Source organism: Mchenga conophoros, linkage group LG11, assembly GCF_057382185.1.
Source record: "Mchenga conophoros isolate Kocher_MC1m ecotype Shallow Benthic linkage group LG11, M_conophoros_male_GT1.1, whole genome shotgun sequence".
Lineage (NCBI taxonomy): Eukaryota > Metazoa > Chordata > Actinopteri > Cichliformes > Cichlidae > Mchenga > Mchenga conophoros.
Genome location: NC_140536.1, coordinates 35568081 through 35638514, shown reverse-complemented (window position 1 = coordinate 35638514; position 70434 = coordinate 35568081). Strand labels below are relative to the sequence as shown.

The window sequence follows — 70434 nt, the reverse complement described above, 5'->3', positions numbered from 1 at the left end:
TGTGCAGAATTTAAACACTGTGATATGCCAATGGCAAATTTATATGAGGATCTGTGCAGTGGCAAGAAACGCACAACGCGCATGCGCTATCTGCACTGACTTTAGTGCCAGCTTCATCTGGACAGTAGAACAAACCCTCCATCTGACAGCTGACCACTCAGTCTGACCACTGAGCAGGGGAAAAACTTAACGCTCTGTTAAATGCGCTCTCTTAATGGATGAAGTATCGATCAGTCCGCGCGCGAGGGTTGTAATTGTATCGTTTTACATCTGATGGGCAGAGAAACAAACAAACACAGCAGCTTCACACCACAGATTAGGTTTGCGTTACAGCGCAGCCGCGTCAGTGGATTAAAAAACACAAGCACTTCCTGGAAAAAGTAAAGCGGTGGCACCAGATCTGGCAACCAACGCCCATAAAAGTTTTGCCTGAACTGCATTAAATTTTGCAGATTCGTCTAATCACCCACTCCGCTTTATTAAAACAACCCGCGTTAACAAAATATACGAGGACTTTTAACAGCAGTGAACAAAAAGCGGGTTAAAAAAAAACAGCTCGATTATGTAACGAGAGTGGCATGAAGTCGATTAAGCTGAATCGATCCTCCACTCATCAGCACTAACACTACCGCCACAGGACCCTTATAATGTCTCTGCTCACACGCAGTTAAAATGTGCCTGTCCACTATGAAACATTTTCAAGAGAAACGGACTCACCTCATATAGTTTGCGGAAGAACTCTAACTTCCAGACTGTTTGCCTTCCTATTGGTCATGTGGCTCTCATGTTACAGAGAGCAGACACACCCAGTCAAACCCAGAAGAAGTACAAGAAAAAAGAAAAAATCCTGGGTGGTGGAGGGAAAATCAGTTGTGAGCATAATAGTCTGTAGTTGATATTGTATACAGATCGGCCTCCACCCATCTAATAAACAAAGGCATGTTATTACAGCATTATAACCGTTAAAGAGCTAATCTGACTGAGTTCGTTTGAACGCAACACGACCCTTTAAATAAGAGAGTAACGACGATAACAAAGGATGACAAAATATCCGTAATTTTAGTTTATTAAGGATGAAAGTAAAACATTAATCGTATGTGAAAGGTTTCCCACACAGCACCAAACACAGCAAAATATTTGATTTTTTTTAAAATAGGCTTTTATTTGGAGAGTGGGTAATATTAATGGCACTATCTACCACAGTATTAGTCATTTGTGCACACACAAAACAAAAAAAATTCCACCTGTATGACTAACAAAGGTTATCTTATCTTTTTATAACAGGGCACCTGAATTTTTTTAAGTGGTTATTTTTTGTTTGTTTGATTGTTTTGTTGAGATTAGACGAGCTCTACTGCTCTAATGTGAACTTAAATCATTCTTAAAGCCTTCATGAGTGCTTTGGCTTCCTTCCACAGTACACATAATTGTGACTCTAAGTGGTTCTCAGCATGAATATATCTCTGTCTGATATAGCGGTGATCCATGTTACCTTGGCCCTCACCTGTGACAGCTGAGGTAGGCCCAAGGGACAAGCAGAAGAAAATGAATGGACGGATTTCTCTTTCGATTTTTAATATAGAAATCGAAGGCTAAGCAAGCAAATATACACATTTCCCCCAAATGTAGAACTATTCTTTTAATTGTTGAACACCTCTTTAATATTTTTTTTATTCAGAACCAAGTCGCTGACTAATAATCCCATCCAAACCCAGTTTTGATAGTCACGAATGTCATCTTCAGAACATCCAAAGCCAGCATTTTTCCAAGGGTAGATTTTCACATATAATCTTAAAATCTCTGAAAGCTCACAAACACATATTTCTCAGTCATCCACCCTTAGCAGGCTAATATTCAGTGGGAACAGATTCACGACCCTAATGCTAAGACAAAGCTGGCATGGACACATCTGGCTCTGAATTTTCTCACCTCAAAGCTACACATATAAGAATATAAATTGTTGCATTAGACAATGGGTCACATAGCAAAACCCAGCTGATTACACATCAACAGAGGCAAGATTTAGGAATACATTTCTATATTGAATGGAGATATTTTCAAGTCTCTGATAAAGACATTCATAAATTCATCAATAAGAAGGTACACATTACATTTTTCATTGGCCTACTCAGGATGAATGCACAAGTACGCTCGTTTGTGTTTTCCAAAGTAGTAACAATCCTCTTGGAAGTTGGTGGACTGCACCACTGCCTTGTAATGGCTGACAGCATGGACCAGGCAGTTGGGGAAGCTTTTGTTCAAAGACAGAGCAACTGCCATCATGTTCCCCTTCAACTTCTCCTGCTCAATCTTCTCCTGGATCTGACTCTTGTTAATAGGCTTGGGGTTGACACAGAAAGAGACCACAATCTTGATCTTGTTCTTGGTCAAAAGGTCAAACCAGTTGGCTCCCCCACTTCCATGGTACTTCTTTCCAGCTAGCCAGTTAAAAAAGAAAATGCGCTCCCGGTCATTAAAGGCCCTGATGGACCAGTTCACCCAGTCGTATTTCTTAGCAAGAGCATCCAAGATGGTGTTGGTGAAGTTCTGGTCGGCAGTGCCCGGGTTCTCCTGAACTAGATGCTCTATGTCCACCTTGGCTTGTGTGGCAAAGTTCTCTGTACAGTCATCCACAGCTGCTTTCATTCGCTTTTCCACTTCCTCCATTCGTCCTTGCCACTTCTTCACCATCTCCTCCCCAACTCCTCCTTCCTTGAGGGCAGCATAACCCATGACAGCGATAATGCCAACCACAAAAAGCTTCTTCAGTCGAGCACAGAAGTCCTCCACTGCTCTTCTGCTTCTCTGCTCTGTATTAACTACAGTTTCCAGCATAGGGTCTCCTGAGGTGTTCTCCCCAGTGACAGAATTGTAGAGGGCATCCAAGTTTAAATCCATATCGGTGCTCTCATAATGGCTGATGAATTTCTCCATCTTTTTCTCCTTGAACTTTGGCTTGGCGTTGACAAAGACCTGAAACTTCTCATACTGGCTGATCATCTGTGCCTCTCGATCAAAGTTTTGCTTGTTCATCGACGTCCTCTGCAGCTCCAGGGCAAGTTTATCAATCTCATCTTGGATTCCTTCAAGTTTCTGGTTCACCATCTCGAATTGTTGAGTTAAGTAGCGAGCCTCTTTGCTGTCCGGGTTGCTGAGCAGCTCGGCTGAGGCCACAAACACGGCCTCCAAGACGGGGTGTAACTGGCCCACAGTGGCAGCTAGCACCTCAGAGGCTTGCCCCATGATCTCCACACCTTTCTCTATCTTGTCCCTGTTGTTCACGAGCCAGTCTGCCACACTGTTCATCTTTGAACTATATGTTTCACAGTAACTAATCTAAAAGGATTTCCAAAGGCTTTGCTGGTGCCTGAAAGGAGAAGAAACACGAAACCCTTGTGAAGTTCATTGATTTGAGACTTTTTAGCATTTCAGATAAAATATGGCTCAGCTTTTTCTTTATTTTAGCAAATATAAGTAACATAAAGTCTCTCTCTGTCTTTTTCAATCCTTTCTCAGCATGCATGGTGCTCCTGTGTAGGAGAGTGTTTGCAGTCTCAGGAATAGGTTCTCTAAGAACATGTTCCTGACAAACAAACTCTACAATAAAAGCAAACAGCAGGTCATGTCAGCACATGTAGGCATCCAGTTTCAGGCCGCGCCCTCAGAGCACGAGTTAATGACAGGGACTCGTTTTTAAGTCCTGGTGGCATTGACATAGGTCCAAAAAAAAAAAAAAAAATTAAGTACACAAACGAGTCATGGATGGTAAAACAGAACAGATGTCAAATATGGTATGTGTACTCATGAATTATGACGTGGACATATTGTGCAACACTGCAGTGCTGGCCTTTTGGGATGTCATTTTTACTTCTCTAACAATAGCCAAGAACCAAAGCAAACACAGATGTTCACAACATGGGTAAAAAAGGGGATTTACTTCGATGATGATTCTATATTTTTCTATGTAAAATACCCAAAAGAGATGAGCTAACTAATTTCTAGTTCCCTGGAGCTCAGAAAAAGGCACACCCAAGACTGAGAGAAGAAAATCCCCCACCAGTGCACTTGTTCAGTAATACAACCACATTTCCCTCCTCATTACAGCCTCAGTTTAATTGAATGCACCCAGATGTAATATTTGTGAGGATTTACTTTTGTGTAAAAAACCACAAAAATACAAGTTTATATGTAACAACAGTTTATCAGCTCACAGTGACTGCTGCAGTGATGAGATCAGTGGTGTCATTTTACAGCCTTTCCTATCACTGTGCTAATTAGATTTACTTCATTTGGTAACATACCAACAGATTTTTTTGTGCATTTCTATGAGAATCAAATGACAAGCAACAAAAATTAACTTTTCAAAATTTTAATTTGGAATTAAATAACAGATTTAGATTCCATTCTAATGAAGGAAAACAAAAACAGGGAGTAAGTATTTACTGAACATCTTGGTAATTACTTGGTAATAACCTCCCTTGTTAAACCAAAAAGTCTTCTTTGACATCAAACATATTTTGGTGAGAGAAAGAGAGGAGAAAAAGGCGAGTCCCACACAGGCACTTGATCAAACTCCGGTTTTTCCTCTAAGTGCGACGGAGACTTAACGGCTCTGTCGCACTTAGGATGTGGTTTTTCAAGTGCCCACATCCTCTGAAAGACTCACTCTACCTGTGGCATTCCAGTTAAAAATTTCATTTAATGTTGAGAGCATGAAATGAAAAATGTAAATGTTTATATGGATATAGGCAATGAGTTTCTCTTTCTTCCTTCCTTTCTTTCTTTAAAATAATGATAAATGATGAAGATTCTCAACAAATAATTAGAAAAGAATGAAAAAACTCACCTTTTTAGTTAAATGTCCAATGGGCTGCAGTCCAGTTATCCAGTAGTCCAGCTGTGCCTGTGAGCACCAGCCTCCTTAGGATATATATATAGTCTCTCTCTCTCTCTCTCTCTCTCTCTCTCTCTCTCTCTCTCTCTCTCTCTCTCCCTCTCTCTCTCTCTCTGTCTAGGCTCTTGTCACTCCCCCTTTGCAACTCCTCTATCCTGTTCCAGCATTCCATAAAATAACCCACTCAGAGGGATGAGAGACCAGCGCTGACACAGATAACATCCTGTAAACACTCCCCTATGCAGGGACACCAAGCACCCTGGGAACAGATAAAAAAATAAAAATACTGGTTTGTGTGCGTGAGTATGAATGCAAGAGAAAGAGAGACAAAGATAGACAAAGGCAGTGTGAAAGAGACTAAAAAGGAGGCCAGTCACAGTAGGGCTCAACTACGTGGCCCACCAGCACAAAACCCCTCTTGTTGTGGCTCGAACAAGGTTGCCATGGCCACTGCACCGGCTCCCCCAACTTGTGTGAGACGCTGCATGCTTGAGAACCAAAGTGAGCTCTCTGTTCTCCCAGCGAGTTGGGATCCAGAGCAAGTTAGCTAGACTCCTAGGTGATCTTATAAATGTTGACCTACTTTACTTTAAATCTGATTATTAGCAATAGAAAGTTACAGCTCTGTGGAGTCAAGCTTTACAAATCGGGATGACATTTGCCCTGCAGGGGCAGCACTTTCAGAATCAGTCCGTCACAGCGCAGACTACAGACAGGCGGTCTGTGTTTCTGACATTCAGAGTTCACTCTGAGCCTTTGTGCTTTCTAAAGCAGTCATCTGTGCCACTTTAGGCACGATAAAGAGGCAGGAGGAAGAGGAGAAACTGCAATGTGTGACAAACTGAAGCTGGTCAGCTGGGCTTCCTTGTTCCTGTGTCGTCCTTCTGTCACATCTCACACTTGAACTAATTGTGACCATCGGAAACCAGAGAGTGGGTTTCGCAGGGACTCAACAGTATGTGGTGTGATGGGTGGTACAGACTGATGCTGGTAAACATTCGCTGCAGATGCCTGAGCGTGACGTCGCTCAGCTGGAAGACCTCGGATGCTGCTTTTTCTTTTCTTTAAGCCGGCAAAGAAAATGATCAGCAAACACACACACACATGCACTGTGTCCTGACATTTACTTTCAAGTGAACAAACAACACGGCCTATTAAAGGTAGTCTGGCTCCAGCATCAATAGAAAGTGTTGAATTTGTAGAAAAGTTTGGCCTTTGTTGTTTGTGGTTTCAGGCTTGCCAGGTGGAAACATGGCTGAAATATTTGCGATAATGACAGCCAGCTGAGGGGAAAGAGGCCGTTTCATCTCTTTACACTGCATGTTAGGAAAGCTGACTTAGGAGTCTCATTCCTGATTTTGTGTAATGAGAAGTCCTTTGAAAGTTGTGCCTTCCTTTGTTTTTAATGAAAGTACAAACTTGGGCTTATTGCGCTTCATTGCCTGCTGCTGAATAATATTTGAATCAGCAAAACACAAGTAAAAAGCTTGTGTAGATTGTATATTATGCATTAATGGCATGTTAAACAAAGCTCATGACCATTTTGTCTTACCTTGACTTATCCAATCACAGAGTTTGTTTATGTCTGGAAGCTAAAATGATAAACTGCTGTCTTTTTCAAGGAAGCATGGCCATGTTTTATCATTTTGACCTTGGTCAATGACAAGTGTTTTCTCCTCGCCACAAGATGTCTCTTCAGCTCACAGGAAAAGCCCCCATTGGTTCATCTCATGGCAGAAGATGCACAGCATTTTCTGGGAAGGGTTGAGTGTTTCAAAATATCAATAGCTCTAATTATGAGACAAGAGAAAGCACTTATTCAGAAGATAAGATTTCTATTATGTATATTAAACTATAGATAGAGGTGCAGACACAGGCTCGATACAAACAAGACAGATGGCCAACGATTTTTAATTTGAAATTCAGACTTCATTTTGGCAGAGCTACAAGCAAACCTCTGAAAATGTTGAATACATGCCTCAAGATAAACGTGCTTCACTCACATCAAAAAGACAGAAGGTGCTTACGGCCATTTTCTACCATGTCCCGAAAATCCACACAAGAGTATGAGCTCAGTATGTCGAAGGATTGCTTCATAAATAGAAAGTTGTTTAGTGGGAAAGACAGGATTTAGTAACCGTCATTGGCTGACTCCCGTGGGAAAATAAAGGTGGGCAGGGCAGACAGGTCCTTTGAAATGTGTTTCCTGGTGAGATGGATGTTTGATTGTGAGATATTGCCAGAGGGACGAAACAGCAGAATGAAAGTTGATTCGAGTCCAGATTATCACCTTTTAACTTTTCTCTCTGCGCTGTGTGTATTTGAATGACAGGAAGGGATATGTTTAGCTGTTTGAAGAGCTCAGTGTAGTAAAAACAGAGATGAGCGATTTAAAACTGTCCATAATGTCTCATAATGAACTGTGTTATAGTTGAGCTACATCCCACATTATGTGACGTAATGTGTGAATAAAGACAGACACAGTCAATGCCACAAATGCACGTAGACCATAATATGACCTTATTGCTGTCAAAGCCAGCCAGACTCATTTGGAGATCGTAATGCCAGATGTAACTGCAAATGATTCATTATGATTGATTTATCAGGAAAAGCAACAACCAACAAGTTAAAATGCTGTTTGAAAAACCAGCATGAACTCTGTAAGCAGATTGCCCAATCGGCTCACTGCAATAATTCTTGAAAAATCTCATGCAGAATAGGTTTTTCATATCTAAAGCTATTTCAAAATCACCTAATCCTTTGGACAGCTGATGGCATTGTTTCCTTTAACACTGAACATCTCTATACTTAAAACATCTCAGACTAAGTGGTTGTTCCTTTATCAGCTAATCCTAGTAACACTGGTCTTTATTGAGTCCTCCAAAGCCACTGAAAAGTAGGATCAGCCGAGCTGGTTTTCAGTCACCGAGATGTCTGCGAAGTCTTGTGGTTACTGACTAAAGGAGAAAAAATATATATAGTGGAAACCGTCATTGGTAGCTGTTTGGAGGAAAAGGTGAATGGGCAGGTGCCAATTTACGGCCCAGCAGGAGGTTTTGTTTTAGGTGATTTATACTAAAGGTGATAAACAAAAAGGAAAAAAATCTAATTTTTAAAACTTCTGTTAGAACAACTGTTAGATAACATGAATTAGGTACCTCATTACACTGCTCATTACAGTGCTGGTAAATGATGAAGGAGATTATAAAACTAAAGATAAACAGAGGAGGACAATAAAAATCAGAAGTCAGAAGGAAATAAAAAAAAGTGTGTGTGCCCCTTTTTAGTTTGAACTCTTTTGTTTGTCCAATGCAAAAATGATCTTTTCATTTACTTATCAGAGCAAGTAGCAGCACACCAAAAAGCTGAGGATAGAAAAGGAAAATATAAATATATTTCACAGCAGGTATGTTGGATATGTTGGACATGCTATGTCTGCCATGGTGTCTACATTTCAGGGGTTTTAATGCGGTTGGATCATTGAAAACGAGCGGAGATGGAGAGAGTAAGTTCTTCTATGAAAAGACTATTGGAGACTTCATTGCAAAAAGAATATTCTGGAGAATTAAATGAGAGTTTTTGTTATTTTGGGGTTTTTTATGAACAGAGAATTTGACCCGTGATACAAAGACATCTGCATAATTTAATTCAACAATTCAAAGGGATCATCACTTTAATGGCACGTGATGGTGGTGCCTGAGAGATCAAATTTGTTAAAATATTTCACCCCTCGCCAAAGCAGTGCACTGAGCAGCCAACCAGCTCCCTGCGCCTTGCATGCAGCTTGTTTGGGTTAAAACACACTTACATATAAACACCATCTTGAGCCTGGAATTTCAGAGATGCCTGAAATTTCTCTATCTAAATGTCCTTCAGGGAGGTTTTGTGATGAAGTCAGCCCAGAATGTCAGCATACACTGTATTTGCACAGGAATGTGTCCAGTGTGGGTTTTGGAGCTCACGTCTGCATTCTGAGTAATGTTGGGTTTTCCCTCCCTGGTCCAGATGCTTCCAGGTCACAGAGAAGCGGGCATAAAGAGACAGACTGAAGCATCTCTTTGGTCTAAATAAGTCAAGAGAGAGCAAGGACAGAGGAACAAGTACTTCCTCACTTCATGTTCATGGAAAATGAAAGCGACCCAGCTGCTACCAGTTCCCCTTTGCTCATTTTCAATAGTAATAATATGCTTAACTTGAACCATGTGGACAAAGACTTAGTTGTTACTTTGAGAGTAGTGTCTCAGATTAATCTGAGTTTTAATAATTAACAATAACCACATTCAGTGGACCAAAACGTTGGAATCAAACCATGATCTATTCCCAGCCTTCTTTTTATTGAGTTGGTGTGTACAGTTTTTACAGGATCACTACATAACACAAGTGAACTTTGCCCAGTCTGAGTCACGTACCAACAATCTGTATGCACAACAGGGACTCTGGTGGCTGTCTGGCTGTCCTCCTTGATAAAAATCCATCTGTTGCTCAAGCAGATCGATACAAACTCGGGTTGGATTTAAGGAAATAGATCGGGAATCACAGGCTGAAAGTAGGCAGCGTATTGATTGCAAGAAAATTCACCTCAAGTCAATAATTGCCCTTCTACAAATTGAGCCAAACCACCTTCAAGCTCCATGTAAATTGGAAATCCAATTACTTCTTGCGGCATTTCACTCAATCGTTTAGTTTTACTACTAATTCTCTGAAAACCTCAAAAAACTTGTTCTGTAGTTGGTTTATAGTTACTTTGGTCATTATAGCCTCCTGTTGGGTTCCACTGACTTCTGAAAGGTATTGCAGTTTGGAGCTGTGAAAGGAAACGACAATTAGACATCATATGTTATTTTTCCATGTCAAAGCTTCGAGGTCTTAAAAATGAAACTAACATACAGGATAGGAAATTCAATACAGAATTACCACGGTAAGTCACTAATCTCTCTGCAGATGCATAAATAAGCCTGGGGGACAATTTATACTCTTCCAGCCCCTCCCTGAATGTTGAGGTTACACATCACCATGCTCTGCCTGGCTCCTAAATTATACTGTTGCTTAAAGAAACCACAGTGTGATTGCTACAGAATCCCCTCCCACACTAACTAAAATAAACTGTTCCTTCAAAATCTGCTTTAACAAAGTGGAAAGACGATCGCTGCAAAAGAATCGTCTGCTAAGTCTTCTCCAGTTTTTTTCATGAATATATCAGAAAGAAAATCAAATTTCTGAGAGGAAAACAAACTTTCCATTTTATCAGAAAAAAGTATCAGATAACACACAATGTATGAGAAAATATCCTAAATTTGAAATGTTTGATTTTAATAACGTGTATGTGTGTGTGTTACTTCCTGTTTTATTCTGTTAGTTCCCGTCTCGTGAGCATTCAGTTTTGTTTTTACTGTCTCGTTAGTCAGGTTCAGTTTACCTGTGTTCCCAGGTGTGTTCCAGTTTGCTGGTTACCTCGTGTGTATTTAAGGCCTTAGTTTTACTTCAGTCCCTTGTTGTGATCTCTCCTCATGTTATGTTCCCTTCTGTCTGCCAATGTTCGTTTTTCCAGTTAGTGTGCTGCAGCTCTGCTCTGCCTTCTGTTTTGTTAAAGCTGCCAGAAAAGTTGTGATTTCAGTTCATGTTTGTTTGCAGAGTCCAGCATTCAGGTCCACTTCCTGCTTGCCACACAACCGGCCGATGACACGCAACTATGAGCAAGTCACTAATAAATTACTAATGAACCTTACCCTACTGCCTGCAGTCTTTGGACTGTGGCAGGAATCCAGAGTACTCCGACGCAGCAAGAACACAGAAAGACCCACCAGATTGGATTTGAGCCCATGACCATCTTCATGTGACAGAACAATGTTAACTACTGCACTGCCCTAAAAATATATTTTAGCATGATTCTGGCAAAAATAAGATTTATTAGAATAAAACTTACAGATTTATTAAAACAAATTAATATATTTATGAGGGAAGAAATTTCTTTTTTTTACCAGTTCTAAAAAATTCAGGAGACAAACATTATATTAACTTAAATGTTACACAAATACATATGAAAGTTAAACAGATTTTTTTTTGGGTAGAGTTGTAAACTGGCACATGAACCAGTTATCAAGAATTCAGATTTTTCAGTTATTCTAAAACTGGAGGTCTTCATGCTGGTATTTCCCTGAGGCCCTTAAACCATTAAGGCTGCTCCTGCATCTGATTCACTGCATTTGTTGGTCTTCTCATGAGGATTTGAGTTCGCTTGTGAGGGATTAGCCCACTGAAGGCAATAGCTCCCTGTGACGTGGCATTTCCTGGTTTTCCTCTTTTTCATTTCCCCTTTCTCACGCTTTTACTCATTTACCTCCCACTCCCTCGGGATCATGATACACAACTTCACCGCCCCCCTCTCTCATGATCATGCTGCACAGCCACACTCACCTACTGCTGTTACAGATTTGGCAAAAGAAAGAGGATGTGCTTTTTTTAGTCAATATCAAAGTTTCTTTAGAACTATAAAAGCATTACTGCTTTCTGTCAGCACATTAAAACCAGCAACTAATCCAAGAAATGTTTCAAATTACTGATGTCCCGATTCATGATTGAGGTGTGAGACAAACGACTGCTGGTCCAAGTGCGTCAAAACAATGATTTTATTAAACACATGTGTGGAGGAAATACACCATCACAATCCTAAGCATAAATCCCCCAAAAAAGCATACTTAAAATGTTTTTATATGTCAGGGTATAATGCCCCCTCATGTGTCAAAGCAGATACACAACATGCATAAGTTACAGTAACCACAGCTCTTCTGCTGACAACCTTTGACACACACACTCAAAGAGACATTTTCTCCGTCTCCACCCCAGGTGCTTCCTGTTGATCTTCTTATTCTCGCTTATCTCTGGAACATCAGAAACACATTCTACAAAAACTGTTACTTATGCAGGCACAAAATGTAGTTACAAGCAGAATATGTCTTAACTCTACCCTAGAAATGAATCTATATACTGTCTGTGTATGCAGGCGAACTGTCTCGACCTCACTGCACTCTGTCTCACCTCTCACCTCACCAGATAAAGCTTGTAACCTCTTACCAGACAGAAGGCCAACTCTTTTATGAACACATTTTTGCAATATGTGTAATAACATGATTGAAACTACATGTGTAATATATTGAATAAATGTTTTAATCAAATGCCACTAATCAAAGCTTAATAAAAAAGGATATAAGAGAATAAACATGATATTAAAATTATATAAAATGATATAATCCCCACACTGACAGTCAGTACTTATCAGTATCCTCCTGATAAGTACATTCTGTACAAGTGTCCTTTTTTCTTTGTTTCTCAAAAGATTTAAAACTTGTCCAGCTTTTGGGGGGTTAGCTTATGTATTTAACAATCAGGGGACATATGGCTAAAGAGCTGTAGATCACAATTAAGCAAACATAGGTAAGTCAGCAACAGAAACACAGAGTGAAAGCAAAAGAACAGATTCACTTTCTGAGATTCTTCATTACTGAAAGGGTCGCTGACCTGCTGCAAAGGAGGAGGAAAGGAATCTGAGGTTCTGTATGAGTGCACAAGGGGGGAGTTCAGACTGCAACACGCTGGGGGTTTGAGTGAGACAACATGGGGTCTTGCAGAGGGAGACTGGTATCAGAGGAGAAAAGAGAGTGTTGGAAGACGGGAGGGAAATGTTGAGGCATTGCAGATGGCCAAGACACGTGTTCACCACCCAGTGGATTTCCATTTAAAAGGTTTTCTGACACATGGATTCCCCAGATGCATTCAGACTCTTAAAGTCCTTTGCAGATCTATAAAACCGGTAAAGATGAAATCTTTTAGATTTTCAGTAGATTTCCACAGTCCTCAAGCTTTCACTAAAAAAGTCAGACCTCTGTGACTGATCACACATTGCTGCAAAGCTGCAACAATATGTTAAAACATGCACATAAAAGCTGCAACAACGCTACAGTGAAGTAATGTATAGTCAGGAATTGTATGCAGAGATTTTTAAACACTTATTGTTGGAAAACACTAAGAATTCTTGTGTAACAAACAACATACAAAAATAATTGTAATACCAACGCCTGCTTCCTCAAAGGGGATTGTTTGATTGTTGGGGTTTTCGCTGTATTACTGCAGGGTCTTTAGGTTAATCTACAGAGTGGCGCGAGCGACTGTTGCTGTGGCAACAGTTTGCACACAAATAAAACTGAACTGAAAACTTTGAAACTGAACCTGCTTGGCATGAGTGTTGGTATGAGACTTTCCAGGCATGAGATGTTACCATCCCATACATTTTTTTCATAAACTGAAAAATTTGTGAATCTGTGTCGACTATCAAACAAACATCAACTAAAATACTAAACCTAAAAATCTTCTAACATGTTACAGAAACATAATTCAAGCGAAAAAGGTAATATAAGATAAGATATATTATAAATAAACTATATTATGAATACAAGAAGTGTAAGCCTTCTGTTAATGAGCTTTACATATTTGAAAGTTGCACCTTATTTATTCCTCTTTCCAGATGAAGCTTATTTAATATCTAATTGTAAATAATAAAATACAAGCTTGTAATTTTGGTAATTTCTGAATATTTTTTTAATTCTAAAAACTTTCATACTGTGTTGTTTTTGTTTGTTTGTTTGTTTGCTTTTGTTTGCATATCATATTAAATTTATGTACTTTTAATTTGAAATGTTTGTGTTTGGGGTTTGCAGCATTCTTTATAGACTGTTTATTTCTCAGGCTGTGATTGGGTCATTGGCAGTCAGCCATCTTGCAGCCCTTTAAAGAGGCCGTTGCTGCAGAAGGGATAGATAGAGAGAGAGAGAGAGATAGGGAGAGAGAGAGAGAGAGAGAGAGAGAGAGAGAGAGATAGATAGATACCTCCTGCTTGAGAGAAAATAAACTTTTGCTAAATGACCCATTCTGTATTTGAGTCCTAGCTTCACAGCTGTTCATTTCTAATATGTGGCTAACTGTGGCTAGCAGCTGCATATTACCTGAAGTAACAGAAGTGGGATGGCATTCCTACATGGTTAGATGTACCTTTGCTCATGTGTCAAATGCCACCTTTATGTGGCCTCTATGTTGAATCCTATACCTTGAGATCCACTGAGACTCATAGAATAGCCCATGTTGCTCGTGATATTTGGTATCACTACACAGAGGTTAATAGAACAAAAATTAGGAGTTATGCATTTATTGACTGACTCATCACATCTGTTGGAACGCCTTTTTCTGACAGACCCTCTTTACTCTTTATATAAAACTGACTAGCTTTCATGGTACTGGGCCTGCGACCCAGTATTTCTGTTTCCGACTTTGGAATTATATTCTTTGATTATTGTTGTTCATGGTTTGGTTTTCTTTAGTCTCAGTGATCTTCGTTCTCCCTCTCTTAGTGTTTATCTCAGCCTGTTTAGTCTCTGTCTCCCTCTCTGGGCCTTTCCTGCGTTCCTCGTTTCTTGTTGAGTCACCCGTGTTTCTGTGTTCATTCATCTCCTGTGTCTCTCCGGTCAGTCGTCGCTCCTTGTCAAGTCCGTGTCTCCATGCCGGTATCCTGTTTTATTTTGAAAGTTCCTTGTCTTGTGTTCCTGTCTAAATGCCTAGTTCTCAGTTCTAGGTTTGTTTTCTTGTGGTCTAGTTTAAGTTCTAGTTTCCCATTGTTTCAGTTCGTAATTCTCATGTTCAGGGTTTTGGTTTGTTTTTTCTGTGTTTATTTTATGGAGGTTTTTCCAGCAATAAAGCCGCTGTGTTCATTTAACTTCCCGTGTTTTGAGTCCTAATAGTTTGTGGAAGCCTAGACTTCAGCTTTTTTTTTTTTTTTTTGCCATGGCCAAATTGGATAACTGACAGAAGACAGCAAGCGATGCAACCTTAGTCACAGTCAGAAGGTACCCATGCTTTTTCATGAGTTTCACTCAACCACTGCCCATAATTTTCTAAGTTATATCGTACGGTAGTAAGAACACTTTAAACTAAAGCACAGAGATCATAAACAAATAAGAAAAATGTGTCCTGAAGTCAAAAATGAAGAGAGAAGTAGGATCGTTTTCTCAGACTTTTATAGACCCAGACTTTTACTGCATCCAGAGTCACTGCCCCCTACTGGTCAGAATTCAGATCCTTCATTTTGCAGTCAGTATGGATAAAACATTAATAGCCAGAAACTCAAACCTGGCAGCACCATTAAAAAAAACTCAGTTCTTGGATCTGGGTTCGGACCTGCAGTCGGTGTGCCACTGAACAAATGTTTTAATGCTTTTTATTGAATTAGTCCACTCAGAGAGCAGCAGGCTGGTCGATGGGCCACTCGGACTGATGGGTAATACCATTATCCTGCGTGGACAGGATTGGCAGACACCGCCTCACAGCGCTATCCTACCATCCATCGATTGACTGTCTCCTCCAGGGACAGCCTGATGTTAGCCTCCATCCAGTCTTTCATTTGTTTATGAAATATTGATATTGGCTGGTATCTCCTCTTGGAGATGAGGAAAGTCAGCCTGATGGAAAGGACTGTGTTAGAGGATGCTGGGAAGAGTTTTTGTTTAGGGAGGTTTGTAAACTTATTTTCAAGTTTCTAGAATTATTATTTCCGGAATTTCGCCATGAAGGTTTTTTGTTTTATAAAGTCATCTTTCCGCTGTTAAAAGTCCCTTTATGAGTCACAGCCTGTAGGAGCAGGAGAGAAAAGGGAAATGTCTGCAAATATTTCCTCTTAACCCTGTGAGCCCTGCTATAAGTCATCATCTGTGATATGCTAACTGAACATGCAGTTTGGTTGTTTTTCTTAGAAAAAAAAAGGGGGGGGGGGGGTCTAAAGTCTGGGCAACCATTGTAACTGACTTGCATAATTTAGTACATGCTTCCAAAGCATGGCGTTAAGGCTGGGCTTTGGGTCATCATCCATGACGACTTTAATCTCAAATTGTAAAAGTCAGTTTAAAATGGTGAGAGAAATGAAATGTTCACCAGATACTGAAACAGAAAAAGCTTTGAACTGTAAATGGACAACGACAAATGGGTGAAAAAGCAATTTATTTGAAATCAGCAACAGACTGCTTTTGGAACAGAGTTACCCTCAGATCTGTTTGTTGATAGCGCCCTCTGTCTGCAAACCACCGCTAGTACCACCATTTCCCCGCCATGTTTCACTCTTTCATTCTTAAAATCTTGCGTTAACCTCCTTTCAACCACAAAATACTACAAGTCGGACTGCTGCAAGATGCCAGCTGGTCAGTAAACAGATGCTTTCCGTCTTCCACATAATGACAGCCAGGATTGACTGTTTACCACAGCAAGAGCCTTTTATGCAGGAGAAGAGCCTCTTGGATCAATAGTTGTTACCCAGGCAAAGCCCACACAACCACTAATGAATCCACTGCCTTACAGTGCCGGCTGCATCTGCTTTCCATTTCTCCACAGGGGAGAAAACCAAGGAAATGTTAAATACTGCTGGTGGTCATGTTAATTTTAACATCCAAATCCAGCCACCATAGAGGAAAACAACAAAAAAGGGAATATAACATGACTGGATTATTTTAAATTTAAATTGAGCACAATAACAACAGACAAACCGGTCTAACCCTAACCCCCTAACCGTCAGCAGACACAGGTGTAACGTTAGCAAGCTTGTTGTTTGTTTTATTGTGTGTTGTCGTTTCAGTGGTCTGCACACAGAGACTGGTTCTGTGTCTGTGAGTGTTTGAGGGCTGCACTGTTGTCTGGCACACCCATCTGCCCGTCTGCTCCACATTTTCTGTTTTTTCAGCGCCAGATCAAAGGTGGTAAAACAGTTAGTCACCTGTCTGGGATTTGTAATGACAAAAAAGGCTTTGTGCCAGCGAGGTAGCAGGTGGAGTGTTTAGCATCACGGGGAAGTCTGTGATATGTTTTCCTTTGTTTTGTTTTTGTTCTCCAGCATTTTGATTTAGAGTGAAGACGTTTGTGGTTTAAGGCTATTTATAGTTGAGTTCTCATCCATATTAAATGACGACTGCAGATCTTAGACCAGTGACAGGTACAAGATGTGCCCAACAAGAAACAATCCCAATCTAAAACCTGTTTTTTCTGTTTGTTTGTTTTACTTAAAGTTGAAAAATTAAGTCGATACCACTGCCAAGCTTAACATCTTAGCTTAACCCCCTAAGACCTGAACTCTTTAATGGCATGCATTTTTAATTTCTCTTTGTTATTTGGCACAACTGAGTAAAGATGTGCAAAACTCTTTAATGAGAAACAACAATTGTGCCCCTTTCAGCAATATGGCTCATTTGAAAGAGAAAAATTTGGTATTATGGTCGAGACAATCCAAAATGTGATGTCCCCATATGTGGAGGCCAGGTTCTACGAGGTTAAAGACTGAATGCTAGTGCTACACTTTCCAGTGTTCAGAAATACACATACCACTGCTGCAGGGTAAATATGAAGCTACAGTCTCGAGACGGTTTTCTTTAGGGTAGCATCCAGGGTTCAAACAGGGGGAAACTGAGGGAAACTGTTCAACTTTAATAAACTGCTTATTAAAACCTCTTAATCTTCTTTCCTAAAATGCCAATTAGAAATGTAATGATAGATTATGTGTCAGATTACTTTTTTGTTTTAGGACAAATAAAGTGCTGGTTTACTAATTAATTTGAGAAATGTTCAAAGCTTTGGAGAAGACTGGTCAAGCTCTTTTACTCTTGCATCCAATCAGGATTTCCACCAGTGGAATATGATCACAGCATCCAGCCTAGACCTCATCTACCGGTCTTAGACATATGAACAAAATAAGGAATGTGGCTGTTGTTATTAGAATAACCAAAAAAATAGTAAATCTGAAGTGCAACACACATTGCACACTATGATCAATTAATTATCAATTTCTATACAATTCAACTTAATAAATGAATAAGTTTCTTCATGTTGACTTCATGAAGCCCTGATGTTGGGAAAAACACTCATCACAGAATTGAATCCTCTTACATAGGTCTCATTGGAGTCCTCGTCTGTCTCTACTTTTACTTTTTTTAATTTTAATTTTATTTTTTTGTTGAGGGGAGAAACTTGACTTATTTTTGATTTGATTTTAGTTCTGATTTTGTCTGATGTTTCCTCCCCCACAGTCTGCACCCTAACAGTCTCTGAAATAGTTTTAATTAGGCTTTTCTATGCGTAATCTTTTAATTAGGTTTTTTTATATACATAAATTTGATCAGCTGAATTATCAATTGTTTTCCTTTGAACACAGTCTACTTCCTGCTGCACTGCACTGGGTCTTAGGAACAGCGCTTGATGGATTCTGACAGGCTTGATTTACGACACACAAGCCGAGCAGCTAAAGACCCTGCAGATCCACTGAGATATGACATGAAGGGCATCTCCACCCGTGCTGCACCTACTCTGAGCATTATGACTGATACCATCCTGCTAAGTCAAGCACTTTGCTGCTCGTCTGCAGGATATTAGCTCAGCCAAAGGTTATTCATGGACTATCAAAGCAGAGCTGCAGTCAGGAAATGCTGACTTATGTGTAAATATCAATTAAATTAGCCAGAGTCAGTGTTGCTGAGGGTGCACTGATTTGGTTTAATGGGCACAGGCACTAACAGTGCTACATAAATCACATTTATACAAGAAAAAGGAGACAGATATTAGATTACACGTGTTTACACATCCATTTGCTTTTTGTTTTGACTCATTAATTATCATAAAGCATAAAAAGACATGCTAGCCATTCATTATCCACTAATTTTGTTAACCCTCTCAGGCTCAAATTAAACTTTTTGTTGCTAATGCACAACCAAGTCCTGCAGTGGTACTTCTGAGTAAAATACACTCATAAAATATGTGTGTGGGGCAATCAGGTTGTTAGTTTTTAACTGTTACAAATCGGCAACGTCTGCCTTGAGAGGGTTAAGATGTTTTGGTATGAGTAACAAAGCAGATGCGGTTTAAGCAAGCAATAGTTTTTATCTAAATGCTGTGGATTAAAAAAAAAAAACTGAGTTCATAAAAATTTCCTGGGAAAATCTTTGGTTGATTTTTAAATTTCAGACAAAACAACTGAATATTTAATGTCAGGAAGAATACCTAACAGATGAAGTAAATTGCACTGAGATAGGTGAAATGATGCATAAAACATAAAGATCTATGTGAAGCAGTTAACTCGTGTTATTATTTTTAGGCAGAGCACTGGACGGCAGTGCGCGTCTGGTTCGACATCGAGGGCTTTCACTGTGTTTAGAACACAAGGCACATTGTCGTGTTTCCAACCTCCGAGCCTCTTGTTTTTCACGCCTGAAAAAGTAACCTCCCCGCTCCCTGTCAGGGTTATGTAGGCCAGCCTGCTGAGCACGGACAAAAAGGGAGCAGAGAGCTGTAGATGCAGCCTCAGCAAAACCATCTCCTGAAAGCTGTAAGTAGGTAGAGAAGCCGTTTCTCAAGGGAGACGGTGTTATTACTGCATGCAGCTGAGGTAAAATGCTTTTGAAGTAAACTGTTAGCATTATGGATAGACATGTAGCAATACAGTTTGTAATATGCAAGTGATTTTAAAGAGCTATAACTACGTTTATGTAGAAAATATCCGAGAGTATCTAAGAGCTCGCGCAGCTCTGCAAGTGCATTTGTGGTTATATTATTTTAACAAAACATTAAAACGTGAAACCAAGTTTTCTGAACGAGCTGCATTGATCGGATGTTTTCCAATATTGATTCTAACGTGTCGGTTTGGGTGATGGCGTACGCAGAGCACTGATCCAGTCATGTGTAGCTCTAATGTAGGAGTGTCAAATCAATTCTGTTCTCAAAAGGGCTTTACTGTAAAACTATGGCATAACTCATTCAGAAAAAAACACCTCTAGACTAAAAAAGGAAGATTTTAAAACATAAGCTGCATTCTGAAATCTTTCACATTTATTAAACCTTCCAGTCACAAAATGAATGTTAAAAATAAGTGCAACAGTGTCAGTTTGATTCAGTCCGCTGTCACTACAAACAAACCCTACAGCTGAAACTAAAAGAATTGTTGTATTAAATGTAGTTTCAGTCAGAGACGCTGGCACGTTTCAGTTTGCATAGAAGCAACATAATTATTTGCCAACAAAAGTGCTTTGTAATATTTTCAACTTCATTTTTTTATCTATTCACCCCTTAAACGTATTCTTTAATGTGTAGATCGACTGGAAATAATCAGCAAGAATATGAGTAAATCTCCCCACACGACTAATGCATTAGGTCTGGGCTTAATACCTGAAAATGCTTCGTTTGTGTGATTGGTGTTAATATAAATTATCTGACGATCAATGCAGTGTATCATCAATTTTTCCTTCAGCAACAAAAATGTTAAGTGTCTTCATTCGGATAAACCTTTCTGCCTTAAAATCTTAAAACCTGGATTATCTAGCAGCTTTACTCTGAGTGCACACACACAGCCACATTCTTGTGCCTCTCCCAGTAATGACAGTCTTCCGGAAAGCTCCACGCAGCCGCGGACTCCTTGTGACGACTGACTGCATGAACAACAAACCCGCACAGCTGCTTCTCCAACACCTCCACCACAGCTGGGGCATTTCCCTTCTTCCCCTGACCCTCCATCACCTGCCTGATACAGTCGTGGGGCACAGGCTGCGGTTTGGTGCTGTAGGACACCACCAGGTTGATGTTGTTCACCTGGAGCACTTCGAACCAGTTCTGCCCTGCCACATGGTGAAAATGCTCCCCTGCTCGCCAGTTTCGATAGGTGCTGCTTGAATGGTTGATCAGCCGCACTGACCAGCTGACCCAGTTGTACTTTTTCACCAAGAACTCTAAAAGCTGCTGAGTTGAATCCTGAAGATTCTCTTCGTGGTTTTCCTTCAGGAGGCGTTCGGTGTCTAATTTTGCTTGTTCTGGGAAAGCAGCAATGCAAGACTCAATGGCTGACTTCATCCTGGATTCAACTTCTTCAATTTTGCTGCTCCACTCTTGGATTTTTTCCTGCTCTTCTTCTTGGCCCTGTGTTAAGGCACAGTGACCCAGAAGAGCAATCAGACCCAAGCAGAGAAGCTCCTTCATCCGAACACAGAAATCTTCCAGAAGGCGGCGGTTCCGTGCCACATACCTACAACACAGAAGAGCAGCTTCATCATACTTTCATCTGACATCCACAGAAATGTGCAGTGGGGATTTGTAAATCCAGAAGCATAAATGTGACAAAATAGAACAATTTACCTTTCTACCACATCTAAAATGGGCTCTCCAAAGCAGTTAGTCCCCATGAGAGCATCACAGAGCACAAGCAGGTTCTTCTCTCCTCTAGTTTTGGCAAAGTGCTCCAAAAAAAGTCTCTTCTTCACCTCCCTAAACTGCTCTTTTGCTTCCAGTATATCCATATACTTCCTAAACTGGTTCCGAATGTTCTCCTCAACAGAGAAGTACTGGGAGTCCAGTCTTCCCTTCTTGAGCTCGCAGTCTATGTCTTCCAGCTGACTCGAGAGCACATCGAGTTTGTTCTTTACTGTCAGGAACTGTTCTTTGACATAGAAGACCTCTTTGCTCTGAACATTATCTAAGGCCAGACGCAGGACAGGAGCAGCAGCCTCGCAAAGAGGAAAGAGCTCACCCACAGCACTGGCCAGCACCTCGGCCCCCCTCTGAAACATATCCATCACTGCCTCAATGGCCTCCTTCTTCTGGGCCACAACCTTCTCCAGTGGATTAGTCATGTTCTGGGATACAGAGAAGCAAAATATGTCAAACATAGATAGAAACTTAGAAATTAAGCGGTGATTCTTTATGCTGTTATCATAATCATACAAAAAATTATCTCATAATATCTTTCCATCTATGATCTTAATTAGGATGAGGAGAAAGTGGTCATTTCTCAGACTTTACCATGAAACCGTAAAGTGTCTCTCAGATTATTTAACTGGTAGTGCAGTAGTCAAAGATTAGATGGAGTATGGTCTGAATATAAATCTCTGCACCATGAAAATACTTTTCCAGTTTTTTTGTTAGTTTTCTGAAAAATTCCCACACTGTGAATGAAAAGTTCCTTTTGTTGTGCACCAGACTGTTTTGACCTCGTGTCAGCTGCAATTTTTTCATAACCTGGATTTACCAAGAATTAAAAATAGAAATATGATCCAACTTCCCTTTTTATAAAGAGAGCAGAAAAGTGAGGTAGCTTACAGAAGAGTATAGAACATTTCTAACTTCTGGAAATGTTACTGTTCCAGCTGTTGGCTGTACTTTTAAAGGCGATGGTTCCCCCACTGGCTGTTAGATGAGAATAATTATGGAGTGCAAAATGGTCCAATGCAAAGTGAAGCTTTGTGTTGGTCGGAACACACTATTTGACACATTAAGTTTGTTTTGTTGGCATATTATTTATAGAAAATCAATTTCCAGATTTGTTAGCAATTTGTTGCAGACCCCTGGGGGTCCCTGGTCCTTACTTTGAAAGTCGCTTCTGTATCTGCATATAATATTAAGACAACAGATGCTGAAGGAACAAAGCTCAACTGAACTGCATGTGTGTGAAAATGAAGGACACTGGTGTTGCTTTCAAATAAAAGCTTTAACTTTACCTGATTAGTAATTGTAGTGTGTACACTGAATTTAAGAGCAGTAATGCTCTACAGTTTAATACTGTGTTGCTTCATACTGGTAAGGACCTTTTTTCTAAATATATTAAAGCCAACTCTCTATATTTATTTTGTAAATATGCTATAAATACACATTTTCTGACAAACAAGTCAAATGACATTGCTGAATGCTTGTTATTTTAACAATATGTCACTGAATTATTATTATTATTTAATCTTATGTCAAAGACTCTTTCTTTCACAAGTGGAGGAGAGAAATCTGAGTTCAAGATGAAATTCAGTATTTTTAGAGCATGATTTGGTGTTTGTTTGTTTTTTTGTTTTTTGGTCACATTGCGTCTTAATTCTGCTCTGATGGGCACCATTATGTCCTTGGATTACATTTCATTTTACGCATCCAAAAGGATGTAGATGATGATGTCATGTGAACAAAATGGGGGCCTGGATGAGAAGATGCCCTTGGCTCTGACTCATTTTAGATTCGCAGATGTTTAAAAACCCGCTTTCATCTTTCAGTCTGACATGTATAAATTACTGTGCAATCCCAGTTCAGACGATATTTGTGTCTGAACTCGAATCTGCGTCACCGACAACCTGCAACAAATCATCATTCATTTTGTTTACATTTTAAAAGGCCTCGTAATTTGTTGTATTAATAAAGACAAACATGAGCGCAATAAGATACCAACTATGAACAACAAGGTTTAAGTAAATATTCTAAGGATGGGAATTCCATGTGCCCGAACTGAACCATTTCTATCTGCCATGCGCGCTCAAAAGAAATGCGCAACGTGGATCTTTTTACGCGCAAATCCCCTCAGAGGATCGGACACACCTTGGAGCATGTTAACCCTTCTGATGAGGGAGGAAGATAAACATTCATGACATTCTTATAGTAACAGTGTTTTTTCTGTACCTGAATGAAATGCTTCTACTGCTCCTTCGCGGCTGATAAGCTCCAACAGCTGCAGACACGTTACCCCCCTTCAAGTTTGAGAAAATTCCCACGGTTCTCTCATGCACTGCTGAGAAGGGTCCAAAACCGGACTGAGAGCGGAGATGCGCATTGAATGCCTGCAAAGGGGGAGAGAGCGCGCGAGAAGGAGAGATAGATGGAAAGAGAGAGAGGAGGAGGAGGAAAGCGCAAAACTGCGCAGGGTGAAATGTGTGGTGGGTCCATTTTCTTTTCAGTCAGGTCACAATGACTGGAAGGTTTAACTTCTTCAACAGAATGGAAATTAATCAAACTGCTTTTCTAGTGGGCGTTTCTTCTTCTTCTTCTTGTTCTGGGGCAGCGTTCGTGCACACTTGTCGCAGATATTTCACCATTTTATGCCTCAGCCGCTGTGAAAATGATCCAGAAGTTGAGGTAAGACGATCGAAAAACTGTTGTCTTTTGTCTCTTTAGCGTCTGAATACGATGCACTGATTTTCCTTTTCACCTCAACCGCGTTTTCGGATCATTAACGCATTTATTTGACCTTCTGCAGGTTTAGAAACCCCAATGCTCAGAGCCTTTAAGAGCTTTGATACTGCTGTGAAAATGTCATCACGGTAAAGGATATTTTAAATAATCAGGGAGGGGAATCTGACAACTACCCACTGTATATTTTTAGAACTACTGCGCATCACTATATCATTTTCTGTTCAGATTTGCCATAAATTTATATACATCCGTGAAACATCTCTTATAAACTAAAGACCATATGTTGTCATTTTTCATCATTCTCATGAGGCTGAGATTAAATTAAACCTCACACCCCCGCCTTTTCAGTGCGCACACGACGCGCCCTGAGCGCCGAGGCTAAAACATCATATGTACGGATTCATACTCGCTATGTGACGGAGAGCTCTTACAGTTTTCAAATAATACAAATTTTCTTTAGATTCTTCGAAAGGACCTCGTATCACGAAGAGGGGAGAAGAAAAAGCTCCATCACATGACGGAGGATGTGCGTCGGTGGTTCACAAGCACTCATTAATCTGCAGCGCAGGTAAGCGCCTCAAAATCTTTGTGTCTCAGTAATCCGCACTGCAAATGCCCGTAATGCGCATTTTCCTGTTTTGATCCCCCAACACTGAGCTGTGAGTCAAACCTGTTCATCTGGATAATAATGCATGAGGGCCATACCAGAGGGACTTAAGCTCGGCGATGCGCCCTGCTTACCTCACCTGAAGCGATTTTTTTTTCACTAGTTTGTAAATTAATTTCGGGTTTTCCAGCAGAGTTATTTGGCCTCGAAAAATGGAAACAGCTTTTATTAGGCTGACAGCTTTGATACACAGATATGACTCCGTGGACCCTGAAGGAGCGCCGAGAAAACAGGTGTAATGATGACACAAGTGAAGTACTAACGCCCTCTTGCGTACAAATGAGTAAACTGCACTTCATCTTACGCCTGCTGCACAGAGGAACCGTAATAACAAAGTTCTTATTCATAGCTAAAATTAAACGAGGTATAACTTGTTTTCGGGGAAATTTACACGTTGTGTAAGGAGATGATGATGACTGATGGATGGTTTTGACTTTATGTATTTGGACAAAATAACAAAAACTCAAAAAATGTTAAATACATTTAAAAAAAAATGTCAGCATTATTAAAGAGTAAAATATTCACTAAAATGAAGAAAAAAAAAAAGAAACTGGAACAAAACAATAATTCATGTCACAGATACATTACTAAAGAGCGTTTTATTTTCAGTTTTGATCTTTTTTATTTAGTTTTGTGCACTACACACCTTAATGTAACTGAGCAATGAGTTACATCTTTGTATATCTTTAACAATATATCTAAAATCTAATTTTTGGGACCAAAAACATTCTTTTTATGGCATTCAATTTATTACATTTGTGTTCCCACAACACATTTTCTTAGTTTATACATTTTAAATGCCACATTTATTACACATCTAAACCAGTTCTTTGGCTCGTTCAGCATTTTTAGACTACAAAAAAGTAAAAGAAATAAATAAATAACTAAAATCGTCCCAAATCTGCTGAAAAAAAATTCTTGAAATAAATTCCAAACCTTTTCTACTTTGGAAGTGCTTTCCATCAGATTGCAGAACCTTGTTGTAGAAAGTAAATCACATCCGGTACTGATGACTAGTACTGGGTAAAAGGTCAGGGCTCTGTGCAGGCCAGCTAAGTCCTCCTACATCTTGTGGGCGATCGTGGCTCAAGAGTTGGGAGTTTGCCTTGCAATCAGAAGGTTGCCGGTTCGAGCCCCGGCTTGGACAGTCTCGGTCGTTGTGTCCTTGGGCAAGACACTTCACCCGTTGCCTACTGGGGGTGGTCAGAGGGCCCGGTGGCGCCAGTGTCCGGCAGCCTCGCCTCTGTCAGTGCGCCCCAGGGTGGCTGTGGCTACAATGTAGCTGCCATCATCAGTGTGTGAATGGGTGGATGACTGGATGTGTAAAGCGCTTTGGGGTCCTTAGGGACTAGTAAAGCGCTATATAAATACAGGCCATTTACAGGCCATTTACATCTAACAGAGACTCAAAAAGACTAACTTTGCCAACCTTCCAAGTAAATATAATCAGCACAAAGAGGAGCATCTTATACAGCAAATCTGCTGTTCCATCCACGAATATCAGAAAATAGGTTAATTCAGTTATAAGTAGGTTTCTAGTCCAGAAATGGTCTGTATTTGTATAGCGCTTTACTTGGTCCTAAGGAGCCCAAAGCGCTTTACACTATACACAATCATCCACCCATTCACACACACATTCACACACTGGTGATGGCAAGCTACAGTGTAGCCACAGCCGCCCTGGGGCGCACTGACAGTTTCCATCATGTTCTGCTGTAAACTGCAAAACCTGTGACACTGCGGTGACCTGTAATCTTCTCCCTTTGGCTGTAGAGGGCGACAGATTAACCTGATCGTGTCAGTCATACCTGCTTTTTTCACAGCAGTGTTAACTCAGAAAAGAGACTGTTAGATCAAATCAAAATGTAGGATAACAGATGAGCTTTAACAAAAACATGATGCGTCCCACAAATAAAGGGAAGTCTGGTCACCTGTATGTGCGAATACATGCACACTTTCATAGTGGCAGGAGCTTTTTAACATAAGAAAATAGACTTTTTCTTAATCACAAACACACCGATCGATTCTTAATGCTGTTAAATAATTCAATATGCCAAGTCAGTATTATTGATTGTTTATTTATGGTGCATATACAATCAGGCATCAAATTTGCAGAACTAAAAAGGCAACATGTTCACATACAGGGCATACCAAAAAGAGGGCCATATGATCTCCCAAAATATCAACAGAATTTTAACTATATTTACGTAGCATATAGTGTTGTAACAAGATGGCGGCACACTGCAACAGAACCATAAACCAGTCTGTAACAGAGTCTGTGTGTTTAAAAAGTAGGAGAAAAGTATGGCTATATATATATACTAAAAAAATAATTTTAACTGAGGTGTTACTGGATAACTTTTCCAACAAACACTGTGACAACTGACGTTGTGTTCTAATGCAGTAAACCCACCAACCATCTGATACTCTTGGCATCACCAGTTTTCTAGAAAAATAAGAGAAATTGTTCAAAACATGAAGACTGCATTAAAACAAACCCCTTAATAAAAAAATACAGAAAAAACGGGACATTCAGGCACTGTTGTTCAGACAGGAAAGGACACAAAACGCTAAAAATGATACATAGTTGCTCAGGATGGCCTTAAAGAAAATGACGGCTCAACAGATGTTAAAAACCTCCCACCAAAGAAACCCTCTGATATCTCCTTACATACTTGGTGCATTTCCTGCATCGCTAAAAAGCTGTAGTGCACATTAAATAGAAAAGAGTGGCACAGCTGCACAGAACGAGAGCTCTGTTAGAAACTCAAATACCACAGGTGTGTATTACAGGTTGGGGAAACTGAACTGCAGCCATTGCTTAATTTGACCTCATAAATGGTAAATAATGACATATTCAGTGCTTCTTGCTCCAGTGAAGTGCTCGTTATTGGCAGCTGTAGTGCTGCATGAAAAATCTGTAGTGTCTTAATGTTTCAAATATTTTCTGCACTTAGGAAAGAAAATAAAGAACTCAGCACAGCAGCATCACTTTAGTGTAAAATAAATTTAACGTAAGAACAAGTAAAACACATTTGTGGCACAGATTTTGATAATTTGCTTAAGATGACACGATTGATTATATTCAATAAAGGATTATATCACAGTAGTCGGTTATTAGATTCATAGATATGAGGCTTTGAGATGCTTGTCTCTAGTTCTAGTTGAACTCTTTCATCTGAAGGCTGGTTTCTCCTGCCGTCACACTGATTTTCTTGTAGTGTAATATATTTTCACAAACTGCATTTGGCTGGAATAGACTGCATGTAAAGCTGTGGGAAGCTCTGCAATAGATTACGTTTAAATATGGAGCTGATGCATTGACAGTCAGCTCTCATTCCAAAGGTTTCAAATGCTTCTGTTCATTTTCCCGTAAAGCCACCAGACTCTCCCAGAGACAGAGCAGATGTGAACGAGCACTGGTTAAAGCTATAACAAGGCGGCGCACTCACTGTCAACACGTCACATGCAGATACTTGTAAAGGACACTTTAGTGTCACATTTAAACACACTGGGTAGGGGGCTGTATTTGATACCAAACTAAGATTGTGGTGCTCAAAGAATCCTGAACAGAAATTTCAGAGACATATGTGCAACTTCAATGGAGGGAAAGCTTTTTAAAGCTTTTTCTTATTTTGGCGTCAAGTTGTTAAACTTTTTAAAAGTGTTTTGTGTTTTTTTTTTTTAAATCAGGTTAGACTGGTCCCAGATAAATAACCACAGGGACTCTGCTTAAACTAAGCCAAGTGCAAATTAATCAGCAAGCAAAAATGTCCAATGAAGGACATGAACTAAAGTCTTCTATCTGGCAAAGTCCTGCACACCTTGTGTGAGCAACTGAGAACGGGAGTATTTGATGCCCTGGAACGAAAAAAAAAGTACTTTTTAATGTTTTTTGTATAATTATGTGTGTGCAATTTCTTTAGCGCAGCATACTGAACCCATGGATGATTAACATATCTTTTCTTGCCATGAGCTGAAACCACTGCAGTAACATTTTTTTTAAGTTGAAGAATCAGCCAGTCGATGTCAAAGCAGCAGGAAACGGGCCATGCTCACGTCTCACACACAGCTCACATGTGCAGCAATCACCAGGCTTTTAAAGCAGTGAAGGGAGACGTTGTCATTGGGAGAGAAAATGAAAGAAGGAATGTGGACCGGCGAGTCCGAAAACTGAAGAAAAGCACTGATGAAGCAGAGACGACGACTCTTCACGGTTCTTCACTTGCACCTGCTAAGAGCTTCCTGCATTTTCTCCTGTACGTGCTCCATCTTCTCAGCCCACTCCTCGCTCAGGCCCTCCTCGTCGTCTCCGATGACGGCCGCGTACCCCATGAGGGCGATGAGCCCGATGCAGAACAGGTAGGTGAGGCGCGTGCACAGTCGCTCCATTGTCTGGCGATCGCCTTGGGAGTATTTCAAGTAGACCTCCAGGATGGGTCTACTGAACAGCTTGCGTTTCCCCACCACGCCGTCGTACAGCGTGTGCAGGTTCTGGTCACCCAGATCGTTGGCGTAACTCTCCTCAAAGTCGTCTTTCTTGCGCTCGCGGTGCTGCGGCCGCGCCTCCACCATCTCCATGAACTTTCTGAACTGGTGCTTCAGGTTCTCTTCAACCTGATTGTACTGGCCGTCCAGCGTTTCCTTCTTGATCTGCACAAGCGTGCTGCGGTTCAGCTGGGAGAGCTGGTCCAGCCCTCGGTTGACTGACGCAAACTCGCGCTTCAGAGTACGAATGTCTTCATCATCGATGTGGTGCAGCACCACCCGGATCAGGGAACCGGCAACACCAAAGATGGGGTTAACTACAGCAGCAGCTGAAGAGATGGTGGCCACACACTGAAGCACTTTGACCAGACCCTGCTTCAGCTTGGCCTTCTCCTCGATGATCTCCTCATCCATCATGGCTGAGGTGCAGGTGCTGAGGTCAGAGTCAAGAAGTGGGACGTGATCTGTGACAGTTAGAGATTAGATTACATGTTTGACCTCAGAGTTGGATTATTACAGTCTTTGAATTTACTGTGACATAAATATACTCTTGTGCTTTAGATTTCCCTGATCTGTAGTTGGTACATTCAATATTTTTCTTAAACAAAGATAAGAAAACACCATCTATTTTGTTGAGTTAGCTAAAGAAGAGGATTTCAAACCTCTCAGGGCCAGTGACCCTGGTTTGCAGTGGGCTTTGTGTCACTTGATAATGAGACTGACTACAATATGACTGACATGAGAGGAAGTTATCGACATAATGTGCTTGTTTTATTAGCACAAGTTTCTGGCTATGAGTCAGAGAGCCATGGATCTAAAAGGTGAACATGCAAAAAAAGGCAAACATAAGGAATTATGTTTTCATTATTCTGCTCATTTCCAACTTCAGTCTTATCCTTAGCCTGTACCAGAGCAGCTTTGCATGATCCACAGTTCTAAAGGGTTCGTGTTCATCTTGAGTAGCTCCCTCAGTTCACAGTCAGTCTAACCGGCTATGTCCCCAACCAAAACCAACAGCCAGTGGGTGGTGCTTGTGTGGTTATGAGTGGAGCAGGGATATCTGCTCTCACTGATATCCACTATGATGGATTTTTTTAAGTAGTTTTACTTTTAATAAAACAAACATATTTAGGCTCCCATATATGGCATTCATGTAAAATTTAATGAATATATTAATAAAGAAAAAAGCTTATTGTTTCAGTGAGGCAAAGACCAAATGTCCCGATCATGGTTGGTGATATTATGCTGGTTGACCCGTCAACAATTTGTAGTACACTAATTAAATATAATGCTGTATAAACACATTTAAGTGATGCTAAAGTGCAAAAGAATGCAGTGAAATATAATTTATGTCATAGAAGCCTAGTGTGGATCCTTCATTCATAATAATAATAATAATAATAATAAATGTCCCCTGGCTGTGATTCACCAGGCAAATTGGGTGTAGCAGAAGTCTAACGTCTCAGCTGTTTGATAGAAAAGCAGATGTAACAGCAGCATTTATTTACAGCTGCCGCTCGCTGTGCTGTGACAGCCACAGAAAATAAGCATTTCATGGCAGTTTCACAGAGTTTCCAACGTCACAGAGGACTGCTGTGTGTCGACAGTGACACAAAGGTGCTGCTGAAGCTTACATCAAATTTCCTTTCTTCAAGTTCACACTGGAACAATGAAAATATGGATGCTGGTCCTGATGAAGATGATTCCTGAAACAAAAGACAGAGAGACAGATTCAGACAGCACGCTTGGATCCAACAAAGACGTCTCATGTCACTGATTCTGAACCAGGAAGTAAACAGATTTTTGTCCCTCGCTGGCTACAGTTTTCAGCAGTGAAGGAGTTAACAGCTTCTCTCTCTTTCAGCTGCATTCAGCACCAGGCTGCTCTCTCTGTGTTTCTATGGCCCGAGCAGATAGCTCCTCAGAAGCAAACAGGACGCGCACCGAGACAGCCGGAGTAGCTTCAGGGCGGGACAGAGACGCTCTTCAGCCACAGTACAGGAACAAAAACAAACATGGCACGGCCGACTGAGCTGACAAACCCGTTCATTGTGTAACAGCAGCTTCTCTGGAAGTGCTTTCAGTCTTCAGTTCAGAGGAAGATTGTGGAAGTTTAAAGTTTAAACTGACTGCTGTGAAGAGCTGATGACGTCCAGTTGTTATTAACAGAACTATATGTGGGTGTTTTCTACAAAGACTGCACTCTCAGCCCTCTCATTTTCCTGCAATTGTCAGAAAAGACCTGTTGGGTGCCGTGGCGTCTCAAACTAATATAGCTAATCACATCAGCGGCGCTGTGGTGACCAGAAGCCTGAGCGAGTGGAAACAGGCCCCACACTCACTGCACAGTCTTTGTAAATCCCCGTGACCACCAGGGGGGGGCGGTAATATGCCCACAATAAAAACACCACCCATAGCAACCATCCTGATTTCAGCACCACCACTGTGGACTAAAAGCACTGACGCTCACTTTTAACCCTTTAGCTTTAGGATAACTTTAAATGTTCAGTTTAAATGCTTGTAATCAACAAAAATAACAGGAAACGATTGATTAATCTAAGTACTTGTGAAACCTGCACTTAGAAAATCACGTTGAATGATTTTAGAGCTTCATAAGACTTTCTTAAATGTCATTTTTTCAGGAATTTACAATTTTTAAGTGGTTAGTTTTTTTCATTTTTTGGCTGAAATACATTTTTTCTGTCAGTAAATGTCCCTCCACTTTCTGTTTTCCTACCATGACGTTGATAAAAGGCCTATTCTGCTTCATTTTTGGTATCTGATGGCAATTAAATCCTCCTAAATTTGCACTGATGTCGTATTGTGTCTCCAACCTGTGTCCTTAATTTCACAGAAGGTGATCTGGAGGAGAAGATGCCCCATTTCACAACATAATACAACAAGCTACGCGAAGCAATGAAGGTAATGAAAGGGTTAACTGCAGTTTTAAAGCTTTGATTATTTAATACTAAAGCAAAATAGATAAGATAAGATAGAACTTTATTAATCCCTCGGGTGGGTTCCTCTGGGAAATTCGATTTCCAAAAAAAGCACAGCACCGACCGAAGTTACAGTTACAGAATTGTTTTATTTATTTTTTTATATATATATATATATATATATATATATATATATATATATATATATATATATATATATATATATATATATATAAAATACAGAAACAAATATAAATAAAATATACAAAGGGGATAAATAGAATAAATAGGAATAAAAAATAAAAATACAAGTGAATTGCACATTTCAAGTATTGAGTCTACTGCACTGTTGACTATTTACAAAAAGTATTGCACAAAAGGTATTGTACAGTGAGGTGAAGAGGCACTACAGCTTAGTTGTTCCCCCCTCCTTTGTCCTCCTGTTTCCCCTCCCTCTCCCCTCCAGAGAGGAGTTAAACAGTTTGATGGCGTGTGGGACAAAGGAGTTTTTAAGTCTGTTAGTTCTTGTCTTGGGGAGAAGCAACCTGTCACTGAACAGACTCTTCTGGTTGTTTATGGCCGTGTGCAGAGGATGCCCAGCATTGTTCATAATGTCCATCAGCTTTTTTAGTGTCCTTTTCTCTGCCACTGTCACCAGAGTGTCCAGCTTCATGCCGACCACAGAGCTAGCCTTCCTGATCAGTTTCTGATGTGAAGTCATTTGTATAATCTGAGCTGTATTAATAACAATCTCAGTCAATTGTGCACCAATTAAAGAGCACGACTGCTGTGCTTCTATTAGCGGCATTAAATTAACCCTTTGTGTTAATGAAATTAATCTTATATTGACCTTTGACCTTTTCTTAGCAAGTGGTCTCCATCATTCTAAGATATTCGTAGTAATTTGAAGAAGAAACTCAATCATATTTAAGTATATAAGTTTAGGACAATTAATAAAACTCCTAATTAAATGTGAACAAAGTGGAGAAGCTAAAGCTCCTGAGGTTAAAGCCTTCTGAAAGGGTTAACCAATCAGTGCTGAGTGGCAGCGTGGCCCTTACAGCCAGCAGGCTGCACACTTCTCAGGAGCTGACAGAAAGCTGTGATTCAGTAGTTGTGACTCAGCTTCTGCATTAATGTGCGTCTGAGCAGAAACCAGCAAAGGAACAATTATAATAATTGTATTTATTTATTTATTTTTACTTTTAAAGAAACATTTGGCGACACCTTGTAACCAAAGCAGCTCTGTGACGTAATCAGGAAATGTCAAACGGCTCTCACCTGTTTCCAAGCAGAGGAGAGGCCATCTTGAATGTTTTCTATAACGTCACCAATGCTAGGCTAGCACAAATTTACACAATAAACTCCAATAATATTGTTCCTAATGTACGCCACTTACATTTTCAATGCTTATTCTGATTATTTTTGTGCTACTTATTCGTGTTAAATGACAGGATACTTTCCCTTCACAGAGCTCAGCCTGTGTGGGGCTTTCCTCTGGGGAAGTGCTCCCTTGATGGCCAACACAGCCAAACAACTACTTTGATAAGAAACATACAACAATGAAGGGCCATCCGGAGTTCTCGTCCGTGTTTGTAAGTAGTTCTACAAGAATAACATCCTCTCCTAACAGCACAGGCCCGGCACACTGCCTTCTTGCCCCAGCTCTGGCTCCCCCTAGCAGTCCCTCCATATTTCCTTGTTACTGCACACCATAATGCCCTGACCCTCCCTGATCTATTATACAGTAAAAACACCTAAATACATCTTAAAACCTAAATTTCTCTGTCTAAATAATAACTATAGAGGCTCTACTTGCCTTCCAGCCAACATTAGGCACCATTGGCCACATCAGAACAGAGGATTGCTTACCTTTCAGACAATGGCTCTAACTATACCTTCCTCTCCAAAGTCCCAACCTCGACAGCCTCCTTCTTCTTCCCAGCAATCCCTGCAAAAAGGACACTTCCATGTCTGTAGCTCATGTAGGGGTGAACAAATTTGACAAAATCATTTCTAAAAAGCCCAGAAAGTCCCCCAAATCTAAAAATGGCCATTTGGGCCCTAAATAAACATGACCTCCAATATCCCATTAAAAAATAATTTAAAAAATGGCATTAAAAGGTAAAGCCCCCTCCTCAGAAATATACTGTTCTACCCCTATGGTTTCAACTTATTTTGGTCCATTCAGTAGTCATACAGTTAATACTGAAGAGGGATTGTCCGTGAGTGCGCAACTGAACTCATAGGAACTTGCTGCTGCTTTTCGTGCGTTTGCCAAGTCATGGAGCATCTCTGAGAGGCTACACAGACTCCATTGGTGGGATTAATTGGTAAAACGGACCCTTTTCTTATGGACTAGATCAAAAGAATCCGAAGAAAACTATTTTCACGTGAATAAAATCCAACAAAACCAAAAGTGAGCCGCGAATCCAAATGGACATCTCCAAAAGTGCACAGGTGTATCCAAATGCTCAGGGAGCTCTCAAGAGGCAACAGGAGTATAAAAGAAAATTGTATCCAGCGTAAAAGGTAAATATAATCCTAAATATAACCAACATTTGCCAAATGTACATACAAATTAAAAGTTGCATTTTAAAAATGTCCAATTTAAAGTCTACTAAAAAAGTGAAGGGCATTTAGAAAGATGGTCCAAAATGCGCAATGGCACTGTCGACAATATTTTTTTAATCTAACTTATTTAAATACATAATTTATTGAAAAATACATTTGTTATTACTAACAGCACCGTAGAACATGTTTTTAAATTTAGATGAGCTGTCTGACCAACAAGGGCTATCTAGCAGACAAAAAGCCTGAGCTATAGGCGCTCCCATTCAGTGCGCCAAAGTAATCGTGTATAGTTATGATTTGGTCCTTCATGCGGCCTTAAATAAGAATAAATGGAAACCTTAGGCACAAAAAACGTGCAGCCAAATCCGGTGAATTCTTTGGTGTGAGGATCAGCCTGCTGCGCCGACGGTTGAAGCTGTTTCCCCCGAAATAAACCTCATGCAAATCCTGCTGCCAGCGACCAGCACGACACAGCGTTAAAGCACAGACTTGTTCCTCATTTAACCCGACTGTTCCTTGCGTCGCTTTTTAGAGCAGCACACAGCCACAGTTATGATGGGCGTTTGCCTCCCAGCATGTCCAGACCTGAGCAAGCCGCGAGTGGGTTAGAGACCCCGCATCCCCTCACTGAGACATCCAGCCTCAGGCAGCAGCAACACAAGAGAATCCCTGTCCTCCCCGCGCTGTGAAGTGGGAAAAATAGAGATAAAAGCCGACTGTTCACTAGAAACGACAAAGCTTTCAGTTATCTGCTGGGAAAACGGTCCGCATCGACGCTCAGGGCGTGCTGGTCGTACAGTAGCGCGTCTGTGAGCCAGTACAGCCTTTATTCAGCACCGCAGCTGCAGGCGGAACTGCAGCCGGACGCACGCCTGTCCTCAGTGAACAGTTGCCACCGCAGCTGTCAATCGGCTCACATTTCAGACTGTGTGATGAATACACGCAGCCATATACTATACTCTAGTAACCGCATTTGTGCAAGATCAGCTGTGCGTAATATTTACGCTCCGCGGTGACAAACCTCTGTTGCAAGACCTTGTTTTGGTTTTTGTTAGCTGGGGGGCAGGAGGAGCGCCTTGTTGACACGTTGAAAGCCACAATATTGAAGCCCCGGGGCAGAGGCTCGACTACAGAACACCGAAATATATTCATGCACAGTGTCACCATTCTTATGTTCTAGATTAAACAAGCTGCTTTACTGCAGCTCTGTGTGCTGTAAACTTTGGGACTCCAGACAGATATTGTTTGCGGATGTGTTTAATATTCTAGAATAAATAAATACAAACAAATGGAAACGTTGTCACTTTGTTTTATTGTACACATTTACTGCAAAATGAGAAATGTAACATTTCTGTGTTCACCCTGTTTGCCTGCTTCAAATACTGAAGTGTAACCCAGAAACTGCTGAGAGTTCATTTCAACGGGAAAAGGGGAGGGACAGTTTTTGTAATCGTGTTTTTAATATTTGACAAAGTCCAAAAATACACTTTAAAGTTTACCAGCATTGTCTGAACTAATAATTCTTTACCCGACACTGAAATCAAAGATGTTGAGCTAAAATTGTAGCCACAATTGATGCACTCACACTGTAGTTACAGATGTTACACTCCAGGGGCGCTGTTCTGCCATGTTAGTTAGTGCCATGGATTTATGCATATTGCCTCAGTCATGATACATTTATTCAGGCTCTTTTCCAGTAAGAGTTTCGTACATGCAAATATTGCTGACATGAAGGGAGACAGATCAGAATGTAGAGTTGATCTCATGAAGGTTAACTTCAATAACAGTCTGAGACTGCATGACTCCACCAAAAATTCCTGGATGCAGAAGGATGACAGGAGCCGGATTAATTTATAATTTTTAAAGAACATCAAGACAATTTCTTCCAATATTTCTTTGTTTGATATATTTTTGAAATGTGTGATATGTGAAGGTTCGATGTTGCTAGTACTAGGATTCTGATGAATCCTGCTGCCTAACACATCATCAAGAGGTCATGAACTGAGGAAATGCACAGCTGACTCATTTGAAACACCAGGTTCATGTTATTCAGACCTGAGACAATTCCCATCATTAATTCAAAGCCACCAAAACACAAACAGTCAGATTTCATTATTCTTCACACCGCGGTAAAAGGGACCCTCCAATCTGCTGAACAGAAACATCTAAAATGTAAAACTGCTGTCTATCAGCTGCACATTATTCCTCCAGTGTTCATGTGAGGTCCTTCCCTGTTGGGTCCCTGCGTGTCTCCAGATGGGTTTATGTTCTCCAGCAGGTTTCTGTACTGTGTCGTCTCCGTCTGGTGCCGAGCGATTTTTCTAGCGTAGTACCTCCTGGATGCGGCTCTCCAAGCTTCCCTTTGCAGCGTCTGAGACTCTTCGGGTAGCTCCGATATCAGTGTCCTCCTCCTCTTATCCACAAAAGAGCTGGGCTGTGAATACTGAGAGTTTGCGATGTGGGGGAAGGGGCTGGATCGTGATGGGTTTGCCTGCTGGCGAGCTATCTTTCGAGCATAATATCGTCTGGAAGCTGCTCTCCAGGCTGCCCTCTTCAGTCTCTGAGCTTCCTCTGGCAGGTCCGACATTGGCACGCTCTTCTTCTTGTTCCTGAGGAGGTAAAAGATTTTACACCAAAATTATTTCTGTTAGACTCTTCTAAACTAATAGATATTATAAATTAATCAACTGAAAAACACCCTGGGAATTCTTTTTTTTTTTAACTCTTTATTTTGTACTTTTTCCTTTGTATTACATACGGACAAGACAATAATAATAATAACACAACAACAAACACACAAAAAAAAAAAAAAAAAAAAAAAAAAAAAACCACGAGAGGTCCCGCCCTATAAGGCTGACTGAGACTTATAAATTATCCATTTTGTCCACTGTTTTCGGTGTTTGTCAGATTTCAGTCTCAGAGTGTAAGTCATTTTTTCCATTGTATATATGTCCTCGATTACGTCCATCCAGTCTTCCAGTTTTAAAGGATCGCTTTTCAGCCAATTCTTTGTTATCACCTTTTTGCTTGACAACAACATAATCTTAAACAAATACCAGTCCTCCTTTTTTACATTTTCCCATATTCCAAAATACATTACTCGTGCCTCACACAGTACTTCATACCCCAGCACCTTCGTCATTGTTGCCGCGATTCTTTCCCAATATGATTTAATATATTTACACTTCCAAAACACATGTGAGTGATTGGCGTTCCAGTCTCCACATAATCTCCAGCATTGTTGGGGTGTTTTCAACTGCTTGCTTTTGATATACGGAGTAATAAAAAACCTAATCACATTTTTCCAGCCATATTCTCTCCATCGTCTAGAGCTAGTGGAGTTATGCTGTGTGAGACATAAGGATCGCCAATCATCCTCTGACAACTCAATTTGTAGTTCCGATTCCCACTTTTGTTTAATATATAATGTTTCATTCCTATTCGAATTTTGTAGGCCATCATATAATTTCGACAGAATTCCTGATGGAAGATTTTTATATGCACCTGTTATTGTTCCTATTATACGATTTCTTTCTCTCGAGAGCTTCTTTCTAATTTCTGTATTGTAAAAGTGTCTTAATTGAAAGTACCTAAATAAATCTGATTTATCCAATCCGAATTGTTTCTGTAGATTCTCAAAAGATTTAAATGTTGTCCCATCTATTAATGTACACATTGCTGTAATTCCTTTATTGACCCATCTTAAAAATGTGCTATCCCATTGTCCACTTTGGAATTTTCGAGAGTATGCAGGCCAAATCAGCAATTTACAATCTTCTGTAATTCTATATTTCTTCATTATTGTCCACCAGAGTTTAATAGTAAATTCAGTGATGAGATTTTTGTTCGTGGGCTGGGTAGTTTCTTCTCCCAATCTTGCTTGTGGATGACATGATAGGCAATAATTTAACTCTATATGCTTCCATTTTGAAGTATATTCTGATGAACACCAGTAAACAGTATATCTCAGCTGGGCTGCATAGAAATATTCCTTGAAATTCGGGAGGGCAAGTCCTCCTTTTTCTTTTCCTGATTGGAGTATTTTAAATCTTATTCTTGGCTTTGTCCCTTTCCAAATAAATCTACTAACTAATTTATCCCATTTACCAAACTGTGCATCTGTTATTTGGACTGGTAATGAGGTGAATAGGTACAATAACCGGGGAAGCACATTCATTTTTATTACCTCTATTCTTGAGCTAAGGTCCTTGACAAGCGGAGCCCATTTAATCAGATCTTTTTGGATTGTGTTACTAAACTTCACATAGTTTGCCTCGTATAAAGTACTTGTATCACTAGTTAAATAGACACCTAAGTATTTGATCTTATTTGAATCCCATTTTAGTTTAAGTTCATTTTGTAATAATTCTTTGGGGAAATAATTCAGACAGAGTACTTGAGTCTTTACGATGTTTAGTTTATATCCTGCGTTTTTACCAAAATATTTTAATGCTTTAAACAGCCAAGGAAAGGTCGTATCAGGATCCTGTAGATATATAATTATATCATCTGCAAAAAGACCTATTCGTTGTTCAAGTTTGGAAACAAAAACCCCTTTTAAGTCTGTACTTTGCCGTATATACTGAGCCAAAGGCTCAATATACAAAGCAAAAAGAGCTGGACTCAAGCAGCAACCTTGCCTAGTTCCTCTAAAGAGCTCAAAGCTGTCTGTCAAGTCCCCATTTATTTTAACTCTAGCCATTGGCCTATGATACAGGGATTGTATACACTTGATGAAGATACTGTCAAAGCCCATTCTCTTCAAAACAGCAAAAAGAAATATCCAAGAGACTCTGTCAAAAGCCTTTTCAGCATCTAAACTCACTAAGGCTGTTGGGATTTTTTCTCTATTAACTTCATTAATTATATGCAATGTGCGTCGTATATTGTCTTGTGTCTGTCGCCCCTTAATGAACCCTGTCTGGTCTTCATCCACCAGGTCAGGAAGGAACAGCTCTAGGCGTCTTGTGATTATAGATGTAAATAGTTTATAATCAACATTTAAGATGGAGATTGGGCGATAAGAATCACAGTTTTCCTTGTTTTTACCTTCTTTCGGTAAGACTGAGATGATGGCCTCTTTCCAGGAAGGTGGAATTTTAGCGTGTTTTATTGTCCAATTAAAAGAATCTATCAAAATAGGGGCCAAAACCTCTTTGAAAGTCTTATACCACTCATTGGGGTACCCATCACTCCCTGGACTTTTATTCGTCTTCAATCTCCTTATTGCCTTATCCAGTTCTTCCTTTGTAATTGGTTTGGTTAATAGTTCATTTTGAGTTGTCCCTATTGAAGGGAGGTCTAACTGATCCAAAAACTCTACAATTTCTGGTCCATTTTTCTGATCCGGTTGACTATACAATGTTTTATAATATTCTTGAAAGGTGTTTTTTATCTGTGTTGGTTCATATAGTAGTTCCTTGGTATTTGGATCTCTAATCTTGTTGACTGCATTAGTTATTTGCATTAATTTTAACCGTTTAGCCAATACTTTAGTTGCTTTGGAGCCAGACTCATAGAATGTTTGTTTTGTGAATCTCAGTTTCTTTTCTATTTCCTCCATAGTCAAATCACTTAGTTGTTTTCTTACGTTTTTGACTTTTTCGGCCAAATCAGGACTCAAATCTGTATGCTTTTTTTTTTCCAAATCCCTTAATTGTTGTTCTAATTTGGACTGTGTAAGCTTCTTCATTTTTTTGAGGTAGCTGGTCCTTGATATCAAATACCCCCGAGTTACTACTTTCACAGTATCCCAAATTATTGTTGGGTCTATCTGATCATCCTTATTGTGGGCAATACAGGTTTGTATTTCTTTTTTGATCTCTTTTACCTCAGATTCATTATTGAGAATACCAATGTTCAATTTCCATAATAATTTCTTATTCTGATTATGTAGGTGAATGGTCAAATGAATGGCGTTGTGATCCGACAAGTCGGCTATACCGATATTGCATTCTGTGACTCTATGTTTATCACTTCTATTTATCAAAAAAAAATCTATCCTAGAGTGAACCTTATGGGCTGCTGAGAAATGGGTATAATCCTTCTCCAGAGGGTGTAATTCTCTCCATACATCACAGAGATCCGCTTCCTTTATTAATGAGTTAAGAGATTTAGATTTATTATCTTTGCGTCTTACCCTGGGAATTCTTGTGCTCTGTGTTTACTTGGTTAGCCTCCAAGCTGTAGTCCTGTATCAGTGTCTCAAGGAATTACCTTTAAACATTTTTTAAAATTGAAAGCCAAAAAAAGAAAAAAGATACGAGGCACGGACTTCGGTTAAGTAGGGTAACACAGACTCATAGCCCGCAGAGAAACTGTGCTTACATGCGTAATCATCCCACTAAGTCCCGTTTTGAAACAGGAAACACACTGTATGTGTTAAGTTCCTGCACTGCTGAGGTTGCCCTATATTCCCCCAGTTCTCGCTCTCTTACTCATTTGTTCTCTGTTGTGGTAGAATAACATTTAAGTTGTCGTCAGAGGGTCCACAGATGATCTAATGCACCATATCTCTTCAAATAAAGTTGGTCAGAGGTTTCATAACACGTTCCTGGAAGTATCGCAATAAAAGCCTAATAAAGAAGTAAAAGGTTGTCTCCAGTAAATCCTTACAGAGATGTTCATTTGAAACAGATATAAGAAACGTGGAATAATAATAATAATAATGAGTTCATAAGTTCAACAAAATGAGAGGATACTAAATTATAATCAATTGCATCACAGGTGCCCAACTCTCACAACCACCTTTACAGCCTTGACAGCGTTACTTTCAGTAACAGATGAGTTTAAAGGTGATGGCTGCACGCTGCTGTTGTAGAGAACTTCAGTCTGCACTCCCACAGTGACGATGAATCAATAATCTGCTGCTTTTCTTTCTTTTATTCAACTGAATCTTTTGCATTTTGACTGCTAGTTAGACAAAAACAAGCACTTTGGTTTCAACACTATAGAGAAAAATACAACAAATCATCAAGTCCCCGAGTAAATAATTATTATGTTTCTGTATTAGCATCCCCTCTGAGGCGTCGCTGGATTATCAGCTCATTAGTTTCTCTGATATAACCCACCTCATGTGCTCTGCCTCAGTCATTGCAGCTCCGCCCGGGTCTGCCTGTGGTTTCTCCCTGAACGTCCTTCCTTCTCCGGTCTCCATTTTTTCTACATGGATCATTAGAGATGAACATATTTTTAGTCGTACCACTCCAATGTTGATATTATATTTACTATGACTGTATTTAATTACAGTGTTTTTTCCTTTGGCTGTATTTATTTTCAAGCTTCTCTGTTGCTAGATTCCAAAACCAGACTTCCATGTTAGATCTTCAGTGTTTGATGGGTCAGTTAGAAAACAGTGATACTGACGAGTTTAGCATTGTTAAAACAGACGAGTCATTTTCCCCCAACGGCACCATGTGACAGGACCGGGTGGAAAAAATGCCCTATATTTATATAATATTTCTCATTTGTGCAAACAGCAAAACAAAGAGAAGTAGAGGATTTGCTTTTCCAGTGCTGAGAATATTAATGTGAATAAATTAAATGCAGAGTGCATTACTTTTTACACTGAGACTCTCTTTGTCCTGACACGGACTGCCCGTGCTCTGCTGATGTTCATTCATCTCCCACTTGATTAAGACCGTGTCGACGTCACATGGCTCTTGTTTGACCACGAGGCTGCTGGGAGATGTCGGCATATTTCTGGCTGACTCTGTTACACCCGAAACCTCGGAGGAGCGGGAGGTGCAGCTGTGCTCCAGGACCATTCTGCTGGGGGAAGATGGAAGAGCTGACTCCTGGCTGTGGGAGGAAACGTGTGAGGGGGGTCTTGTGAAAAAACCCACTGTAAAGAAAGGAAACAAACAAAGGCTTATTTTGTGTGTTATATTTCCATAATATCCACAGTCACATGTACTCAAGTCGTTCAAACACTGTGTTTTCTAGATGCAACCAATCAAAAGGCAGTACTCCTTAAAGAGGGAGGAGCTACAACAGCTTCTTTTACACAGAAGATGAACTGGGGGGCTTATAACACAACTATGGATTCATGTAAATTATGAAACATGCAACTCAGTGTGAGTAGAGTTTAGCATTAAAAACAAGAGCTTGAAATGACAATAACAGGCACCTTTTCCCTGATATACTCCAAAAGACTTCTATAGAAAATCACTCAAGTTTCTGATATTCGTAAATCATTACTCACTACAATGGATTTTCATGTTCTATATATATTTAAAAAAAATCTCAGGGCTCAGTGAGAAATGGTTTTACTCAAAACTGTGAAGTGGAATAATACTTCAGGAGATGAGGTGGAGGAGGACCAGACATGAGAGCGAGAAGATGAGAGCTGAGAGGAGGACATGCCTTTGAGGAGCCTGAAAAGGGCAAAATGTGTAAGCTAGGGCTCTGAAATTGTCAGAGAGGACACCAGCCTGTGAAGGGAATCATCTTTCCATGGCAGTCTTGTTGATGAGCACCTCCCACTTGTTTGTGTGCTCTGATTTTTTGTTTTTTCCTTTTCTCAAACCCGGTTGCCTAGTTTCAGTTTATAACCACTTGTTTGGTAGTTGTGGCCGCTGGTAGTTTTTTCAGGTGTCATATTAAAAACAATTTCAACCCATTTTCAGTATGGTATTAATGCTACCTTCAGAAATGAGCACTTCCCTGTGGTCTGTGGGCTCTGTTTTTTTTTCTTCTAAAACCTGGTTGGTGGCCGTGGCTAGCATTGCCCTGTTTTTCGGTTTCATGCTAAAAATAAATAAATAAAATAATATCTGCCCAACTTCAGTATGGCTGGAAGTGAATTGATAAAGACAGGAGACATAGGATTTAGTGCACTTTTAGTATATAAATAAAGTTGAATTCTATTCTATATATTAATTATATAAATCAACAGCAAAAAGGAAGAACTCAAACTAGCTTGTGTGTGTGGGACTGGGTGTGTATGAATTCCACTGGAAAGGTTCTAGTTTCCCCTTCTAGTTATCATATGGGCCTAAAAACTTCAGAGCCCTACATTAAACAATTTTCCATATAATGGAGAGGGGGTCAGAAGCTCATACATCTTCCTCTGAGCTTTTTCCTTCCTGCTATAATGTCTAGCCTTCCTCCACCCCCTCTCTTAACAGCAGTAACACTGCCTGCTCTACCTCCAGAATTACATCCACCCCAAGTATGGACTGCAAATCTAACCCCCATGAATATGGCATGAATAGAAAGCCCAGGATGGCCCCTTGACATTACAGCAAGTCTCATATAGATTGCATAACCGGTGCTTGACATAGAGGTCACAGACTCCTGTCCCCAACAGCAGACAAAATCTTAGAGGAAATTATAGAAATGTTCTGTAATAAGGTGGTGGGTGGCAATGAGTCGAGTAGATACATTTTTTAAATTGATTTATCTGCACAGCATGCACTAGCTGCTCTTTTCTAGCCTGCCCTGACAAATGAAGTGCAGGGGTAAAAGGACATGGCCATTGGCCTTTGGGAAGATCAGTTTTCTTTTTCTTCATTTTAATATTCTCATCTACTTTCCTTCATGGAGCAATTCCAACAAAACCTCTCTCGGTTCAAATCCCAATCAGACAGTCGGGATTGGAAGCGTTTCGGGGTCAATGATCCCGAGGACTTTACAGGCAATTATGAATTGTCAAAGACATTACTCTCATCTTCTTGTGAACTAGTGGCCTGTAGTGGGTCTAACAAAGGGATGACTCAAGGCAACAGCTGACAGGCTGTAATTTGTCACCAGCCTAAACCTGCAAAGCCAGAAGTGACGCTCGTGTTTACTTACACGATAAACTCGTCTCACAGTCCTGCTGCTCCGCTGTCAGCTCGGTGTCAACGCATCCCGGATCAAAGTCGCTCTGATCTCCCTTCTGCCGGTCACCGGAGCTCCGGGACCTGCCGAGGCTGTGCTCGTTCTTGAACAGCCCGCAAGTGCATCCCTGCCGGCGCAGCACCTGCAGTTCGTGCTCCATCTCTGTCAGTCTGCACTCCAGGCGCTGGATCTCTTTGTCCCTGTCGGCCACCATCCGCTCATACTCGTAATTCTTGGAGCTGTTTACGCCGTACAAAACGTTTATCACAGAGTCTATGGCCAGCCGGATGGCGTTTTCCACCACCAGAGCCTCGTCGTCGCGGAGATGTGGGTGCAAAGTTCTGTTTTTGACCAAATCCATGTTTCCTTTAACTGACTTGTACTGACAGGCTGTGCTAGAGGGAGATGCTAGCGTTAAATGTGAGGATGCGCTGGCTCACTGAAGCGATAAGCCGCGCGCATGCGCCCTCCAAAAAACAACAATTAACACACCAATTAAAGCTTTTTTTTAGTGATTAAAAATATAAAATGATAGTGTTACATTCTTAATGTCACTGATGCCGTGTCTATTACCGCTAGCTGAACAACAGAAGCAGCAGGGGCATCATTATCTTCTTCGCCTACAAGTGGCGGTCAATAAATATTGACTTGACGGTGATAGCACCGACTACTGGTCATTTGACTAACTACACTAACAGTTACTATTAGCAGTTTTTCTTTAACCTAGAGATTTATCTGACAGACTGTTTTTTTTTAAATTCATAGTTAAGGAAATAACTCAATCCAAAACTCACAGGTTATCAACATTTTCAGCACTATTTGGTTTATTTTAGGGATAAAACTATGTCCTAATCCTTTTGAATTAGCATAATTTCATCACCCATACCACAGTCAAGTTTTTTAAATCTTTTAGCAATCTTTAAAATATTTCTGAAGTAAAATCATCCAGATCAGTTTGTTGTTTGTTGTTTAACTGCAAAGGAGAAAAAGAGAATGGATGGATCTTTTTTTTCTACTTATTCTTAATCTATATATTTTCTTTTCTAAAAAGAAAATAAGTTGTTTTAATTCTTCTTGTAAATCACTTTAAATTATTGTTGTGTTTGAATCGAGCTATATAAATTAATGTACCTTGCTTTGCCAATAATTGCTTCAGAGGCCTCGCTTGTTTTTGGTTTCATTTGGCCAAACTATTCTGCAATGATCCATGCACTCTGAAATCATAAGTATTTGTGAATTTCTTGATGCATTCTCAATCATCCAGGAAAGTAAATCTCCAAAAGTTGATTCTGTTCATCTGGACGTAGCGTTTTGTGGGGGAAACGTTTCGTCACTCATCCAAGTGACTTCTTCAGTCTCAGCTGACTGCAGGTGTCCCCAATCTTATAAACAGTACATTTGCATAATGACTGAAACCAGCCCAATGAAGGAACAATGGGCTGGGAGGTCAGTTTCTTAATCTTAATTATGCAAATTCTCATGACCATTGATCAACAACCACTGACCAAAACCCACTGATCAATGACCACTGATCAATGGCCATGAGTATCATTCACAGAGAGTTGGGGAATGGCTGCAATCACAGCACTGTAAGATGGCGAAAGATGTACCCTTAGGCCCCTCCTCGATTCAGAGATGGTCTTTCCCTTTTCACGTAAATGGCCTCCTTGACTCCACGCTCAAACCAGCGTTCCTCCCTGTCCAGGATGTGTACATCCTCATCACTGGCGTAAATAGACTGCAGAGTCCTGGCCTGACGAGGTGGCTCTTCTGTGTTGTGCCATCCGCTTCGCCAGAGGTTGTTTGGTTTCCCCGATGTATAAGTCCTGGAAATCCTCCTGGCACATTTGTGAATTTATAAAAAAATAAAAAATAAAACTTCATTCATTTTACCATGAAGTGAAACTCTTGAGATCTCTTCTGAGTGTCCTGGGTAGCAGCAATCTATGACATTTTCCGATGATGGATGAAGCCAAATCTCCCAGACAAAATCTGCACAAGCATGAGCGAACGTGCAAAACTCTGTGAGCCAGCATCGTGCTATACTGATGCTTTTCAGTGGCTGGGACAAGCAGACTCCTCAGAGCTGAAACTTCCTGTCCAATGTGAGGGAGCTTCAAAGCTTCTACCTGGAAACTCTACAATTGTGGGGTGAATTAATTTTCATTTTTAATTTGATAATATGGGCTTAATGGATGTAGACTGACTGGCACTTGGATCATTTTAAAAGAAGACAGTGTGTAAGATTTAGGATTCTATTAGCAGAAATGGAATATAGTTATAATAATTCTGCAGTATTTTCAATTATGTCAGCTGTCACATTAAACATAATTGAAAATACTGGTGAGCTTCTTTTTGTTGTAAGCTGATAATGAGCCTTTCATATCTGCACAGTGAGCAGAATCTCTCCCATCGAGAACACCAGGATGGCACTAGTGGAAACTTATAAACAGTCACCAGATAATCTACTGCTGCTGTTATTGTGTATATATATATTTATATTTCTTCATATATTCTTATATAGTTCTATACTGTGTATTGTGTATTTTGTTGTACAGTTATTTTATTTTTTAACTTTAATTTATATATTTTATCTTATTCTTTCCCAGTTAAATTTACCCTTCATTCTAATTTGTGTTGTACAGTTATTTCATTTTTAACTTTAATTTTTATATTTTATTTTATTCCTTCCTAGTTAAATTTACCCTTTTTAATTTTCATATTTATTTCCTCTTATTCATAGCCTTTTCTTCTTTTTTTTTAGGTCACGAGCAGTTGTCTAAGCATTTCACTGCATATCGTACTGTGTATGACTGTGTACGTGACAAATAAAATTTGAATTTGAATTTGATTTACCACATGCTTGGGTTGTTGTAATTCACGAATCCACCGCTAGATGTCACTAGTTTCCACACAGTGCACATTTGAAACCAAGTGCAAAAGGAGAAGTCGTTTTTATGAAGAAAATATAAGCAACTAGCAAATAATGTAGAAAAATTAACAACAAGAGGTAATTTTATTGATATCACCACTTTAGTGCATTTCGTGGCTGGGACTGACATGCTCACACATGACATAAACAGACAGCATCCTTAAACGTCCCAAACAATAAATGTTTTAATAGTGATGACTACAAGATCTTCCTGCATGAAATTAATAATCTTTAGAGTAAAATGAATAAATATGATTATGATTATAGGAAATGGCATTATAAACTGATGCCGAGATATGATTAAAATGCATAGTAGTGTAATGCATGATGAACTCGAACAAACTACAATGGCTATAACAGTAAAAGTGCAAGCATTTTTTAAATAATATTTTAAAAAGTAACTGTGTTTGTGTTTCTGGTTGTGTCCATCAGGTCCTAACTTACATGTAGCATCACATGACAGGTAAACACGACATGATGAATCCAGCCTTGTGAGCATTCATTGGAGGGATAGTATTTTTCTTTTCATCTCATGCTGTAGATGTAAGAGTCAAAATAACATGTGCTGCAGATGCATTTTGTGCTACTCTACACAGTAGTTCCCCATGCTGGTCGCTTCCTTTCCCTTTTCCTGTCTTCTTTTTCTTCCTCCATCTCGGTTTCCTGCCAGCTGCAGCCATCGCTTTATATACCTCTCTATCTCCTCGTCCACGGCATCCTTACAGAACGAGTTCTGCCTGACTGCGTCTGCAGGGGTAAAAGGGGAGCAAAGTGAACACATGAAAGTAAGTAAATGCTTTAACTGTTTAAAATACACCATATTTTCTTGTGTGTCCTGTAGAAGCACACTCACTGAGGATAACTCTCTTGATGGTGAGGTTCTCTACTTTGTGCTTGTTATTTCTTCCCCTCCAGTTGATGTTTTTGGCCAAAGCGTTAGTAAAAAGCTTTGTCATTGTCCTCCACACACTGTGTTTGTTGGACAAACCTCCAGACAGGTCGAAGTAAGAGATCTGCACAGAAAGAATGACGTGCACATTAACTCATTAGTATATACGCCATGTGGCATTCCCCCTCCCCAAAAAACTATATATAATAATTGCTATAAATAACAAACTTTGGTCCTACATGGTTCATATCAACCAGGAAAGAATACGACAAAAAATGACAAGACTAATACTACTCCATATCAACACACCATTACAAATACATCTAACAGCTGCTTACATTTGCAGAAGTACATAAACCGCTAAACTGTTATTACAATTAAAGAGAAATGTTTATTGGTAAAAATTCAGTTTATTTTGACAAAGACCCAGAATGCAGAACCACAGGAAGAAAGAGTCTCACAGTAATTAATTAATCAAAGCTTTATTCGCCACATGCAGGTTGCCCTGCAGTGAAATGGGACCCCCGACCTTATATAGACACAACACAGATACAAGGGGATACAAGTCGGAGATCGGCAGCGTTACAGAAAAACACTGAAATATACACAACAATGGGAAAGTACAAGAGGAAAAAAAGAGACCTCTACTCATGCTGTGCTTCCATGGTAGGACAGCATAAGAACAGGAAACAAAAAAACTCCTCTGCACAAAAAGCACATAAATGTCCACAGCACAACTTTGTGAAAGACATGACAAGCCACAGGATTGGGTGGGGGGTGAGGAGTAATACGAAGCGAACACAGCAGCCGCCCTAATTACAACTCCCTCCCCTCCTTGTGGCACAGTCCACCTTATTTGTATTAAAGTTACATCATCTTCAGTTTGACCCGCCAAGCCCAGAAAGTCAAGATGAGAATCAACCAGTCATCAGACTTCACCAAGCAAAATGCTAAAGTACCAAAAAACAGCACTGGCATACAAGAGCAAAGGACAACTACAAAAACAACTGAGGAGTAAATATAATTTAAGACTTACATTATATGGTGGCCCAAATTATGTTTTCTAAAATTATCAATAAACCTTATAAAGAGAAAACATTTCCCAGTCATCACATGCAAACGTTAGTGAAAACTGACACAAGTTAAAACTGATAAAATTCCAACATCTGGTGATACTTACCATTTTCTTCTTCAGCTGTGGCTCAGTGCAGAGTCTGTGATCCAACGTTCTTAAATCCTGTACCGACTGCAGCGGCAGAGGAAGCGTCTCAGCATCTGGAGGTTCACACAGCAGATGAATTTTGTGACCGCGGTATTTTTAGAACAGTGCTGTTTTGCTTTTTGATGGTTTCCAGTGAAACGAGAACCTCTAGAAGTATTGCTTAAAAAAGAGATACATAATCACTTGTGTTGTCAGATACCAGAAAGCCTTTTATGTGCTATTCTTAGACTGACTGGAGCTGCATCTACCAAAGTACTACGTATTTGTAAATGTTCCTTCCTGTTTGGCTGCAGTTTCATTAAGCTGTGACTGACAGGTAGCAGCAGCCTTATATTTGGTTGGTTGGTTATGGAGAAAGTAGATAATTATGTGTGAATTATGTGGAACAATAGTCCAGTCATGGAGGTAGCAGTCTGACCTCCTTCTGCCTATCTGTCACTTCAGCTCCTGTAGCAGAATGCACAGGCAAAAGATGCACGTCCTGATATACTAAGCTGGGCAAATTCACACAACACTGATAGGGCAAAGGAAACAAAACTAAAGACTCAGGAAGAGGAATTAGTGAAGCGCTACAGGGCACAGCCAAAGCTAAGGCACTGCACTCAGAGCTTTGAACCATCCTGCCGTGGGAAAAGTGACATTGCAGCTCTTTAGTAAATATTGACAGTAGATTTTCAACAGCCAAAGAGGGTTTTGTTCTGGTGCAGACTGTTTGTAAATGTGCCCCATAATGCATTCAGTCTGTCCTGGATCTGTCTCCTTTCAGCAGGACTTGCCTGAAACAACTTACACCTTAGCAGATGCCCAGACCATCTCAAACAGAGCAGCAGCTGTACTCTAAGAGGGGTTTGAGTGTCAGGGTGAGCCAAAGAGCTCCACTCTCTGAGGGAGTTTGAGGATGGCAGGGGCTCTCAAGGCAAACTGGTCCTGTTTGAAGGGTCAGAGCAACTGCATGAAGGTAAGAATCAGCAGCCAAGGGTCCACCCTGTTGTGAGCAGTGGAGGTCCACTGCTTTGTGGTCAAAGGAAGAAGGCCTTTGGGGTCCAACTTCTGCATGCCTGAAAATTAAAATGAAACCTGATGTTACAGTAACGCTGTAAGAACAGAACCACAGATTATCTCAACAATTCTAATCCATTAGGATTTCAAAATACGGAATAATGATGCAAAAATATAATATAAACTGTTATGGTCACACATGGGTTGTGGAGCTGACATAGGGATGTACGTCTGCTACTGACATGATAAGGTCTATTGTGCATTAATGTTTGATGATACGGAGAGGTTGGAGCTGTGCTCCGTAGCTGTTGTGATCCGGTATAATTCAGACGGACTCTTGTAGCAGTACCTTCACACATCAACTTGTTTGTCTGAGAATGAGGAGTTTTTGCTTCACATTCAGTCTGTCAGTCTAAAAAGTTATTTAGATTTAGAATATAGAACCAATAAGCAGTCAACATTTTAAAACGTGCTAGAAGTGTTACTTAACAGACGTTTATCACCAGGTTTGATACTTGATAGCATTTTGCTAGCACAAACACATGGTTATGCAGTTTATTTCATCCCCCCCCCCCCCCCATAGGACATTAATCTGGATTATTTTTGTTACATTTTGTTAACTGTGCTGTTAATGAGCTGTGGGTAGTGACCGAAAGAACGAGATTGCAGATACAAGCGGTGGAAATGGGCTTCCTCCAAACGGTGGCTGGCCTCTCCCTTAGAGATGGGGTAAGAAGTTCGGCCATTCGGGAGATGCTCCTCCACATCGAAAGTAGCCAGTTGAGGTGGTTCAGGCATCTGGCAAGGATGCCTCCTGGGTGAGGTTTTCCAGCATGTCCCACCGGGAGAAGGCCCGGGGCAGACCCAGGACACGCTGGCGAGATTATATCTCTCGGCTGGCCTGGGAACGCCTCGGTGTTCCCCCGGACAAGTTGGAGGACGTGGCTGGGGAGAGGGAGGTCTGGGCTTCTCTGCTTGGGCTGCCCCACGACCCGGCCCCAGATAAGCAGAAGAAAATGGATGGATGGACATGTGGTTAACAATTAATGTAACTATCAGTACAGCGTAACTACAGGATATACAGACTGTAATCTGAACCAGCAGTTACATTTAGTCATATCTAGAGAGGATCTACAGGTTGTGATCTTTAGTAATAAATGTTATTCACTAGGTAAAATAAGTAAAACAATAAAGAAAACTCAGAAAAAAATAACCACTTTACATTCAAAATATGCTTGTTTTTGTTTTTTACATTTCATTTTTATTCAACTTTTTTTAAAACAGCATTAATTTTTTTTTTTAAAGTTACCAAAAAATTATAAAAAGGAGGAATTAAAAGCAAATAAATTAAACAGAGACAATAAACTGTGGACAACACAGAATATATGCATGTTCTAGAAAACCTAAAAACATAAGACATGACAAACTCATGGTTAAACACAGTAACCATACCATAATACTAAGTGCAATAATCCTTTCTGTCATCGTTGTATTTTTACTCAGTTGTATATAGTATTTGTATTCTATTTTTATCTTATTGTATATTTATTTTATTTTATTCTACTGTATATAGTATTTTATTCTATTCTGTACAGTTGTGTACTGTATTTATTCTTATTGTATTCTAATTTTTGCCTCATAACTTTTGCACTGTCCACTTCCTGCTGTGACAAAACAAAACAAATTTCCCACGTGTGGGACTAATAAAGGTTATCTTATCTTATCTTATCTTATTACTATTATTATTATTACTTCTGAATGAAATTAGTACACATCCTTGAGTCACTTTTGCTTGGTGTATTCTGAGTGCAAAGGCAGGAAGTACAGTAACCACCTTTTCAGAAGAGGAAGAGGAAGCAAACCAAACCTACTCACACTTCTTAGAAAAACTTTAAACCAAGTTCAGGAGTTTCAGTCTTTCAGACCCCTGTGAGAAAAATCAAACTGAAACAAACAGTAGTAAAGAATTTGCTACTGCACTGAATCCTGATCATCGAAAATGTAAAAAACAACAATAGCGATATACATTATGCAGCTTTATTTAAAGAATGGCTTATCCAAACTCTCCCGAGGAGGTGAGAATCATGTCTGAGTGCCAAGCAAAGGGTTTTACAGAAGGGAAACACAAAGAGTCTTCATGGTTTCACAGTGAATACAAACTTACCTTTCACCCTCAACAAGACCAACATTTTTTTTTACTAACTGAGAAAACTCATGGTAATAAAAATTTTTAGAACTAAAAATATAACAACAGCACACAGAATACAGCCAAGATTATAAATGACACAACTCGTGTGGGCGTGTCCTGCCGTCTCTCCTGCCTTAGGCGATGCCCTTTTTGTACAGCTGACTAATCGGCAATTAAGAGTATTTAATTGAAAAAGGTGCGCTCTAGCACTGGAGAGCCTTGTTGGTTTTTTGAGCTAGTGAGCTGTGCGTGGTGGCTGTTTGCTCTGTGGAGAGGAGTCCGTTTTGGTTACTAACCCTTTTTAGCTTCTCAGTTTAATGACCAACTCCTGGGTTTTGTTTTCCTTCTTTAAAAGGTGATAGTGGATTGTTTATCTCTTTTAGGTTAATTACTAATAGAAACATTACTAAAACCCTTTAATTGAACCATTTTGGCTCCCTGTCTCCTTTTTTTCAACACAGAAACCTTTTGTAACTTTCCCTTATCCCCAGTCCTTTAAGGGTGGAACGTAACCCACTTTCTTAAAAATGACTTCTTGACTACCATCATTCTACTGATGAGGCTTTAGTGAACAGCAGATGGATCATCTAAAGCAGGGGTCCCCAATCCCAGTCCACGAGGGCCGGTGTCCCTGCAGGTTTTAGATCTCACCCTGGCTCAACACACCTGAATCACATGATTAGTTCATTACCAGGCCTCTGAAGAACTTCAAGACATGTTGAGAAGTTAATCTATTCATTTAAATCAGCTGTGTTGGATCAAGGACACATCTAAAGCCTGCAGGGACACCGGCCCTCGTGGACTGGGATTGGGGACCCCGGATCTGAAGGGTCAGATGGATCTTTCAGGTTCTGTGTCAGATATTTGCTGGATTGTTTCCTAGACAGCGTTTTAGACCAGCCCTCTTCTTCTTTTGTTCTCCACTTGTCCAAGGATATGACGGACACAATGCTGAGATTAGCAGCTCTGTTGAAATCCATTGTTGATGCCAAAATATTATTTTATGCCTGTTATACTGTATTATCTTTGGAATTTTTCATAGATCTCTGCTAAGCCGTCTGTTACGTGATGACAAACATTCCTTTGAAAATGTATTGGTATAGGAACTGAGCTTAAAATGAGCCAACACCCCCCCCCCCCCCCCCCAAAAAAAAAAAAACCAAACAAACAGCCAATGTCAAAAGGAAAAACTTGGAAAGACCTTCAAAACACCTGGAGATCCATCACTCGAGACCACTTTATGACCATCACAAGGAAGCCCGACTTACTGGAAACAAAAGATAAAGAAATGAGGGGTGACTCAAGACTTTTGTACAGTGCAGTATTTTTTGATTATTCAGTGCTCAAAATAATCCTTATTTATTTTATACTGGGCTTAGCACGCCCCTCAGTTTATCTTCTCTGAAGCATTTTGACAGACAGAAGCTTTGAAAAGCACGTGGCTCAAGCTGCTGTGCTCACAGTCACATCTATATATGCCCATTTTGGGGGGATTCATTTGCTGTGACCTCATACAAAAAGTTTTGTAAGTAAAAAAAAAAAAAAAAAATCTATGAAATGGAGCTTCAGAGTATCTGTGAATGGTAGTCATGGCCATTGATCAGTGGGCCTTGATCAGTGCTCATGAGAATCTAAAAAAATCTTTATGTCTGAACACAAGTGTTTAAAAGTTTCAATATTTAATTGTGTTTTTCAATTGAAGTTACAGTCATTTCAAAAGTATTCAGATCCATCTATCATTTATCTCTTAAAGGGATATAAATTCTTTATTTTTCCCATCAGTAGTGCCAAAACCTGCATCACTACACTGAAGCATGGTAGTGGTATCATGATTTATTTCTTAACAGTAAGCACAGATCTCTGGTTGTGATGGTGTTGTAACCACCAGAGATCTGTGCTTTGATGATGTCTTTTTAATTTTTGGTTGAATTTACTTAACCAGAGTTTAACCAGAACATGACCTGTGACCTTTAAAGCCACCTGCAAAACATTTCTAAAAACACAAGTTCACTTTGTCACTAAAACCAAAACAGATTTTTTTTTTTTTTTTAAAGTACAGGGGTCTGAATTCTTTCTTAAGGGACAGTAACTTGGTGGTTTTCTAAGTAGTGACTGTGATAACATCTTCTGTGAACTAGCTGGTTTCAAAGCTAATTATGAATCAAATATTTATAATTAATAAAAGGCATCTTGATAAAGAGGTTTCAACCTACATCTTTCTGACTCAGCAAATGTCAAAAGGGTAGAATAAATTTTGTTGGGTAAGTAAGCGGGCCCACCATCGTTCTTTTTCCAAGTATTCAAGCTAGAAAGGCAGTAGGCAGGATAGCCCGATTGTTAGCAACAGTGACTTATTCATCGAAGTGATGAAGAAAAATACTCAATATTCAGAGACAATAAAGAGAAAATCCTGACGAAAACTCAAATAAATGAAGATTGTGCACCGGGCTGTAGAAAGAAGGCTGTAAAGATATGTCATTAGCATCACTGGGAAAAGAAAGGATGCATTTCTCAGTGACAGGCTTCTCCATGATCACTGTTTTTAATGACACAACACATCACTGAAATGAAAGATTTGAAGGACTTCAAGGAATGCAGGAAAAAAGACAATTTTTAGATACTTGTATTGACAATCTAATACCTGAAATGCAAAAATAACACACAAAGATTACTTTAAAGACTACACATTCTGCGGTGGTGCTTGTAGTTCTGGCTGATAGTTAAAAAATATACAAGTAACTGAATTAAAAATGTATATTTTGTGCATTATGTTTATAATTTAAATGTCTTTGTTACCACTGTTTTACGATCATGTGGTGACTTAACTCCTCAAGCTACATTTCTAGAGGTTTGGACTTAAAGACGATGTATTTCACAGGCTGATTTTACAGTGACAGCCATCAACAGTGTCAGATGTATAAGCTTTAAACAAACTGAGCTGTTTGAAACTCAGCTATGTTAAAAAGAAATAAATCCTACGGCTTTAATTTTGGCTTCTTTACCACAACTAGAAAAGCAAACTGATAATTCTGTTTAAAACAGTGCCTATAGATCGTTAAATGGCACTGCAAGAGAAATTTATATTCTCAAATTTGTTTTCAACAAAAACACAAACACATGTTACATTTTTCATTTTAGTATATTCTTGGTACCAGAGGTTATTTCCACGAAAGCAATCGGCCCTAATTTCCGTGAAGTTTTTTGCATAAATGTGCACCAGTCTCTGTTGCAACATGTTTGAGGATTTTCTTCCTGCTGTTTAAATCCTCCTGCAACATTTTAATGAAATTTACATCGTTAACGAAGCCAGCCCAAAAGAAAGAGTTTCTTACAGTGTCATGATATGTTTCATATATTTTAGACATGTTATTAGCTCTTGACCAGATTCTAAGAAATGCCCCCACACTTTTTTACCCCCAGTACCTTAAAGTGGCAGTAAAGCCTAGATGCACATTATTTAAATTAGACAGTGTCACCTAATCTGGAACTAATGACTCCAATTTAAATCTAGAAGTGTACTTATGTTTTCCTTCTGACTGATGTGCTGTTTATGTATTTAAAGTGATCAAAAAATGTCGTAAAATTAAATGCCGTTAATAATGGGCACAGTTATGAGGATGAAATGTTTATCTAAATACATTAAAAAAAATCTTTTTTCAACAGCGCTATCGTTTGTGCTAAAACCTCTTTTGGCAGGTCGCACTCAAAGATGGTGTGAAAAGCCTCCACCTAGACACACAGCGCTGTCTGTGCTTCAGCATCGATGCGATGAATCATTAAAATGAAGAAGCCACTTTCAGTACTTCCCTCAAAAGTTTCATAATGTTACTCGAAAGCAGTTTTCACACATTCACTGCAGCCGTAAAGTCTTCTAAACATTACCTGAAGAGAGATTGTGAATACCCAGTGCGGTCGAATCGGATATTAGCCGATTTTAACCTCCAAGACCCCTGCTGAGCTCCCTCCCAGCACACTGGGAACGCTCCCTGGCCTAAACCATGCACAGTGATTCCAGTAGTGCAAAGTGTTTGTCTGAGCAGACTATTTCCTCCTTTCTGCTACACGTGAGATAAGACAATTCTAGAAAAACAGTTCAGCTGTTGCTTCGTTAGGTGAAGCACTGGAGACTGCTGCTCACTTAAGTCATGTTTCGTTTCCCTTTCTTTCCACTTCCCTGTTTTCCTAGCATTCAAGATATCTGTCACGATGCTCTTTTTTAGCTTCATGATAATTTTTGTATAAAATGAGTACTGCATACATTAAGTTCTCATTTTTATTCTTCAGCCTCCACCTCACTCAATCCTCAGCATCCTCTTCTGCCACACCAACCCGCTCAGTGGCGGACCTAGCCTGTTTGGCGCCCTGGGCGAACACTCCCTCTCATTGCTGCTTCACCTTAACATCTGTCTCCCTGTCTCATTCGCACACATGAATTCTGTCATGCTTCTGCTGGCTTTCATTCCTCTTCTCCTCAGTGCATACCTCCACCTCCTCTTTAATCTGACTACAGACCTGAAAACCTGATGTAATCCCACCTCACCTTGAATCCATCTGTCACTTCTGCTGCACAACTGTCCTTCTCACCGTCCTCATCCATAACCTGCACCACATCCACAACGACACAGTGCATCTACACTGCTCCATCAACGAAGGCAAAATGCTCTCTCTTGGCATGAAACTACTATATAAATTTTTTATTTTATTTTATTTTTTTTAAAAAGCATAATTTAGACTGGCAGCATGGTGGTTAGAACTACTGCCTCACAGCAAGAAGGTCCTGAGTTCAATTCCACCATCATGCAAACTCCAGGAGTTTGCATGTTCTCCACGTGCTTGTGTTGGTTCTCTCTGGGTACTCTGGCTTCCTCCCACAGTCCAAAGACATGCAGTTAGTGAGGTGAGGTTAGGTTAACTGGTAACTCTAAATTGCCCATAGGTGCGAATGGTTGTCTGTCTCTAAGTGTTAGGCCTATGGCTGACTGGCAACCTGTACAAACTGAAGACAGCTTGTATAGGCTCCTGCAACCCTGACAAGGATGAGTGGACGAGAATAAATGAATGGATAATTTAGACTAGTAGAAATTTTTTTTGCAGATTTTCTCTAGGGTTCTTTGGGCAGTATTGTGTAGTGAAAATCATGTGATAAGTTCTTGTGTGTTTGGAGGTCCTTCCTCGGACTGATTAAAGACTGGCATTAAAACTGCAGTATCAGTAAATCAGTCTCAGCTCACTGTTTTGCCCCAGGTTCTTCATGGGTAAATCTATGCACACTTTGCCAACCACAAACGACTGAAACCTGTAGTTGTGTAGGAGGGAAGCTAAATTACCTGTTACTACCTCATTCGTTTTAAAACCTGACTGTTTTTTCAGGCGTCTGTCCACGAATCACGTTTCTCACGTAATGTATTTCTACTGTAACAGCCTTATCTGGGGGTTTTACTTTGCAAACACGCATGAGAAGCATCGTTCTGCCTAGTCAGTGTTATTACTCAGTCAGCCCCAGCTTATCTTTTTCTTATAGTTTTTCTTGACAAATGTTACTTGGCTTGATGCTTACCCTCCCTGCTGGTCCAGCAAACTGGCCTCACACACCTGCAACCAATGATAGCCACTGGGGTCCTGTTTAACAGGTGAGGGCTCACCAGAGTGGGCGTGTTGACGGGGAAAAGCCGCCACTGTGTCATGGCATTTGGGGGAAATTTGTGCAGGAGCAGCTGCACCTACATGTGATGAACAGATAGATGAATAGAAAAATGAGTGGGTGGATTCCATCTAATTCAATATCGACTCATTGTACTTACCACCAGACTTGACTCAGTGGTTGTTCGGCTGTTTTCAGCGCTGCTGACAGAGCAGGAAAGTTCATCCTGCCGCACTCTGCCCACCTAAAGCCGCAGCACCTTCGGCTCACTTTTACTTTTGTCTGACTTGGACCCCAGCTTTCTTATGTCTTTGTCCCTTTCGGCCACCATCCTCTGGTGCTCCTGCACCCTTCCGTTTCAGGTGCCGCAGATAACGTGGGTCAGTGTTTACAGCCGCGGCTTCCTCTTCGGCCAAATATGGTGTACAACCGCAGAAGTCGGGCTTGTTATTACCCAAAGTTACTCACACAACGAGCCGCCAATAGATGACAACAGCACCGGGGGAAAGGAAAGTATCTACAGCCACAGTCTGGTGTTGAAATTCTTAGAGAGGCCAGAAATACGATATAAAGCTCAGTTAAACCTCCACATTTAAATCACCCCATTCTGCCGAATGACTTCTTCTTCGGTGGTGTTTGAACGTCCGCTCGGCCGCAGCCGTCGAAGGAGTCACAGGGAACTGTAGTTTTAAGTTTAAATCTTCAACACACTCGCACAACATCAGTGAATGATGGTAGAAATATAATTTCAGGATGGGAAAAAATCAAAACCTTATTTGTGACTAAAGTCAATTTGATGGTGATTCTACAAATGGATTGTATATGCTCTCATCAAAGTTGTAATAGTTAATTAAAGCCGAGATGAAAATTAAAACTAGATGTGAATGATATTTTAGTTTATTAAAAAATACAATTAAAAAAGCTAAAACATTAAAACTACCTTCACTTGATTTCAAAAGTTAGACTTTTCTTTATTGTAATAGCTACAGATTTTCCTAAATCTTACCTCTGACATATATTCTCCATACAGTAATGATTAAGAAGACTAAACTGAACTAACTAAAACTAAATATTCTCAAATAAATAACTTAACTGAAACAAGAAGATCCACTCTGGAAACTAACTGAAACAAACGTGATTTAAAAACAAAAGTTAAAACGAACATAAAATACACTAAAACTAATAATTCTGCCCCTGGATGGTCTGCAAGTGCGATTATTATTTGTTTCTAGAAGGACTTTTTTGGTACATATGTGTTGCTGCCCAAGCTACATACTAATTAGAGACGAGAAATCTATCAGTACTATGAGGGACTCTGGAGGCTCTGTTATGCTGTGAGTGGGAATTTTGCTGGCATTATTTGGGGCCACTTATCCCATTAAATGGTAGAAATAACTGAAAATCAATAGAAAGTTGTTCTGAATGATCTCATTTTGGTGTGAAAAACTGGAGAAATTTGTCACCGTGTGCTGTACGCATGTGTATGAAAAGAGTATCCTCTCAATCTGTCACATTTAACATCATTCTTCACCTTAGAAGTGACAGTTAAAGAAACCAATGTGTGCTGAATAAAACGAAAAAGCAATTTCCATGGCTGTTACAAAGCATCCCAGTCCACCATGGTGACTGTCATCTGCAGGCTAAAAATTAAAGCTGCTTTAGACTAAAAGACCCACAAAAACAGCACTGGTTATGTTGACTGGAGAAATAAATAGTAAAACTTTCGTATTGAGGTTACACTTTATTGTTCCCTTAGGAAAATTTCAAAACAATCATTTCCACTGAATATTTGCATCACCTGCACAACAACTTGGAGATGGATAATGATCCAGGAAAGATCCAAAAACATCTCTCATAAGTCAGTAAAACAAGAACAAAGTTACTGATTTAAGCATAGATATGGATCTTTATCTCTTTTATTGTTGATTTCTTAGTAAAAGCTAAATGCAAAGTATAAACATATTGCAAATAAGGTAGATTAAATTAAAAAAAAAAAACGGAACAAAACACTTTCCCCATACAGCTACAGAAAATCATATCATCCAAAGCTCTAGTGGAATTCACAAACATTCACGTCTTAACATTCTGCAGTCAGAATGCGTCAAGTGTTAACATATGCAAATCAGCCAAAGCAGAAGCCTACTCTATGTGTTATATGGTGTTTTTTATGTTTTTGTCATAAAAAATGATAATCACATACATTTGAACAGATGTAAATGTTGTATGAAGTTCAAGCACAAACCCGCTGCTATCAAGAACACACAGCAACTTGCAACAAGTGAACTGGCCAGCTTCAAGCCACTTCATGGAATCTCTCCTGCCATGTGGTCTACAGCCGTGGCTGTCAGTGCCACCACTCTTATGAATTTTTCTGGCTCCAAACAAACTGACAGAACCATTTCCTGCTTTAACTCTCGCGCTCATGCTGGGAATCAGATGAAACTTTTACATTGCTCTCTTTAGACAGTAAAACAGGAACAACACCTTCAGCTGTTTTGTTAAGAATGCAGTAATCACTACAGTAACATGGTGCTAGAGTCTCAACAACAGGACTGCTTGGTAAACTGCACTCTGGGCTTTGTGTCACATCCTCAAAGCTGCAGCCAGAGTCAACACAGCTGATATCCAGGACATCTTCAGGTGGAGAGGAGGCAATCTCTGCCTCCCTGCCCCTCTCCCAGACGGAGCAGGGGAGCTGAGTATAAGAGGTGTTAGCTGGACAGACCATAGCTATAGGAGCAGGAGCCATATCCATCCCAGGCAGGCCAACGTAGGAGGTCGGGCACTGAGGGAATGCCAGCTGAATCACTGGAGGGTTTAGGAAGGTCTGGGTCTCTTCTGGGTCCTTCGTGTTGGGTTTTGGCACAACAGCCACTCTATCACTTATCATGCCCTCATCGGCTTTGTGCATTAGTACATTTTTACCTTTCGGAGAAAGCCATTCCTGCAAATTAAACAAAATGAAGATGCATCAGGTGTGACGCAGTAGAAAAAAGCACACTTGTGTACTACCTGCACTCTCAGAATATGAAGCACCAATGCAGTATAGATGTTTAATGGTTTGTCATGGTAACATGCTGCCGTTACAAATTTGACTTAGGGTGTTTATTTTTTTACTTGCAGTTTTTACCATCTGTCATTGCAACCATATTTGAGTGGTTCATTTCTGGTCCTATTGACCGGGGAAAGCTTTTTCTCACAGCAGCCAGATACACAGTATCATAAAGTCTAACAACTAACTCAAGGAGGGACATTTGTAGAACCGCTACATGAACAGAAACAGACTTCTCATGCTTGTTTGTGAGGCTTTAGCACTGTTTGTTATCATTTGGCCATCCACTCCTGCTCTGACTGAAAGGTCTCATTCTGCTTCTGAGGGGATTACCTTGAACTCTTCAACTCATATTTCTAGTGCAGAGTTGAGTATTGTGCTTCCATGAACTGTTTTTAACTGAATCGTGTTAGCAAAAATTGTGTGATTTGCCATAAAACTTGGTATGAATATGGTAGCACAGGACGAATGTCTTAATGATGCGCCGACTTTTTATCTAAAGTCACTTGTAGTTAGAGTTTATTTATCCTTTGAAAGATCTGGAGCTCTGCGTCACACGATTGAGGGTTTGCTTTCCAGCAACTGGGTTTATTTCAGTAAGACTGATGAACTGTCAAAATCCTATTTTGCTGAATGCTTTCTTTTATCACCAGTTACCAGATGGTCAACATGATAGACAGAACACATCCTTACACTAAACTCAGCATGTTTGCATTTCTAGTTTGACAATATGCTGGTATTCACATTTTTTGCAGCATCAGAATGTTAGTAAAGTGTCACAAACACTATGAACGCTGTCTTTGACTGACACATCAAATAAATAAGGATGCCAGAGATGTTCCTGTTAGGGGTAACCACAGCAGATTATCTGCCTACCCATGGACCTTGACCAATTCACTGTGAAGTTATCATTACTATGTGATAGATGTGTATAAAGCTTATACACATCTATCATTAATTATGTGGTCTTCTTACATCTCATTTCTAACGTGTCATTTTGCACTGTGCTTCCATTGTGACCCTTATGTTAGGATTCCTGCACTTAATTGATTTTAACAGAAGTTAAAATTAAGCTTCTTCAGAAATCACTCATGTTATCTCCTTACCTGGAGATCACCTTTATGTTGCTGATACAGAGGCTGAAAGAAAGGAGCCGGGGATGGCGTGTGGGACAGAGTTTTTATCTTCATCCTGCCACACAGACACAAAATATGAATAAGAGGCACATTATCCTCATCAGACATGCAATCATTCCAAAGCTTAGATGAATTACCTTGCAGCTGGACTGTAGAATACAAACAGCAGAGCTCCCAAAACCAGACACAGTGGGAACAGATATTTGGCCAATAATAATAATAAAGTTTCTGGTTCTGAAATTACACAGAATTATTGACTCACACTACAAAGATGGCAGCAAGTCCATTATCTATCAAGTATCTGTGCTATTTTACAAAAGCGCTGAGAGAAAGGGAAGAGAGCAGCACTTGTTTTTGATAAACATTGTTCAGAGAAAACACCTCACAAGACAACAAAAGGCTGCTTCACACGAGCAGCGTCCCACCTATGTTTGTGATTATGAATAGCATTAAATAAACCTAAAAATCCATTCCTTTATCATTGTCATAAAATTGCTAAAGCAAATGTAGTTGAATTTTACTGTTAGCATATTTTTAGAAAGCTCCAGATAACAGAGGCCTTTTTTTACTTATGAAAAATGTGTCCTTTACCTTCTTCTGCTTTGTTTTCCCAGCATGTTGGTTGACTCCATTCACTCCAAGTTTCACTATATGTTTGAGGTCTATATCTTGCTTTAATGCAATATTCACTATTTTTCAGGTGCAATTTCCGATTAATAGATTCAAACTTCTTTTGGGGTGGAACCGTAAAAGTCTGTGGAAATGTTTAAAGAAACAATTATTGTTTGATTCTTTTAGAATAAAACACATTCTTAGTAAATATACTGCACATAACAGTTCATCTTACTTTGTTCTCACTGCTTTCAGGTGTTTGAAGTAATATTTCATACATGAGGTAACCACCAAGGTATGAATGGTTATCATATCGACTTTTAAATGTAATGTTGAGAGTCTCTGTTGTTTCTTGGACCACAAGCTCAGGCGGAGGTTTCAGCTGAACTGATTAGAAATATCAATCAAATCATATTTAGGTATATCAAAATGTTCCTCTAAGCATCAAGGGGGTGCATAATATTTTTTTCAGACTATCATTAAAAATGAAGCACATTAACATATTAAGACAAAATCAACAACTACAAATGTAATTCATACTTACTGTGATTTGCTAACTTAAATTCATTTTCTAAATTGATGCATTGAGATTCATCACAAATGTCAATTTCATAGGAATTATAATCCGCCCAAGGCTTATTGTTGAGTTGACATTCACAGTAGTAACTGTGATTCATCACCACAAGCGGACAAGAAGGGCTTTTGGAGCAAAAACAGAACATGGACATGTTTGTGAATTTAGAAGCAGAAACACACACTTTCAATTCTGTAAGAAGAATCAAGTATTTTATGTATTTATTTAAGAAAAACTTACTTGTGTTCGGAGTTCTCCTTGAAATATAGGCTGTAGTTCGTTTTGTTCTTTCCCAATGGAATAGCAGTGATGTTGTTGAAGACACAAGTAATGTTGTGTATATAGTCAGTCACACACATCCATGACGGTACATCAGCTAGAAAAAGAAAAAGTAGAAGAAAAGAAATATTCAATTATTATTTCACAGTTTCTGGTATTGATTACTTCAATGCTATACTTGTGTATGATAAGGTAACACACACTGGATACTCCTATGTTTTTGTGCCTTATGCGATTAACCATGTAATCATCTGACTCTGGGCGCTCTGTGGTCTTAATTCTATTGGATTTGACTTCAGCCTTTGACATGGTTGACCATGATATCCTTTTGGCAAGGTTGGAAATGTTCTATCATGGTTTAAATCATATTTCTCTGAGAGGTCGTTCTCTGTCATGATGGGAAAATATTCCTCTTCTTCTGCCCTTTTTCGCTGTGGTGTGCCCCAGGGCTCGGTATTGGGTCCTGTGTTGTTTTCTCTGTACATGCTGCCCTTGGGCTCCATTTTTGAAAAACATAATGTCTCTTTTCACTGCTATGCTGATGATATTCAAATCTACCTCCACCTGACTGGGGATGTTTCATCTTCACTACATCCTCTGTTTGATTGTCTGAGGGATGTCAAAGACTGGTTATCACGTAACTTTCTTACTTTAAATGAAAAGAAGACAGAAATGATTGTTTTTGATAGAAATATGCCTCTGGGACAACTGACCGGCACACTCGGGCCTGTTGCTAACCACCTCACTGATGCTGTTAGGAATCTTGGAGTTTTCATGGATAGTTCCTTCAAACTAGATAAACAGGTTTCTACTGTGGTAAAAACCAGCTTTCACCAACTACGCCTAATTTCTAAGGCTAAACCTTATATACCACGCAAAGATCTGGAGAAACTCATTCATGATTTCATCACTTCAAGACTGGATTATTGTAATTCTCTCTACTTGGGCCTCCAATCTTCTCTTCTTCAGCGATTGCATCTGGTCCAAAATGCTGCAGCACGTCTCTTGACCGGCAATAGAAAGTATGATTCTATCACCCCTGTTCTGGCCAACTTACATTGGCTTCCTATTAAATACCGAATTGATTTTAAAATTTTATTGTTTACTTATAAAATCCTAAACAATATGGCACCTGACTACCTAGCTGATCTCCTCTGTCTGTATAGCCCTCAGAGAGCACTAAGATCATCGGGCCAACTGCTCTTAGTGCAACCTAGGTCTCGGCTGAAGACCAGAGGAGGCCGTGCCTTTGCCGTTGCTGCACCCAGCTTATGGAATACTCTTCCTCTTCATATTCGCGCATCAGATTCCATTCAGTCTTTTAAATCACGTCTAAAAACTTATTTGTTTAACCTGGCATTCAGGGCTAATTAGGGTAATTTACATCTGGCTTTGCATTTAGATTATGTAATTATTTTATATTTTATTTATTTTATTTATATCTGTAATTTATATTTTATATTGTGATTTTTTATCTGTATCATGATTTTACTGGAAAGCACTTTGGTGTACTTCGGTCTTTAAAATGTGCTATATAAATAAATTTTGATTGATTGAATTTTGATAATCACCAGTTTAGAGGGTAAATCTCTTGCTAGCAGCTCAGTCATCCCATGTGCACACTCCCTTAAAAGGTTCAATCCTTAAGAAGGCACTCTATTTATTTTTTTATTTAAAACCTTGATTGGTAAATAACCAGCATATCCAGCTGTCAAATATGTAGCAGAGTAAAAAAAGTACATCATTTCTCCACAGTAATAGAAATAAAAATCAATTTTACTTGATAAACATCAAGCTACTTTCCATATTTAATAATCAAAATATTAATCAAAGCTCAAAACCAACAACATGTGATATGATGATAGCTAACATGTGTGACTATTTGACATTTAAACATAACCTCTGAACCTCCTACTGTTACTGACAACTGGAATGTATGACATTAAAAGCTATGCAGTTAATCATAGTAGGAAGAAAAGGATGATATGATACAGCCACAAGATGAGATAAACCATAAGCTGCCTTACTAATGACTTCCCATAGCTAAGTGAAAAACATCTCCATACAAATGAGCAATACCTTCGATCCCGCTGGTCACTGCAAGGATGCCGCAGCACCAAAGCCCAAACAGGAGCTGCCAGCACTTCATGTCTTTTTGAACACAGGTATCGTTCTGTGGATATGAATAAAACATATATGTTTAAAGCCTCTTTGAATTTTGCATTACAATGTATCTACTTCTTCAGTATTATGAAATTTGTACCATTTCATCTATATTACAATTGATTAGAATTTATCTTTTCGTAAACTACACTTGTCATAGGAAAATAACAAATAAAATGCATCAAGTTTATAACTTTTCATAATGAATAAATTCACCAGCTGACATGAGTTCAGTGATATTTTAGTAAATGTGCCATTACCTCAGCTCTGTGGTGCCACTGATGTCTCAGACGGTGAATGAGACATAGAGCTGAGGTTTAAACTTATCAATCACATCACAGGAAGTCTTTTTTTTTACGTCATTGGGTTTTTTTCCCCCTCTTGCCTTCTTGGTTTGGGCACGTGCTTTTGATTTAGTTTCATTGTACTAATAAAACTGTTCAGTCTCTGAAGATTATCCGGTTCTTTAAAGTTTTTTTTCCGTGATACAAAACCTAAAGAGACATTGTTTTATGTCACTTAGGGTTGCATTTTTATTCGCTTTAGTGCACGTGCAAGTTTCTTTTTTTAAAAATCAACTTTGTCAAAAAAGAAAAAAAAGATAATTATTCTTCCTAAATGTATTTACTTTTTGGTGGTTTGATGGTCTTCCATAATGTAGTGCAACAAGTTTACAATTTATGCTTGTTTAAGGTTTCAAATATTGAGCCAAACAAGTAATTTCTGTGTGCTGTAGGTTACAGAATAAGGAACTCCAATGCAGGAAAAAAAAGCTTTTTATTAAGCTGAAGGATGAGTCCAAGGTCCAAAAACAAAATAAAACAAGTCAAACACTTCAGCAAAATATAGAGAGCAAACCAGAAAAGATACACAGAACCAACAGGATAAAACAATGGACGGTGTACACACAAACGGTGATTAAGGAACGGGCACAGACCTCCAGTAAAACTCTGAACAAAGCACAAGAGGAAAGTAGTTATCAGAAAATAAACAAGAAAATAACAGCTTAGATAAATGAAACAAGGAATGAAACATGAATGAACCACATCAGAGGGGAAGCAGGAAGATGAGACAGAGAGAACACTGAGGGAAACCATGAGGGAGCTATAACATACTCAAAGACTCCAAAATAGGGCTGGTGCAGTAAAGTAATGGGCATCCAAAGCTCAACAATTACAAACCCATAAATGGGAACTAAAAAACCCAACAAGAATTAATGCTTCATGTTAGAATGATAATTAAGCACTAGAACAAGTGAAGATCCTGGACACAGCTCTGAACACAAATACCAATCTGAGAACTACTGCACTGGTTTGCTTGTGACTTTTGCTGGGTTTCTCACACTTCAGTGAAGCTACCAACCACAAGTTGATAGAGATAGGCTCGAGAGGATGGCTGTCTCTGAACGTTTTTCCTTATCAAGATTTAAATCTCATTTGGTGTGGAAAAAGTTTTGAACAACACAGCTGTTTGCAAAAACTGTAAAAACAAGCTTGGCGGGGACTTTAGATTTAGATTCTTTTTTATTCTTATTACAAGGTCCTTTAAATGTAGCCTGGGAAATGCTTAGCCACACAGGACACAATTACTGGGGTTCTTAATGTGCAGTTTTTATTGCCAATGGCAACTGAATAAACAAAAATGTCCTTTGACCTTCACTTTTGTGAAACGGCAGCCATATGGACTTGTACTGAACATCAACAGTATGAGAGGTAACGTGGCAAAGTAACAGGATAAACGATAAATAAAAAGATGCGCCAGTGCGAGGAATAAGGGAAATGAAATAAAATACAAACACAAAAATACGGCAGTGGCCTCTCTCTGTGCAGAACAAATTACAAAGAGCTAAATCACACAAGGCTCCTTTAAAAAATGTGGAAGTGTTACATACATTTTCTATAAACACTTATATTCCACAGCAATCTCAGTTTACTTGCAATACCGGAACACACAGATGACCTCGCCAGAAAATGGCTGCTCCGCGCTGCACATACAGGTCCTTTGTATCATCCATTTCAGAAATACATCATCTTGTTAAAATACTGACGTTTTACTACTGCACTGCAATTATACCAATATGTTTCAATGAGTTATGTGCATATTTAACAACAATTCAACAATTAAACTCAACATTCCCGTTTCACAACCACAAATAAAAGTAAACAGGAAGTCCCAAGATGCATTTCTTGTTAAGTTTTCTTGGGAATACTTATCTGGCACTATCTGGTGTAGAGAGGAGAAGTTAGAAAACAAAAATTGCATTCTCCAAAAATTAGATTCTAGCTGTCAAGCACATAAAATGGATCACACTTCCCCACAGCTAAAGAAGCTGCACTAAGCAACTGTAGGAAATTATTCAAAAGCTCTTTTAACTGTCTATAAAGTTTAAATACACTTGCTCCTCTCTACATTAGACACTTTATTTTATTTATTATATAATCCTGACAGATGACTGAGATCCTCCACTGGTTTCCCTTTAATTTCTTATTATTTCTAGACTTGGATGTTCACTTTACAAAGAGCAGGTTTTCATTTGTTAAAAAATTCACAAACCAGGAATGAGAACTAGACATGGAGAGGAAACTGATAGACATCAGATTGTGAGAAAAGACACATTCACAGTAAACAGACATCGCTCAGTACATGTAAAAAAAAACTTTGCTTTGTTTGCATGTTTGCAAATGCATGCAGATGAGCCACAGAAAATCAAAACACTAGACTAGAATCAAAGGTCAAGCGTCATACCAAAGCTATCAACATCACTGTTTGAAGGCACTCCATCACTGAAATACCTAAGTATCACTTTCAGATAGGTCATCGGGAGAGGTGGGACAGAGAGTGGCTGAAGCCCTGTAGCTTTCCTCTCCCTGCATCTAAGAGTCTAAAACAACATCCAGACTTTCATGTTTGAAATGATACCAGATGCTAAAAACGACCTCGACCATATTTGTTAATAGTAAATCATCTTTATTCTTAATCAAATATATAATCAAAATGTAAGTTTGGCCAATATGTAAAATGCGAAAATCACTGTTCTAATGTCTTAATCTTGTGTGTGGACAGGATCCAGCTGTGACCTTGGTAGATTTGTGTGTGTCTGCAGGAATGTGAAAATATAAGAACTTTGTCGCCAAACTGTCATTATACATGATTTTGAATAAGAGAAATGGTATTAAGTGTTGTAATGATAATACATAATCCTAATTCATATGTGACTGATAGTTACTGACTTGACGAATTATGTTAAGTATAACATGGAAAAGAGTAAAACGTAATGACGTAATATCAATGAAGCAACCTTTGCCTTAGTTAGAAGTGAAAGGTCGAAGATGGAGGTGATGATAGAGTGTGGCTGGATATCAGGTGACATCGGTGACCGTCAAGATAGGAAAGAGAGATGGGGAGGCAAATGGGCATTTGCTGTGCTTTTTCATCTAGTTCTTGCGATGAGCAGAAGACATCATCTGAAGATTCAGTCCCTGAGGTCCGTAGTTAGAAATGGTAGTGCCAACAGGTAGTGCCAGAGGAGCCACCACCACCCAACCATAGTGGACCTACAAGTTGGTTTTATTATTTTTGACTTTTTCTCTGCTCATTTTTACCATAGGGGCAGGGTAGGTAACAGGGTAGTTAGTACTGGGTGAATCCCCTCACCCATCCTTAGGCTCCATCTAAACTCTGTGTTGCCATAATATTCATAGAATCAGAATAGGACTTTTTAATTAGAGCGCTGAACCAGACTTCCTGTAATGTTAAGTGAATTCAGCTTCATTGTAAATGTGTTGGAACAGAAAATCTGGACCTACAGTGGAAGAAAACAAAAAGTGGATATTTTTGACTTTTTCTCCTCAGTTCTGAACGAGAGCGTTGATGTCGCTGACAATGGACAGTTGCATTAATATTGATGGTTACACCCTAGTGCAATAAATAATAATAATAATAATAATGGATTGGATTTATATAGCGCTTTTCAAGGCACCCAAAGCGCTTTACAATACCACTATTCATTCACTCTCACATTCACACACTGGTGGAGGCAGCTACAGTTGTAGGCACAGCTGCCCTGGGGCAGACTGACAGAAGCGAGGCTGCCATATCGCGCCATCGGCCCCTCTGGCCAACAACAAATAAAGGGGATGTATGTATCACAAGACACAATAAGATGGACACAAGTCTTTTTGTAGAGGTTATTCAAGCCGTGGCATTTGTTAGGGTTGAAAGGACAACTGTAATCTCCATATTTTTACTTTCTTTCCTCAAAATAGCCTCCCCTCTTTTCTCTGAAAACACCATTTCATGTTTAACTTTAAAATTTCAAAAGGGACAACATTTTTTTCTTAATGTGGCACTAATAATTAGTCACACTT

The 70434-nt window shown here is 39.6% G+C and overlaps 7 protein-coding genes and 1 long non-coding RNA gene across 9 annotated transcripts in view; 1 reads left to right on the top strand and 7 right to left on the bottom strand.

Moving 5' to 3' along the window:
- rpz4 (rapunzel 4) overlaps window positions 1-4974 on the bottom strand; it is an 11611-nt gene extending 6637 nt beyond the window's left edge. The window contains exon 1 of one of the 2 annotated variants that reach the window (XM_085292662.1): window positions 4847-4974. The gene's annotated coding sequence lies outside the window, so the exon portion shown is untranslated. Of the gene's footprint in view, window positions 1-717; window positions 1016-4846 lie in introns of those variants that run through there. The other variant, XM_085292661.1, reaches the window with a different exon arrangement.
- On the bottom strand, window positions 1559-4970 carry rpz5 (rapunzel 5). Its single transcript, XM_085292660.1, has 2 exons — window positions 4847-4970; window positions 1559-3367 (listed from the first exon to the last, which is right to left on the bottom strand). Exon 2 carries the CDS (start codon window positions 3304-3306, stop codon window positions 2125-2127), a length of 1182 nt encoding a protein of 393 aa, XP_085148786.1. The 5' UTR covers window positions 3307-3367; window positions 4847-4970; the 3' UTR covers window positions 1559-2124.
- Window positions 4975-18446: 13472 nt separating the features above from the next.
- Window positions 18447-23554, bottom strand: LOC146564866 (protein rapunzel-like). Its single transcript, XM_085292657.1, has 3 exons — window positions 23381-23554; window positions 21089-21585; window positions 18447-20978 (listed from the first exon to the last, which is right to left on the bottom strand). Exons 2-3 carry the CDS (start codon window positions 21580-21582, stop codon window positions 20288-20290), a joined length of 1185 nt encoding a protein of 394 aa, XP_085148783.1. The 5' UTR covers window positions 21583-21585; window positions 23381-23554; the 3' UTR covers window positions 18447-20287.
- Window positions 23555-23619: 65 nt separating this feature from the next.
- Window positions 23620-35853, top strand: LOC146564864 (uncharacterized). Its single transcript, XR_014894445.1, has 4 exons — window positions 23620-23833; window positions 24351-24458; window positions 31900-31967; window positions 33457-35853. It is a non-coding gene; the product is annotated as an uncharacterized LOC146564864 (long non-coding RNA).
- rpz (rapunzel) lies at window positions 26616-33925 on the bottom strand. The gene is made up of 3 exons (XM_085292659.1): window positions 33857-33925; window positions 30680-30751; window positions 26616-29509 (listed from the first exon to the last, which is right to left on the bottom strand). Exon 3 carries the CDS (start codon window positions 29460-29462, stop codon window positions 28779-28781), a length of 684 nt encoding a protein of 227 aa, XP_085148785.1. The 5' UTR covers window positions 29463-29509; window positions 30680-30751; window positions 33857-33925; the 3' UTR covers window positions 26616-28778.
- On the bottom strand, window positions 35852-45032 carry LOC146564863 (uncharacterized). Its single transcript, XM_085292656.1, has 4 exons — window positions 44354-45032; window positions 42117-42401; window positions 41629-41719; window positions 35852-37167 (listed from the first exon to the last, which is right to left on the bottom strand). The coding sequence occupies exons 1-4, from the start codon at window positions 44739-44741 to the stop codon at window positions 36747-36749; spliced, it is 1185 nt and encodes a 394-aa protein (XP_085148782.1). The 5' UTR covers window positions 44742-45032; the 3' UTR covers window positions 35852-36746.
- A 2345-nt stretch (window positions 45033-47377) lies between these two features.
- Window positions 47378-58860, bottom strand: LOC146564862 (uncharacterized). The gene is made up of 5 exons (XM_085290426.1): window positions 58412-58860; window positions 58168-58330; window positions 49382-49476; window positions 48166-48325; window positions 47378-48059 (listed from the first exon to the last, which is right to left on the bottom strand). The coding sequence occupies exons 2-5, from the start codon at window positions 58292-58294 to the stop codon at window positions 47896-47898; spliced, it is 546 nt and encodes a 181-aa protein (XP_085146552.1). The 5' UTR covers window positions 58295-58330; window positions 58412-58860; the 3' UTR covers window positions 47378-47895.
- A 1180-nt stretch (window positions 58861-60040) lies between these two features.
- On the bottom strand, window positions 60041-66349 carry LOC146564861 (interleukin-21 receptor-like). Its single transcript, XM_085290425.1, has 9 exons — window positions 66328-66349; window positions 65984-66077; window positions 63866-64001; window positions 63596-63750; window positions 63287-63438; window positions 63031-63193; window positions 62577-62673; window positions 62410-62494; window positions 60041-61195 (listed from the first exon to the last, which is right to left on the bottom strand). Exons 2-9 carry the CDS (start codon window positions 66051-66053, stop codon window positions 60659-60661), a joined length of 1395 nt encoding a protein of 464 aa, XP_085146551.1. The 5' UTR covers window positions 66054-66077; window positions 66328-66349; the 3' UTR covers window positions 60041-60658.
- Window positions 66350-70434: the final 4085 nt, after the last annotated feature.

What these genes read in the sequence shown, in the direction of transcription:
- rpz5 (XM_085292660.1), bottom strand. Translation starts at nt 3,306, where the DNA reads ATGAACAGTGTGGCAGACTGGCTCGTGAACAACAGGGACAAGATAGAG.
- LOC146564863 (XM_085292656.1), bottom strand. Translation starts at nt 44,741, where the DNA reads ATGGATTTGGTCAAAAACAGAACTTTGCACCCACATCTCCGCGACGAC. An exon ending in AGAGAGTCTCAGTGTAAAAA is followed by an intron (nt 41,720 to 42,116) that starts GTAATGCACTCT and finishes TGATCCATGTAG; the next exon opens with AAAAAATGGAGACCGGAGAA. An exon ending in ACTGAGGCAGAGCACATGAG is followed by an intron (nt 37,168 to 41,628) that starts GTGGGTTATATC and finishes TTACCTCCTCAG; the next exon opens with GAACAAGAAGAAGAGCGTGC.
- LOC146564866 (XM_085292657.1), bottom strand. Translation starts at nt 21,582, where the DNA reads ATGACTAATCCACTGGAGAAGGTTGTGGCCCAGAAGAAGGAGGCCATT. An exon ending in ATTTTAGATGTGGTAGAAAG is followed by an intron (nt 20,979 to 21,088) that starts GTAAATTGTTCT and finishes TCTGTGTTGTAG; the next exon opens with GTATGTGGCACGGAACCGCC.
- LOC146564861 (XM_085290425.1), bottom strand. Translation starts at nt 66,053, where the DNA reads ATGAAGTGCTGGCAGCTCCTGTTTGGGCTTTGGTGCTGCGGCATCCTT. An exon ending in ATTTAAGTTAGCAAATCACA is followed by an intron (nt 63,439 to 63,595) that starts GTAAGTATGAAT and finishes ATTTCTAATCAG; the next exon opens with TTCAGCTGAAACCTCCGCCT. An exon ending in CTGAAAGCAGTGAGAACAAA is followed by an intron (nt 63,194 to 63,286) that starts GTAAGATGAACT and finishes ACATTTCCACAG; the next exon opens with ACTTTTACGGTTCCACCCCA.
- rpz (XM_085292659.1), bottom strand. Translation starts at nt 29,462, where the DNA reads ATGATGGATGAGGAGATCATCGAGGAGAAGGCCAAGCTGAAGCAGGGT.
- LOC146564862 (XM_085290426.1), bottom strand. Translation starts at nt 58,294, where the DNA reads ATGACACAGTGGCGGCTTTTCCCCGTCAACACGCCCACTCTGGTGAGC. An exon ending in TTGCTGGACCAGCAGGGAGG is followed by an intron (nt 49,477 to 58,167) that starts GTAAGCATCAAG and finishes GTGAACCTCCAG; the next exon opens with ATGCTGAGACGCTTCCTCTG. An exon ending in CATCAAGAGAGTTATCCTCA is followed by an intron (nt 48,060 to 48,165) that starts GTGAGTGTGCTT and finishes TTACCCCTGCAG; the next exon opens with ACGCAGTCAGGCAGAACTCG.